The sequence below is a fragment of the Equus przewalskii genome, chromosome 7 (assembly GCF_037783145.1).
Source record: "Equus przewalskii isolate Varuska chromosome 7, EquPr2, whole genome shotgun sequence".
Lineage (NCBI taxonomy): Eukaryota > Metazoa > Chordata > Mammalia > Perissodactyla > Equidae > Equus > Equus przewalskii.
In genome coordinates this window covers 36,550,220-36,622,308 of record NC_091837.1, presented here as the reverse complement: position 1 = coordinate 36,622,308, position 72,089 = coordinate 36,550,220, and the positions used below count along the sequence as shown (strand labels likewise).

General features: G+C 46.6%; 1 long non-coding RNA gene across 7 annotated transcripts; it reads right to left on the bottom strand.

The window, feature by feature from the left end:
* Positions 1-12,854: 12,854 nt before the first annotated feature.
* On the bottom strand, positions 12,855-68,217 carry LOC139084499 (uncharacterized). Of its 7 annotated transcripts, none has more exons than XR_011541924.1 (6): positions 68,168-68,217; positions 63,433-63,543; positions 61,548-62,067; positions 42,528-42,883; positions 17,932-18,049; positions 12,855-13,159 (listed from the first exon to the last, which is right to left on the bottom strand). It is a non-coding gene; the product is annotated as an uncharacterized lncRNA (long non-coding RNA). The 7 variants fall into 7 exon arrangements; XR_011541928.1 differs by lacking the exons at positions 42,528-42,883; positions 68,168-68,217 and adding exons at positions 64,530-65,096; positions 65,257-65,481; XR_011541923.1 differs by lacking the exon at positions 42,528-42,883.
* Between the last annotated feature and the right edge of the window lie 3,872 nt (positions 68,218-72,089).

Genomic DNA, 72,089 nt, shown 5'->3' with positions numbered 1-72,089 from the left:
AGGACAGAAGGAAAATTCTAGAGGGACCTGAGGCTTGTGCCCCAGTAGGACTAAGGGGAGGAAAGACTATGCCTCATACCTCTAACCAACGGCCCCTGGAGACCCTGTTCAATGTGGACCCAGCAGAGAGAACTGTTGGGACATGCTGGTCATCAAGACCTGGCATCGCCCCACATGGCGCCCGGAGAACAAAACCATAAGCAAACCACACTGTGCCCTCGCAGAGCTCACATTCTAGAGGAGAAGAGAGCATGCGACCAGTGGGGTAAGTCCTGCAACAAGGGCAACTGGAGGTGCTCATTTGTCGCAGGAGATGCCCCAACTCACCTTGGAGGGTCAGAGACAGCCTCTTCCTACAGAGGACACCCCCATTTGCAACACACTTCCTCACCTATAAATGCTATAGCTTTTATTAGTGTCCTATGGGATTATACTTGTAGATAAAAAGGAAGCTTGTGGGCTCTTCATTTTTAGGATGGCATGCATCTGACATTTAGTGCTTTAATGACTTAAAGACCAGACTGCTAGTGGTGCAGAGTCTCAGAGCCCGTGGGCTTGTGGTTTAGTAGAAAGAAAATGATAAAAAGTATAAACCAAGAGATGGGGCTTTAAGTATTTGCTGTCTCCACCTTGGGGCAGTCACTTAATAGCAGTGTCCTCATCTGTGAAATGAGCGCCGTGTTACCTGCACTGTGCACTCGGCTGGGCCCAACAAGTTAACACAGATTGAAAGCCTTCGTGAACCACAATATGCCACACCGGTGCAGGGGGAGCGCTGGCGGCGTCACCTGGCTGTTCAGGGAGGCCTGGTGGTAAGCCGAAAGGCCTCACACCCTGGAAAGCCCAGGCAGACAGGCTTGTCGGTGACCCTACGACAGTGATGGCAAATCAGACCTTAAGTTTTGATCCTTCATTTTCCCCAAACTTACCCTTCAAACCTGGGTTCATCTAGCAACTCTTTAACACACGAAACCTGTACTTCACTTTGTCGAATGAGGAAACAGGAGAATTAAGAGTGGGTTTTCTACCTTGGTGGCATATTAGAACTACCTGGAAAGTGTTTATAGCTTTTCATTTGGGGGACCCCCCCCAACCAAGTAATTATTAATTATTAAATCACAATCTAATTATTAACTGACAAATATTTATTATTCTTAAATGACGATCTCTGAAGGGTGGCAACCAGTCGTCAGTATTTTGTTTGATGTTTTGTTGTTGCTGCTGTTTGCCTCCCAGGTGATTCCCTTATGCAGCCAGCACCCGAGTTAGAACACCGCCCGCTGTCCCCAGGAGCTCCCTCATGGGCCATGACACCACATCATTCAGAACACAGGAATCTGCAGATGAATGTGCCTGGCGGCCTGCGCTCTCTTCTTGCACATTTGCTGTAATTGTTGTTGGCGAGAGGTTAAGTGCGCCCATGTACTATAGTTGTCATGAGTATGAGAGGAATGAATGCTAATGGCTTTTACCAGCAGCCCATGTATTTGCATTACTAGCCTTGTTGCTAATGAGAAGCAGAATATGCATGTTTTGAAATGCCAGGTACCCAAATAAGATGAAAGAGCTGGAGACCAAATTGTACTGTTGCCAAAATGCACCATCCACTAGATTTGACTAACACTGCCCCAGCCCCCACCTTCCGAGTGTGTGTGCCCGCGCAGGCAGAGGCTCTGGGTCTCTCACACGCCCCCTCACGGGACCACATGGGAGCCCTGGTGATCTGGCCAGACTTGTGTGGACATAAAAGCTGAATTTCTGCTAGAATGAGATATGAAAATACACGTAAAGACAATTTGGGAATAAGGTATAACTTAAGTCCAAACAAAAAGACTGACTTTAATTCATATTTTCATATTTCAAAATGATGTATGCCCTAATAACTAAAACTGGTATTCAGAGTGTGGGCTTGAGACTGAAGACAAGGCAGTTCTGGGCATTCATAAAACTCAGCAGACGCGGTGGCGTCAGCCTCCGAGGGAGGGAGGGTCTGGGCGTTGGCAGGCCGAGGCTTTCTCAGAGCTGTCACCGGCAGCACCATTTGTGGTCTCGTTGTGTCTTCCCGGTGAGTGACTTCACCCTCTGCCCAAGTCCTCTGAATGGAGACAGGAAGGTTCCAACCCCTCTGTGAATTCATCAAACGTTGAATAGCCAAGTGAGGCTCTGAGATGCCGGCTCCAAAGAGCAACCTGTCTCCTCCACAGCAGGCGCCTCCCAGCAGGGCTGGCTGTGCCAAATGTTTATACTTCCCAGAGTAGCCCTGGTTACCCAAGACAATGCGCGGCTGCTGGCGCGATGCCTGGTCCCCAGCATACCCTCTGCTCCTCCGGCCCCTGCCAGGAACATCCTCTGACCCCGTCCCCAGGATCTGGGGCCCCAGCTGAGGCGTCTTCATCTCCCTGGGCTCCCCGCCTCAGCCATCCCAGCTCCAGGTGGTGATAACAGAGGTCAGGCCCGGTGCTTTGCAACTAGCCTGAAATTCTCAAAACACGGAAACACGAAAGGTTTTCAGACTGCATTTGGCAGCAAAACCTGCCCTGAATGGCCACGAGGCTGTTATACTGTCTTCATGTGTCCTGCTCTGTATGAATATCCACGCATTTCTCTGCGGAAATATTAACATGCTAGGTTTTGGAGTGCAGCCCCAGACTTTGCTGTAGGTTTTATATAATTTATGCCATAGTTACCATACGCCATTTCTAAAATCTGAAAAATTCTGAATTCTGAAACACAGCTGGCCCTAGGGGTTTCAATTAAGGGATTGTGGACCTGTGCTCACAAACACTTACATGGCTGTTACTCAGGCCAGGCCATGTTCTACCTGCTTTAGACCTGGGGTTTTCTGCAGCAAAATATTTGGCACCACACTAACTACAAAACTTTACAAAGAGGAAACGTTACATTGACATCAGATTGTTGAAGGCCTGTTCAATTTATGGGACTTGGGCTTTATTCGGTTGGCTAGGGGAAGACATTGACGATTTCTGAGCTGGAGAAAGGTGGGATCGTAACGTCTAGGTTTGTTCCACTCTAAAATACCTTCTTGATACAGTCTACCATCCGAGGTGTGTTTTACACAGAGTCATTGGTCAGTAGGGTGTTACCATTGATAGATTGGAGAGGAGAAATCTGGGAGGTGGAACCACCAGTCAGGGCAAATTGTCTTGGAAAAAGAGCTGAGAGGAACCCGGAGAAAACAAACGGAGATGTTAGCCGGAGGACGCTGGGCTCAGGCAGGTTCTCAGGGCCAACGCTTGGGCCCAGGAAGCCACAGACAGCTCCAGGGACCAATGCTAGGAGTGGTGGGGAGAAGGCGGAACGCGGGTCCTCAGAGCCAGGGCGCGAGGGCGAGGCCCGACGCCGCAGGAAAGGCTGGACGTGAGGCCATGTGGGCATCATCAGTCTCCCCGCTGGCCTCGGGGCCCGCTCGGTGACACAGGGTGCTCTCCCTCCTTGCCCCTGTGGCTCCCCGTGCCTCCCTGTGCTGCAGGGAAGCAGATAACTTCCCAGGAGGGAAGAAAGAATCCGCGAGCGGAGGCCTGACGAGGAGCGCACTTCGCGAAGCCCCGGAGGCTGGGCTGGGCGCGGCTCCGAAGGCAGCAGCAGGACTCCCGCAGTCAGGACTGCCCTCGGGCTGGCGCTCTGCTCACACACAAGGGTCTCCAGGGGTCTCAGGCCGGAGCTGCAGAGAACGGGGCCCCACAGGCCTGGCACTAACACGCAGGACGGCTGTGGGTGAGGCTCAAGATGCACATAGACAGTAAATGTGTGCAGAGGTGCGTGAGCAGGAACGAGTGCGTGAGGCTGCTCTCCCAGGAAGGAAAAAGGACAGAGGGGTTCTAAGCAACAGATGAAAGGTAAAGGAGGTTCTGGAAAGGCGAAAAGAGGAATTTTGGCCGTTCTACCTTTTTGTACAATGGATTTGCGCTTCCTTTTAGGTGCGTTTGCTGTCGAGATTCTGGTAGGGCCTGGAGTTCCCAACCAGGGCCCGACTCCTACAGGCTCTGAAGCCACCCAGTCCCGCGGTCATTTGGGCCCTTTCCTGGATGCATCGCCTTGAGCTCCAAAAATGGGCTCCCACCCTAGGTTTAACTTTTTTTCAGTTTTGAGATATAATTGACATACAGCTCTGTATAAGATTAAGGTGTACAGCGTAATGACTTGACTTACCTATGTAATGAAGTGATTGTCACAATGTTTAGTTAACATCTGTTATGTCACACAGATACCAAAAACAGGAAAAACAATGATTTCCTCCTCATGATAAGAACTCTTAGGATTTGCTCTCTTAACAACTTTCGTAGGATATATATAAAATACAGCCAAGTCAGCTAATAGTCATCATGGTGTACATTACATCCCGGTACTTATTTATTTTACAACTGGAAATTTGTACCTTGTAACCATCTTCATCCTTTCACCCACCACCTGCCTCTGATAACCGTAAATCTGATCTCTTTTTCTACGAGTTTGGATTTTGTTTTTCAGGTTTTTTTAGTTTCCACATAGAAGTGAGATCATACAGTATTTGCCTTTCTCTGTCTGACTTCACTTAGCATAATGCCATCAAGGTCCAACCATGTTGTTGCAAATGGCAGGATTTCCTTCTTTTTATGGCTGAATAATATTCCATTGTGTATGTACACACACACACACACACCAGGTTTAACTTTTAATTACTTTTTCTAGGTAGAAGTGACAGGGCTTTTCATACACACCCCAGGTCCCTGGAGCAAATCCACACCAGGGAATGGGCGTCTCCAGGTGGTAGGCTGGGCGAGATGGGAGCATCCGCCGAGCTGGCATGGGCAGAGGGTGACGGCACAGGGGCTAAAAAGCCCAGGGGTCAGCACGAGGTCCGAGGTCCCAGAGGCAGGAGGAAAGGCCTGTGACGTGGAGCGTGTAGCTGCCATGTTCCAGGATGGGGCAATGCTGCTCTCAGACAGGAACTGCCTCTGTGTTTAAGGTAAAATATAGCTGGTTTATTCTAAAGAATACAAAAGAAAAGAAAGAAACTAGGAGTTTTCCAGCAAATAGGAAGAAGGCAGGAGATGTGAGGCAGTTTGGGGCAGAATGGGAGTCTGAGCACGTGGTAGGAGACAAGACCCTGAAGAGGAAGTCAGCTGACCCCTCTGAGGCAAGCAAGCCACATAGGAAGCAAGGCCCACCCGGGCTGAGGCGCGGCTGCTGGCGCTCGGCCCGACGTCGCCCAGCCTTGAGCGGTCTGCCACACAGCAGCCTGGGCTGCAGCTGCCTGGGGACTTGAAGGAAAAAGGGCTTTGTCCCACTGAGACAAAAACAGAGAATCACCACAGAAGGCGAATTGTGAAAGCCATTAGGGATTCGGGGGACAAGAAATGAGAGTGAGAGATGACGACAATGAGATCAAAAGCTCCTCCAAATGTTTCAGAAATGTAGAGGAGACAAGCCTCCCTTTGCCGATAAAGATCCAGGAGCGGCTGGAGAAACGCGGGGAAGCTTTGACGGCCTTCCCATTCAGCTCTGGCTAAACCTTCTCAAACTGAATTTTCTACTTGGAAAAGGAATAACAGGGAATGTTATTTAAGCCAGAGGTTTTGCAAATGTATTTTTTTCTGCCTCAGAGTGATTACTCAAACTGTGTCATACCCTAAAGCCTGTGAACAAAACAGGTACAAGTGGCACTGCCAAAGGTCAAAGGTCAAAGGAACAAGGGGGGTGACCCCAGGCACACACAGCTCCTCCCCCAAGCCCGGAGGCAGGTCCAGCGCTCCCAGGGCAGGGCCTGGAGCCTGTCCTCATCTCTTGTTCCACCTCCCTCCAGCCTGCAGTGTGCACAAGCCGTGGACACACCAGCCTGAGGACACCCTCCCTCCACACAGCACCTGCCTGTCCATCACCTCCCAGGCCTGCAGGAGGCACGGTGGAGAAAAAGCAGGCTCCGAGCCTCATGAGCAGCGGCTTCCGGGCCTGGGGATCAGGACCCGGTCTAGAGGAGGGGGTACAGGCTCTGGGTGGGCACACCTCCCTGGTGTTGGGACCCCTTACCCTATGGGAAGGGCCCAGCCAGAGGATGGCCAGCATGGGGCCTTCTAAACTGGGAGGCCGGGACTGGAGCACCAGTTGTTAGGCCTACGTGCACCATTGCCCCAAGGAGCACGTTTTGCCCAACTTCCATGTCAGCCAGGGCTGGAGAGATTGGTGTGCCAGCCACCGGCATGTCCCAAGCACTGCCAGTGGTGACCCTGATTGTATGGGACTGTCCTGCCGCTCTAACTCCATCTGCACCCTGCAGCCCTGAACGATCCTTCTTCCCTGTAACTCTGACCGCCTCTGACCAGTCAACATCCCCATGGTCCACAAGGCCTGGCCAGGTCCCTGAACGTGGATCCACGCCGCCGCGGCCCAGCCCTGACGCCCCTGTGTGCTCTCAGGTGACAGGAACACCCTTCCCTCTGCGCATCCCCCGCAGGCCTGCCTCCGCGCCTTGGCTCACGCTGTTGCACCCCTACAAGGCCAGGCCCGCCGTCTCTGCTGCCCTGGCTTCCCTACTCAGCTCGCGGATCCTCCCCACTGGTGCCCGTCCCCACTCAGTGCTGTGCATGCTCGGTGGAAACGCTGTCCGCGCAGCTGCCTCCGCTCCCTCGGCACCTTGCCCTGGTCCTCTGGCCACGCCCTGGCCTCGCGTGGGAAGTCTAGGGCTCGCGCGGATAGGTGCGCGATGAAGTGTGCTGAGCAGAATTAGACCGGCCGGGGCTGTACCACCCAGGGCAGGGGAAGCAGCCCTTAGAGAGACACTTCTTCAGAGAAGAAAAGAGATCTCTGAACAGCGGACTGGCTCCTCCACGTGGAAACCATTTTCAGGTGCACACTGAGTCCCCCGCGGGCCCTGCCGCAGATCTCCTGAGCCTGGGCCTGTGGTCCCCAAGCGTGCCGGGCCCTCGGGCCCTCTCGCTGAGCTCAGCCCACCTCTGGCTGACTTCCAGGGGCAGGTCCCTTCTTCTCTGTTCCCAAGGGCTTTGTTCTAGGGCTGAGAGGATGCGCAGGTGCACAGTTAACACCCGCAGGAGCCTCCCTCCACTGGCTGCTCTCAGTCCAAGATCTCCCCCCATATAGTGAAACGTACAAGACGTTAATGAAAGAAATTGAAGAAGACAAATAAATGGAAGGATTTCATACGATTGTCCAGCTTTGCTCAGTTTTCCTGGGCTTAGGCTCCAGTTATCCACCGTGGTACGTGGCTTTCTAGCGCGTCCTCTCTTGGCTGCCTGCCTTCCTTGCCGTCCCGTCCCCACTCCCTCCCAGCATTCCCTACCCAACTAAATAAACCACTGGGACTTAAACTCTCCTCTCAGGATCTGCTCTTAGGAGAACCCCAACCACAACAGCGTGATACCAAAATCAAGGACTCATAAATCAATATATCTCAAAAAAAAAATAAAGTTTATATTTTTGTTTGTTTTTAAGAAAAATAAAACTGTTTCATTTGAAAGTGCTCTATCTGCAGCATAACTGGTTGTGTCCTTGTTTCTATCAGAACAACTTCTCCAAGCTGCTTGCCGAGCAGAGGTAGATGAGTTGAGAGAGGTTCCGTGTGTGTGGAATGGGAGTAATGAAGCCTGGGCCAATCCCCATGGGGCTCACGGATCTGCATTACAGAGCTCCCCAGGGGCCTCCTCCCTCAGCCCCTGCTCCAGCCAGTGCTAAATTGGATCCTCTCGGGTGGACTTGCTTATGAAGTCTCCGGGGGACGGGCTTACCAATCAGATCTCATCCGCCCCTAGGAAACTGATCCAGCTTCCACGGGCAAGCATCAAAACAGGAGCACAGGCTGGAAGGAGTAGCAGGAGAACCAAACTCCATGTCTTCTGGCTCCGCCAACAGCAGCAGCCGAGCCCTGGGCAGGCAGGGAGCCCACAGGCGCAGTGTGGCTGCTCTGATCCTGGAAGGGCATGCGGTCCCTGGCTGTTTAAGGTTTGATTTGTTTCAGAAACCTGTTGGAGCCTGTGCCTTTATACTAAGATATTTACTCATTTTGAGAGAGAGTGGAGCCTCTCAGTGACAGCACCTGCCATGAACTCTGCTGCCTGTAAGGCTGGGGAAGCCTCTGTGGAGCCCGGCGTGACCTGAAGCAAGTGCGCTCCTTCCCCCGGCATTTGCGCCATGTGTGTCTGCTGAACACTGTGAAGAAATGGGGGTGACTTTTTCATTGAGGCACTGAGACAGCACTGAGATCAACATGTAATGCTTGAAAGATAAATCATTTCTGACCATGACACCATATCTGTAAAGTATAAAGTGTGATCCATCAAAAAGATACAGCAATCGTGAACCAACAGAGCTGCCCTCCCCAAAAGCAAAGTGTTCAGAATTAGGAAGAGAAATTGACGTCTGTGATCAGTGTGGGAGATCCGACATGCCTCTCTGAGAAATTCATGGATAAATCAACAAAATCTAAGTAGGCTATAAATGCTTTAAGCAATGAAATTTAAGAGCTTGATCTAATATTATAAATAAATATAAATATCACTTACCCAAGGAAGAATATGTTATTTTCAAGTTCACATCGAAGATTTGCCCCCCAAAAAATGACCACACACACATTAAATACAAAAGAAAGGTTAATAAATGTCAGAGAATTTTCTCTGACAAACTCGCAATTATATTAGAAATCCACATTTAAAGCTTGGCTAAATAAATATATTTGAAAACACTAAAATTGCACTCCTACATAACTCCAGATTAAGAAAAACCTATAATAGAAATTACAAAATATTTAGAATGGAAAGGAAAGTACTTAAATACCTATTAAAAGTAGTACATAAAGGAAAATTTATTGACCATGTGTTAAAAAACAAAAATAACAAATTTGTGTCAATGGACTAATTGCTCAATTCAAAAGCTTTAAAAAAGAACAACAAAGTAAACCTAAAGTGGGTATGGGATGTAACTAATAAAGGTAGGAACTAGTACTGATGAAATAGGAAACAAATATATAATAGAGATCGACAAAAAGAGCTGATCTTTTGAAAAAAACTAAGTAGGACAAATATCTAGCCAGACTCATCTAGACAAAGAGAAAAAACAACACAATAATGGATATTAGTAGTGTGAAAGTGGATACCATGAAGATTCAAAAAATCACAAGAAGATACTATGAATAATTTCCTGCCAACAAATTTTAAAATTTGGAAGAGATGGGCAACTTTTTGGAAAAATACAAAGAAAGTTACACATAAATTTAATTTAAATATAAATAGTAATACAGATTTTATTCAAGAAGAAATAGAAAACCCAAATAAACACACAAGCCTTACAGAAATTGATCTAGAAGTCAAAAGTCTCACACCCAAAAGACACCAGACTTCAGTGGCTTTACAGGGGAGTGAAGCACAAAAAAATTACAGCCCAGTCACATTTTTGAAAATATGCAAAAGTTTCAAATAAAAAATTGGCAAATTAAGTTAACAGTATGAAAAAACAGACTAAATCATAAAATATGTTACATTTGATGCAGGAATGCATGGATGGCTTGAAATTCATCTTGAAAGACAGTAAAAAGTTGTTGCCTACCTATCCTTGGGCAGAGAGAGCAGTGAGAGATCCAGGTTTCTTTCATTTTTTTCAGATATGAGAGAAGTCTATGTGGAATATGTTCCAATTAATTAAAATATCTCAGAATCTAATTAAATCTTGAAATGTAATCAAAATGCCTTGTTGGTTTTGAAATGCATTGTTTGTGACTGCTGCTGTTGCTTCTGTTACCTGAATGATTCATGGCATAAAAAAGGTTCCATCTGACCCTGGGAAAAGTCCGTCCCAGCTCACAGTCACAGCACGCAGGCCCGCACCAGCACTCAAGGGCCGCGCTTGTCCACTGCCACTCTCAGCACCTCCGCCAGGGGAGGAGGCTTCTAGACGCTTCTGTCCCACAGGAAATCATTGGGAGGCTTTTCCAGGAGGCCTAAGGCAACAGAGGAGAAAAGGTGCCTGTTTCTTGTTCTTTTTTTTTTGCCTAAAAGTTCAAAAACAAACGAAACGAAGAGAAACAGACAGACAAGAAATCTACACAGTGATTGTTAGTTGTCCTTCAAGTGATACCTCAAATGTTGATAATGTTTTAAATACCTTTGTGTTGCTGCAGTAAACTAGAAAATAGTTACTATTCCACGGGTCATTGTGGTATTTCATTCCGGGTTTATCCGACACTTGACAAAGTTTTCCCATCATTGTATTCTTGTTTATATTATAAATAGTGAGGGAAATGGAAAAATTAATAAACACTATAAATGGGTTCCGGGCTAGCTCATTTTATTCCTCTGATACAAGTTGAGCTCATTCATACCAGGATCCTCCCCTGGGGTAGGATTCCAAAGAGGACCTGGAACATGTCCAGGGCTGCTGGGCCCCTCGGGCGGAGCTCCCAGGTGCAGAGGAAAAGGAAGAAAGGAGAGACCTCCACCGTGCCCTTCTTGCCCTCACAGAGGAGCACAAAGTGCCGATGGCCCCATCCATCTGAACACGCTCACGGTGACTTCCATGCTTTAATTCCCAGTCCTGAGACACAAATCCGGTCCGATCGTTTCTTCGAGGAGCGGGTAAGCACTGTTCTCTCTCTCAGGGTGCATTCATTCTCTGGTCTTTTTGTGAAGAGACTAAATCTACCTCCTCACCAACAGCTAAAATAAGTAAAAGTGAGCTTTTGCTGTTGGAAGGCAGTGAGATGTGGGGGTATTGTTAGCACAGGCTTTCCTCGTGGACACTGACTAATATTAGGATTTTAGCTCAAATCAGGACACTAAGTTCGAGAGCAAGACTCGGGAGAAAGAACATGGGGATAATCAGCTCTGAGGACAGCGGTCAGGTGCAGGCCAGAGTCGCACAGCAGCGTGAGCAGAGGAGTTGGTAGTGGGGACCCCCATGGGCAGGTGAGCTCAGAGAAGGCTAAAATTGTCATCTATGACATGTTTATTCAAGTTTCCTATTCTAGCACAACATTGGAGACAATCTAAATGCCCAACATGGTCAAGTAAATTGCAGTAAATATGCTTTATTTCTATTATTTAGCCATCAAAAAATTATAATTATAAAGATTATGTAACATTGGGGAATTTTTATGATAAATGTAAGGAAAGAACACAAATTTTTCGTGCAACCATCTAATAATAAGTTTACATATGAACAAATACTAGAAACGTGAAAGCATTCTTAAAATCTTAAATAATTTTTGCTGTTTTAAATATTTAAAATATTATTTTTACAATTCAAAGAATAAAAAAGAATAAATTCACTAAATCAAATTGTTCTAACACCAAAAGAAAATGTATGGAGGTTAAGAATTATTGGCAAATTGTTTCTAATTATTTTTAGACGGTCTATAATTTTCTTGCTGGCATGTGAATTGCTGTGAGGGACTCCGCTATGTTCTCGGTTCCTTTTTAAGAAGTGCAGTGGCTGCCCTACAGCAACAGTCACGGAGCCGCCGTGACTTCCTGTTGCCTGGCTATGCTTGTGGACCTAACAAGATCAGAAGTGAAGCGTCCTCAGATGGGGAACCATACTTTCTCAAAAAGGACCCTGTAAACAAACTTTGTGTTTGCTCTGTGGTTTCTTTAGTCTTCCCTCTATTAGGAACATCCTACTCAACTTCCTGCTTCTTAAAAACAACAGAAGTTTTTACATTTTCATTTGACGGCTATGTCAGTCACATGTTTCTAGTGCCGTCATGGATTTGTGTTTACAGATGATTGAACTTGGGTTTGTGTCTTAGCCAAGTTCTGCGCAATCATCATCAGTGTGGAGACTTAGCATTCATTTCATATCCAGAATGGCCAGACTTCTTTACTCCACTCAGAAGCAACGAGGGCAGTCCCCCCACCCCTGCCCCTGTTCTTTGACGAGCGCCCCATGGCCGCATTCTCTTTTGGAAGGAGATGTGATAAGGAAGTGAGTAGGGAAGAGTTCTGTTCAGAACTCAAGTCCTAATCCTTGGCTGCTAACTTCAAATTATACAAGAAATCCCAAGTAGAATTTCTTTCTTTCTTTTCCAGTTTTACTGAGATGTAACTCATATACAGCACTGTGTAAGTTTAAAGTGTACAGCATTATGATTTCACTTACATAGATCATGAAATTATTACCACAAGAGGTCTAGTTAACATCCAGATCTCACATAAATACAAAAAGGAAAAAACAGTATTTTTCTCCTTGTGAGGAGAACTCTTAGGATCTGCTCTCTTAAGAACTTCCATATATATTATACAGCAGTGTTAACTACAGTCATCGTGCTGTACATTACATGCTAAACTTATTTATTTTATAATTGAAAGTTTGTACCTTACCACAACCAAGTAAATTTCCAAATGGGAGGGAAGAGACAAAGCGAAATCCATTAGGAGGATTATGATAGATTTGGCCTACTTCAAAATTGACTTCCAGTGATTCCAGAAATTGATATCTTCTTGGAAAGCCAGTTATATCTCTTAGCCCAGAGGTGCCAACGCTATTTCCAAAGAGAGAAACCACAACATTTGTGGACATTCTGATTTTCTCAGCATTTTTCACACTACCTGTAAACTTCTTACCTGGGGTTCGTATTAGAATATTCCCACTCAATTCTGTGATTTTTCTGTACTCTGTTAATGTCCAAGAATAAGACGAGATGGACTTGAATTGAATTCTTTAATTTTTATTAGACAACACTACTTCTCACTGTTTTTCCAACATTTTCCATAGATTTATATTTCCCAGCCAAGCTTTTTTCCCCTATTACACACCATCAAAAATCTACTTTGTTTAACCTACTTTTTCAAAATTCTCTTTGTGTGTACACACAGAGAGTAAAACAGAGAAAAAATTCAAGGTGAGCATTTAAATTTGTTAATCAGAAAACACATTTATTAATCAAGAGAAGTTGGGTTATGCTCTTGCCACAAACAACAAAATCAATAAAACAAACAACAAAATCTCAATGTCTTAACAAGACAATGGTTTATTTTTCATTCAAGCAAATTCTACTCCAGGTCCAGGCATCTCTCCAGAACATCCGCCCTCCAGGCCGTGACTCAGGACAGCAGGCTGAGAGGCCGCCCCTCCGCGGTCAGCTCAGCAGAGGATGCAAGTGCTGGAGGCCTCACCATAGTTAAATGCTGCTGCACAGAATGGTAGTCTTCCCGTGTGCCTGGAATAAGAAGAGAAACAGATATGTAAGGACACTAGAAATTTCTGCCACACATAGATAGTAAATGTGTGTAGAGATGAGAGAATGACACCCTCGCTCAAAAAGTGTCCTAAAACTAGCTTAGATTTCTAGCCATCCAGAACAGCACTATCCAGTAGAAATATAATGCAAGCCATTAATGTGAGTCATATACATAATTCTAAACTTTTTAAATAGCCATATGAAAACTATAAAAAGCAACTAGCAAAATTGATTTTAATAATATACTATACTTACCCAAATATATACAAAATAGTATTCTTTTATCGTTCAATCAATATTTTAAAATTAAATATTTTGCCTTCTCTTTTTTTTTGCACAAAGTCTTCAAAATCCAGTACTTATTCTACCCTGATAGCACATTTTAATTCAGGCCGCATTTCAAATGCTCGGCAGCCACATGTGGCTGGTGGACAGCACAGAGTAGAAGCTGCTTGAATCATAGAGGAAACTATGTTCACTGACCACTGGTTTGCCAGATATTTGTGTATATTAGCATATTTAATCCGCACAACACTGCTTTGAGGTAAATAATATTATTTCCATTTTTAAAACCAGGGCACAAAGTTCTGGAGTAGTCAAATAAAATACCCAGGGTTACCTGGCTGACAAGGATTGAGCCAATAATCAAAACTGCGTCTAACTCCAAAGCCCACGCTTCCTCAGCTTCCACCCACGGAGAGTGGCAGAGTTTAGAGAACAAATCAGGAATTGAAGCACTGTTTGGCGATGGTATCCTGCCCCACAGCCTTATTGTTATTTCCTCTAGAACTTGTTTAATTTCATCTCCTCTATAATTAGGACTCAATAGAGCCCATATTTCATTCAGTATTTTAAAAAGCAAATCATTTCTCTAGCTTCTTAAATGTGTTCCTTCTCAGGGCTGGATGTGGCAAGAGAGGAGCAGGAGGAAAGAAACAGAATGGGCGAGGCGGAAGGTGAGCCCCGCCCACGGGGGAGGAGAGGCACTGACGTCACTTCTCTAAATCTTAAAGTTTTAAATGGCTGAAAACAACCATTTCACTCTATCTCATAATTTCGTGGGTCCGGAGTTCAAGCAGGGCTCGGCCGATCTTTTCTGTTCCACATGGCATCAATAGAAGTCACTCAAGAGGGGATGAGCTGGTCTGGATAGTCCAAGCAGCCTTTGGGCAGGATGAACAGAAGGCTGGCTCAGCTGGGACTGTCCACCAGAGCTCCCGTGTGGCCCCTCGGCATGGCACTCTCGGGGTGGTCGGAATTCCTTCATGACAGCTCAGGGACCCAAAGGAAAGTCCCAAGATGCTGGGTAGAAGCTGCAAGGCTTCTTAAGGCCTGCCCTCAGAAGTCACAGAACATCACTTCCACACGTTCTATTGGTCAAAGAAATCATTTAGGCAGATTCAGGGGGAGGGGAAATTAGACTCCACTTCTCAATGGGAGGAGGAACAAAGAATTTGGAATCATCTTTAATCTACCACAAACAGAGAATAAAAACAGAAGCTTAAGCAAGAGAGACATTTATTTCTCTCTCATAAAAGTCTAGATGGAAGCAATCCAGAGCAGATATGGGACGTCAAGGTGTCAGGGACCTGCGCCCCTTCTGTCTTGTCATTCTGTCTGCCTGGAGTATTTGTCTAGAGTAGAGATTGGCAAACCAGAAGCCAATGAGCCAAATCTGGCCCTCAGCTTGTTCTTGTAAGGAAAGTTTTCTTGGCACACAACCACGCTCACTCACTTAGCGTGACTGCTTTCACACTACAGTGGCAGAGAGGAGTACCTGTGACAGAGAGTGTATAGCCTGCAAATCTTAAAATATTTACAAACTAGCCCCTTACAGTAAAAGTTTGCCAGTCCCTGGTCTGAAGGGATTGCCCGTATTACTGCTGTACACATGGGAGCTGCAAAGGAGGCTGGGAAATGCCTTTATTCTGGGCAGCCACATCCCATCCAAAACTGGGACTTTTCTATAATTATAGAAAATGAGGCATGTATAAAGCAGAGCCAACCCACAGACGCTGCCGCCTAGGCCCCGCCACAGAAGCTGAGAAGTTAGAAAGCCAGACAAGCATCTAGAGGACCCAGCCACAGGCAACAGGGGCTAGTCCAGGTGTTCACTCTCATCCTGATGCTGTCCTGTCGGGTGACTGGAGGAGGACAAGCAGGAATCCAGGCCGGGCGGAGCGGCGTCAGCCTGGGAGTCTGTCAGCAGGCAGCTGGGCCCTGCTCTGGACTTGTGCGATGGAAGCTTGAGTAAGCACATTACTGCAATGAAAAGGAAGGGATCTCAGTGCTAGAGAGGCTGGAATAAGCGTCCGGTTTCAAGAGCAAACAGAAAGACTGAGGGAAAGACGGAGACCCCTGTGATCCCACAGTGCCGAGAAATGGAAGCTGGTTCTAGCCCCAAGGGGGACACCTGGCTTATGAGGAGAGGAGCACAAACTTGGAGTCAGACGTGACACGCTGAAAGTTCATGGCCCATATTCCTTAAAATCGTCACAAGGTCTGTGTGGATCCTTAAAAACCAGGAAGTGTGGAGCCAGCAGAGGTCATGTGTCCCCCATCTTGAGGCAAGGAGACGCCAGAGTCCACGAGTGAAGCAGGGCCCCACAGTTTGTCCTCATCAATCCATTTTCCACATTTACACTTTTCTTTTCAACCACTTCAAAAAAAAAAAAAAATGTCCAGCAAAAAAATGGTGCCAAGTTTAGAACAGGTAGTCATTAGCACGAGCGAAATTGACATTGATCACAGATCTGTCCTTTTGGGGTTTCTTTTATATCTTCAAAAGCCCAACCTTCCTGTCTCATCTAGGACATTAAAAAAGATACCCAAGGAAAATTCTTTCAAGTGTATTGCCACTGCGGCTAGATGATTATTATCCTGACTATTAATTACTGTTATGGTTACTACTGGCATGATTTCTACGTTTTTCTGTGTGCCTGTCCAATCCCACATCCAGCCACTGCAGCCGGCGCTGTGTTTCGCCTGGGAAACAGATGTCCACACACTGATCTGAGCAGCCACAGGCACTGAAGGCAGCAGCCCTCGGATCTACGCAGAGCTGAGCGTGCTGGAGGCAGGTGACGTGACCAGATCAAAGGGAGGTGAGCAGGTTCACATCCCGGGAGGATTAGAGAGCACAGGCCTGGGAGCTGCCGAGGAAGCCTGGTTTCATGAAAGCCTTTATCCCAGTGATGCCCAAGACAGCTCAGCCTGGGAGCAAAGAGAAACGTGCAGAGTGCGTTGAAAAGAAACCAAGCCATCTGCCGTGATCCGATAGAGCAATAAGACAGTCCTCCAAAGGAATTTAGCCCCAAATCACAGAGTGCACCCGGTCCTGTCAGGCATGCCAGACACTAATTGTGCCTTTTCCTATAGCATTTGGTTTATATTTTTGTGCCAAATGTTTTACATTCCACATTACATTGGGGTCCCTGGTACACATGTCTCTTTCCCTCCTGCTAGGTGGTGAGCTCCTCAAAGACAGGGCCCAGGTCTTTATCTGGTTTCTCCACTTCTCCACACTGAGCATAACACAGCAAGGTTTAGTAAAAAAAAAAGATTTAATTCAATTAAAGACCAAAAGGAAACATTTTTAAAGAGTTGTATTAAATCTGGGGTGTAACAAAAGTGGCAGTTTACTGCAGACTGAGGAGGACAGATTCCAGGAGGGAGAGTGGCTGTGGAGGCCCTCAGCAGGCCGGGGTGTACACTCAGAGCACACCTCCACATGGACCCAAACACAATCAGAGCACACCTCCACATGGACCCAAACACACTCAGAGCACACCTCCACATGGACACAAACACCCTCAGAGCACACCTCCACATGGACACAAAGACAATCAGAGCACACCTCCACATGGACACAAACACCCTCAGAGCACACCTCCACATGGACACAAACACACTCAGAGCACACCTCCACATGGACACAAACACAATCAGAGCACACCTCCACATGGACACAAACACAATCAGAGCACACCTCCACATGGACCCAAACACACTCAGAGCACACCTCCACACAGCGCAAACACACTCAGAGCACACCTCCACATGGACATAAACACACTCAAGGCACACCTCCACATGAACACAAACACACTCAAGGCACACCTCCCCATGGACACAATCACAATCAGAACACACCTCCACACAGCACAAACATACTCAGAGCACACCTCCACCAGGCCCAAACACACTCAGAGCACACGTCCACATGCACACAAACACACTGGAGCACAGGTCCACGTAAGTGTAAACACGTTCAGAGATGCCTCCACACGGAAGCCAAGCCTTCCCTGTGGGGATATTCGGCCCTTCCAGAGACGTCTGTTCCCTGCCTGTTAGAGCTTCCCTGACCCCTGAGAGGGTAGCCACTGCCCTCTGAGAGTCACTGCCTATGTCGGGGCCTTTATGGAAGGTGGGTGTTACAGGAAGTGGGTATAACTGTGACAGTGCTGGGGCTGCCTGTGCAGAGAAGGAGCTGGAACTGGTGGGGTTCAGTTCAGGCCCATGGCAGCCTGGTGTCAGGGCTCTGAGGGGGCCGGCCAATGGTGGGGCACCCAGAAACCCCGAACGCTACAACTAGAGAGGCGTGCAGGCATCCTGGAGCCACAGCCAATGTTTAGAACAAGGGAGGCAAGCTCCGGGTTAGGAGCATAGTATTGGAATCTACATGTATGTTGCCAGTGCAAATAGTATAAAATTTTTAAATAAAGGAAATGTGGGGGAGGGAGAGATCTCACCTACGGCACTGAAGAAATGGGTCAAGACCAATGCAGAACCCGAGCTGCCATGGAGATGAGCTCACAGAGCACAGAGCTCCCTCAGCATCTGGGAACCCCAGGGAAGCTGGTCCAGCGCCTGCAGGTAAGAAAAAGCAATCAGCGGCTTGAGGTGACTTTGGGGAGTGACGGGGCATGAATCAGGGTAGACTAATTATTGTAACAAACAACTACCAGATCTTAGGGGCTCGACCCAACGGAAGTTTGCATTTTGCCCATGTGGATCAGCAGAGGAGATAGGGATGGTTTGGGGTGTTTTTTTGACTCCTAGAGTCATCCAGGAACCCGGGACCTACTCTCCTCCATCTTTCGTCTCCATCTTCACCTCTTAAAGTCTCCCCCTGGGTTCTCTACATCTGGTCAGAAAAGAGGAGAGAGCAGAGAAGATCACATTTTGGAAGTTTTTTAGCATCTAGGCCTGCCAGGCCTCACTTTTGCCCATGTTGGCCAGACTCAGTGACATGCCCGAGGACAAGTCTTGAAGGAAAAGGAAGTGGGAGTGGGTGAACACCCAGCGGGAGGCAGGTCAGAGCAATGGCTCCTGGAGAGCAGACGAGACCAAAAGTTGAGAGACCTGAGGCCCGGGAGAGGGAAGAGGCCCTACAGAGCAGGAAAAGGTCAAAGAACAGGAAGCAGGAGGACACTGGGCACAGTGGCCCACAATCGAATGAGTTGGGCCATTCACCAAAGCATCTCCGTGTACCAGGACTGGACAGGACAGTGCCACAGATGGTGTTGGGAGAGCGAGGGCAAACAGACTTTTCAGGCTCAGCAAGGATGCAATAAAAATCAATAGAGACAACAACAAACACAGGAGACAAGGTGCAACCCCATCCACCCAAGGTCCTGTGCTGTGGGCATCTCGCAGCGAGTGACTCCCACCAGACACAGCTGCTGAGAAAAGGGAAGAGCTGATGGATCAATAGAGTCTGGGAGGCAGAGAAGAGAGACCATGGAAAGAAAGTGCTGGCCACTTCTGAAACTCAACTTTTGTAATCAAGACTATAAGGAAACCGGGAAGCAGCAGAGAGAGGTCTGCACAGCCCTGGGTCTGGCCCATGCGTGTGTTCATGGTGGCTGTGAGGGGGTGGGGTCTGCAGACTCAGGTGCCCATCACCTTGCGGGGGTCTCCAAGGAACAATCCACACATGTGTTGTGTGGTGCCTTCCTGTCCATAAACTCTGAACGTGACTTTGTATTTCTCATGGTCCCAGAAACATCTGGAAAAGAGCAGAGACCATGCTTAAAACTCATAACCTGATGGAAGTTATGAAATATTACAATTGTTATGTCCATTTTGGGGGAAAGTTCGATTGGAAATAGACACATCATCCCTTTCTTGGAAGGTCAGCTGAGCCAAAGCACCTCAGACAGAAATGATTTCTCAGGATACATCTATGGAATATTTTCTGTCTTCAGCATCTCAAAAGTCCCAGGTAATTTAAAGGCAATTAACCAGAGTCTCCCCTCTGATTTTAGTCCAAATTTCAAAGCTTTTCTCATCCAAACTTGTCTAAAAAAGAGCTTCTCCAAAATCTATTTGCCAGAATTTTCCATGTGAGTAACAATGGCCAAATCAAGACAATATTTTTGAAACTTTGAAAGAAACCAGGTCATTAATGGTACTAAGCTTTGTTTCTCTGCCAGCCAGCACGGCAGAGCACTTAGGGAAGGAGGAGCAGAAGGACCGTGTGGACCACAAGCTCTGTCCTTTGAAGTGCTGTGGAGCTCTAAAGGAGCCCCCGAGGGTGCTACCTGTGCCTTGTTTTGTTGTAGTTCCCATTCGTTACAGGCATTTCTTCTTCAGCTACCTTCAGGTTGTCATAGTGCCACCAAATGAGACTCCAGAAGTGGGCAAGTGAGGGCCACTTCCCAGGACGAAGCCCCCTTTCATTCTTTCCCAACCCACAGAACTCATATAGGCTAAACGACATGAAACCAGAGACACACTCCTGGTGTGCACCCCGCTGGGTCTCAACTGGGGCAGTTTTGCCCCTCAGGGGACATTTGGCAATGTCCAGGACGTTTTAATCGTCACTACTGGGGGAATGCTACTGGCATTCGGGGGTAGAAACCAGAGATGTTGCCAAACTTCCTACAATGCACGTGTGCTGGCTCAGGCTGCCAACAAATACCACAGACTGGGGCGCTCAAATGGAGGAAGTAGATTTTCTCACAGTTCTGGGGGCTGGAAAGTCCAAGAGCAAGCTCCTGCAGGGTTTGGGTTTTGGTGAGAGCTCTCTTTCTCGCATGCAGACAGCTGCCTTCTCACCGTGTCTTCACATGGTGAACAGAGAAAGAGACAGCAACCTCTTTAATGTCTCTTCTTATAAGGGCACTAAAGCCATCCCAATCGCCTCCTAAAGGCCCCACTTCCAAATACCATCACATTGGGGGGTGAGGACTTCAATATGTGGATTTTGGGGGGACACAAACATTCAGTCCACAACAGCACACAGCAAAGAATTACCCAGCCCAAAATGTCAATAGTCCCAAGGCTGAGGATCCCTACTGCACCGCAAAGCGCACCGTTGCTGATGCCCACAGACCACCCTGAGAGAGTTACTCCTCCTTGAAGTCGAAGCTACTCGCACAGCCTCTCATCAGTTGAACTACCTTGTCAAGGAAAGTAGCCTCGTTTATAATCTGATGGAAACCACTGACTGTCACAAATACATCCAGTGGAGGTGTCATACAGGAAAGCTCCCTCCTCGGTTTTCCAGAGCAGAAAAACTGCCACCGTGTGAACTTATACTCATAACTGGGAACTTCTTCCACCGCCCCTTAGAGAAACAAGGGACACTAACATGTCGCCTACGTTTATTAATGTCTCTGATTTTAGTTCTCTCTTGTGAGATGCTTGGTGGCATGGCCATAGAAATAGTGAGGGGCAGGTGAGTGGATACGTGGGAGTGGGCAGTGAACGTGAAGATCTTTGTGTCATGAGTGTCACATGACCTCCGAAGAGCACGCACCATGGTCGCGGCACTGAACAAAGTAGACAAAGTGACTCTGTCATCAGCCATTCCAGGGCCAGCACGATGGAAGCTGCTCCCGGCCCAGCGGCAGGGACCCCGCTCACCAAGGCTTATCCAGCTGCTGCCGCCACTGATGAACACCCAGTCTGCCAGCAAGAGAGACTGACGCTGAGCTCCCTGTGTGACACCATTTCTCGTGTCTTCTTCTTAGTGGCAAGTTGACTACGTGACGTGTCGTTCATCCTGGAAGAGCCAGTGGTTCGTTCTCACAGGAATAGACCTGCATTCTGGGTTTAGCTTTGACTCTCCGGTCCGCAGAGCCTCGGCCAGCTCCACTATCCAGGGTTTATGCAGCATTGGATCTGGCAAGGGAGCCCACATAGGAGAGCTTCAGGCCCAGGGACCCACAGAGCGGCACAGAAGGTGTGGGACTGGGCCTACGACCATGAGCTCCACAGTCTGCATCACATATCTCACCTCCCAGGTGGAAGCATTGGAACAGCCTGCTGAGGGCACAGCTGGAAGGCCAGCTCAGAAGGAACACTCTGCAAGGACAGGGTGCTATTCCAGGGACACAGGGACACACCAAATTGAAAATCTTTATGTGGCACCTCCAAATGAAGAATATATGGGTCCAAGAGTCAAGGGGTAGAAGCAAAAGTGGCCCCACTTGCTGTCACCCCCAATGACACACTGGGGGAATGTTTATTTCCCATGCCCACAAGCTGGGCTCTGCAGGGCAACAGGTCTTGGTCCCCAAGCGGGCACACTTTCACCTGGGGACCATCACTGGAGTCTCACCAAATTATGAGCTTGATGGCCACCTGGACAATCAAGCAGAGGAGCCACCACCCTGGTCATCAGGGAGAGGCTGGGCACTGTTACACATGGTCTTCCAGGTGACCCACTCTGGCCTCCCTGTGTGCGTTCTTGCCTCCGTGTGACTGTACATGGACGGTAACAGCAAATCTGGCTGGAGAACAGCACAGTGACAGAGACCTTGGGTCCCTCAGGAATGAGGGTCTGAGTCACGTCACCGGGTGAGACACCAAGACTGCAGAGGTTGTGGCTGAGAGCAAGGGGACCCCAGACCGAGAGCAGAGGCGGTAAACCAGGAGGCCCAGCACTGAAGTGGGCGCTGTAATGTCTCCCATAAATCTCCCTCTAGCTTCCCCTGAGGAAGAGAGGCGCACCAGAGCACGGAGGAGCTGCTCCCCAAGAGTACAGGGAAGTCTGTCGAGCGGCACAAGAGGCAGACAGCGGGACGCTCAGACGCACGGCCCAGATCGCCGCTCAGGAAGGACTTACTGCCCATTGGCAGGGCGAATGGCCTGGGCTGCAGAGAGTGGCCTCACCTGAGGTGGCGCCAGGCCGGGGCAGTCCCCTTGACCAGGCCGGCTGACTGACAAGGCTGGCGCAGAGATGAGCCCCTGAGGCCGACTCTGGCTCCAGCGCTCCCTGTCGGGTGGGCTGAGGCTTCGTCAGACCTGCAGTGCAGTCCAGCTTTTCCTTCTGCCCAGTCCTGCTTCTTCACCTTTCTTTCCACAGGAGCTCCTCTTGCACCCCATACTCAATCTCAGTATCTGCTTCCGGATAACCCACCTGGAGTGCAAAGCCCCGGATTTTGTGTGGGAAGTTGTTCCCCCAGTAGCCACCTATCCAGGAGGGTGGGAAGTGGGGAGAGGACTCTGTCTGCAATGGCCCACATTGAGCCCAAAATTGTTATTCAAGGGTAACTGATCATCAAGGACGGATTGGAAGAGGTGCCGGGAAAGGGCAGCCTGCAACCTGAGAGGCGCTTGTGGAAGGGCAGACATCCTGAGACGCTGATGGGGGTTGGCAAATTTTCTCTGTAAAGTGCCAGATACTAAGTATTTTTTGGCTTTGCATGGACTCTGTTGCAACTATTTACCTCTGCAGTTGTAGCACAAAAGCGGCCACACACACTAGGTAAAATGGCTTGGCTGTATTCCAATAAACTTTACACACCAAAATAGGCAGCAGGCAGAATCCCCGCATGGCCCATAGCGGCCGTCCCCTTCTCCTCTTTCAGGGCCCATTTGGATGGAGAAGGGGTAGACCCACTGCCGGAGGATGAGCTCTCGTCTTTTCAAATAACTTGCTGGTGCGAGTCCTTCCTCCGCCTCTGCCTCGAGCCTCCTCCAGGTAACTTCACCATCTGGAAGAGGATCAAGGCTCCTAACCCCGCAGATGTGGTTTCCAACTGTTTTTGACCACAACGCACAGTAAGAAATACATTTTACTTTGCAACCCAGTACATACATACACTACTCAAGACCCGTAATTATCAAATGGTGGCTTCAAAACATTAAGGGACAATGAAATATATGTGAAATCAATTTTTTAATTGAGATATAACTCACATATAACATTATATTAGTTTCAGGTGTACAGCATAATGATGTGATATTGGTACATATTGGGAATTGATCACCACAATAAGTCTAGTTAACATTCGTCACCACACATAGGTACAAATTTTTTTTCTTGTGATGAGAACTTTTAAGATCTACTCTCTTGATTTGAAATCAATTTGATAAAATACTGAAGAACAGTATTTTACTGAATTAATGAAAAGATTGAATAGAAATAGAAGAGAAAATACCACAGCGCATAACGTGTAGGAAGGGCAAGTATGGTTGCATGAAATTCTTCCTGAAGTTGTATGTGTTTAAAAGAGAGAGAGAGAGAGCATGTTACCAGGACAGGATGTGAAATAATTTGTTAGGGGAAGTCACAGTCAAAAAAGTTTAAGAACCACTAGCCGATAGCCATGACTCCCAACCTGCTCCTCCCAAGGGTAAGACGAACCATGAGCAGATTTGCTCACAACTTACACTTGAATGATACATAAAGAAAACTAGCTTATCCATTATCCAGCAATCCTTGTCAAGGCTCCTTTTCCAAAAACTCCTCCTCTTCAAAACATTTTCTTATTCTTTTTAGGTTTTTAACACTGTCTTTTGGCCCCTCTTCAATGTACTTTTTATGACTCGGTTTCCAATGGAGAGCTCAGGTATCAATTGTGAGACCTGCTGTGATTTCATTCGGGTTTGATTCATTCCAGCTGTCTGTTCTTTCAAGCGTCAGCATGCTGGCAGTGTCTCCCTGGAGCTTAGGCCCTGGGGCTGCGGAGAGCCTTTGGGATCAGACTTCGGATGGAAGAGTCTCACTCTGACTTGAGAGCCTTCTTGCTGAAGTGTCCGTTCCCTGCCCCCACCCCTGTGAGGCCAGGCGTGTGTCTGAGCAGATGACCAATAGCTGCGACAGCAGTCAACACAGACAGCCTCAGGCGGTGTTTCTGTATGATGACTGGCTGTGCATACTTGGGGCGTTTCCCTTCCTGTTCAAGGCTGACACTGGATTGGGTAGCTGCATGTGCCCCAAGTGCCCAGAACCATGTCCCTGAGCATCACCACAGCAGGGCTTGGGGCTTACACCTCCGGGGGACACTGGCCCTGCTACTTCATCTCTGTCCCTCATTCCATTCCTAAGCAGTGGCTCGCAAATAAGTGCTCAATACATCTGTGCATGTGGATGGGATGAGGTGCCCATTAGGGTATCAGAAGTTAATTACGAAAATGTATGAAAGGACTTCCAACCCCCACCTAAGTACTAGAGAAAGGCTTTTCCTAATCAAATGGAGCTTATAAATTGCCTTCCAAAAGATTAGCTAGCAGAATGGGTAGGAAACTTTCCAGATTCTCTGTGGCCTGGGGTATATCTGATCACGCTTCGCTTGCAAGTGGTTGATGTCATGTACGGCAGTAGCTCCTTATGATGTTAACAAGCATGAAAGTATCTAAACTCCTGACCCTACTGATCTGAGTACATTTCAACTCCTACTGAGATACAGAAAATTAGACCTTTTGTTTTTCTCCCTTCCCTTCCTGTTCACCTCCCTTATTTTGATAAGACCTCATTTCAAAATGCCCTGAACAGACATATTTAATCTCACCTTTCATTTCAAGAAGCAGGATTCAAGGAGAGACAATCTGTGCCTCACCAGCAAAGCGGGTGGTCCTGTAACATGAAAGTTACCAACAGAAGTCTCCAACATTCCCCCAATTACTTTTAGCTTCCCTCAGACTCATTGCTTAAGCCCGAGCTTTTAATCCACATACCAACTCATCATTAAAAGTTGGCACAAAATGAAGTAAACAATTATTTTTCATGCAGGGTGAATTTTAAGATGCACAGACACAACTACTTTGTCTTCTCTGTCTGAAACCAGATGAAAACAACCTGTCTGGCAATGAACAACAGCAATGGAAACTCTCCTGCCCTCACGAGGATGTCAGTATGCAGGACAACACCCCCTCCTGAGTTAAGGGCACGATGCTTTTTCCACGAAAATGCAGCCTGTGCAAAGGGAGGCTCAGGCCAGCCTCTGTGCTCAGATCTAGAACACAAGGAGGGAGAGAGCTCAAAACTGATACCTCAGAATCCACTCTTGACTAGACATTGGCAATCAGCAATCCAGCAAATGCGCTCAGTTTGGGCAGGTTACTATTTTGGATGTGGACATTTTTAGGTTCTGTAGTGAATATTAGGGCTCATTCTTGGAAGCCAATAAATGTTTGGCATCTGAAGGTTTTTCCTCTTCGTTTTACAGAGGTGAATGATGATATTAACATCATGAACCTTAGCAAAGCTGACGACCCTCCCCTCCTGCCCTGTTGAAAGTACTGTGAGGGCTTGCCATGGATGGGTATCAGAGCAGAAACAATCTTATCACTAAAGCAATTTGTGTCTTTTAGACAGTCTATGAGGAAAAAAATGGCATTTTTCACATGCTCAATACACAGACTTAAAATGTTGATAACTCTTGCAACATCATGCGGTGGGAGAGTCAGAGCACATGAATGTTGGTGGTCTCCCCAGGGACTGGAAGAACAAAACCCCAAGGAGGGGAGCCAAGTCTGGGGAGATTCCAGCAACGTGCAAAGGATTCCTTTGCATGACTTTCTTTGATAAGCCCAGCTCTGTGAAATCAAAGTGACTTCCTGGTTTGCCAGGCCCATGGTTGGCCCCCACACTTACAGTGGCTATAGTGATGCTGTGTCCCCTGGTAAGAATCCTTTCTGCAGTAGGACTTCCGTGGCCCTACAAGAAGGGAGATCGCTTCCTTGACTCCTTGATCATCAGCCAAACACCCTGAGCTCTCCCACAGAGCAAGCACTCTGGACGTGAGCAGCAGCACCAGCTAGATTAATCGAGTCAGGAAGAGAGTTTGGTCATTTCAAAAATTAACTCCTTTGCACCCTTTGGTTTGCTTGACAAAAACAGACCAGGGTGAGTCTCACAATGTCTTCTCCTGTTCGCCCATGTTATTCTATGGGACTCAGACCAGTCAACCCATCTACACGTGTGAAAACAGTTCCCATTTAGGAAACTTCTGTTTCTCTTTTATAATCTTCCAAAAGTCAATATAGACTTTCCAGGCCAGATACAACTCAGCTTGAGCATTCACCACATTACTCATCAGATGTGAAAGAAGTCCAGATCAATATCTAGTTAATGTTTACCCTGCTGAATCTGCCCTATGACTGATCTTTTCATGTGCTTACTTCTTGAGAGATGAAAACTAAACAGAAGCTATTTGGAAAACACAGGGGCCTAAGTGGACAGCTCTCTCAGCAGGGGGTGGGGGCCCCACCAAGCGGGAATGGTGTTTGCTAACTTGGCCATTCCAGATTTCTCTGACCTCCGCTGTCAGCCCTTCTCCAGCTTTAGTGAAAATTCTATCTGCAACTGACAGCATCAGTCAAAGGCAAAGGACTCCCCAGTCTCAAGTCACTTCAGGAAGTTCTACGTTGACTTGTCTCTGATCTGTCTTTGCTGTTGTTTTCCTACAAAAATGAAATATATATATATTTATACATATATATCAAGAGAGAGACGATATCAGGATTTATAAAGTGACCTTTATAAATTTACACACATAACCATGGCAATCAATATCTAATTACAAGCTGTGGCTGGCACTGTGAGAGGAAATGTGATACAGGATGAGAATGTGTAAGGCGTATGTGGTGGGGGTTGAAAGGCTTCTCCAAGGAAGTGATGAGGTAATAGGGGAAGCTTTTCCAGGAAGAGGAAACATCACTTGTAAAATCTACCTGATAGGAGGGAGCATGTTTGAGAAACTGGAAAGAAGGTCAACGTAGCTGGAGTGGAGAGGGCAAGAACAAAGCATCATGCGAGACGAGACTGCAGAGATAGAGGACAAAGTCACACCGGGCCATCAGGCCATGCAGAGAATCAGGCCCAGTTCTCTAGCACGAGCAACTGAACCATGGGCTGGGGCTCTGGAGGAGGCTGAGATTTGGGACACACAAGCCAGATCCTTGGCCAACTGAGTTTGAGGTGGTTTGAATCATCCTAGGCAAGATGTCATAGAGGAAGTAGATATCTGTCTAAAGCCAAAAAGAGATACTGCAGCTGGAGCTGAGCACTTGACAACCAAGCCTCATCTGTGGCCACTCACCTTCAGAGCTCTCAGGCTCCCGCCCAGCAGTGCAGACACACTGACCTACTTGCAGTTCCACAAGCCCTCCGTGCCCCTCCTCTGGGGGCCGTGCACGAGCAGATGCTACATTCAGACACCTGTTCCCAGCCTCTGCTCGTGCATTGCCTGCTGATCCCCTACGTGTCCCTCAGGACTGGCTTAGACAACAAGCCCAGCAGAATGTGCTCCCGAAGCACCTGTGCTTACGCTAGAGTTGGAGCAATCCTCCATACTGAGGCTGCCTACTTTCCGGTCATTTCTCACCACTGGGAGTGCTCTGGGGCACGTGCTCAGCAAATATTTGTTAAGAGAAAGAAGGATGAATCCTTTAATTATTTACCCACAGAATCAAGAAGTTCTACAAACCCCAAGCAAGATAAATATAAAGAAATGCACACCTGGACATATCACAATAAAACTGCAAGAAATTCAAAAGACAAAAAGAATCTTATGATCAGCCAGAGGAAAAAGACACAGTAACTTCAAATGAGCAATAGTTAGACTGGCAACTGATTTTCAACAGAAAAGCAATGGAAAGCAGAAAAGACAGAAGGAAATTAGCTGACAACCTGGGAGCACACTGTACGTGGTGAAAATACTCTTCAAGAGTAAAAGTTAAATAAAGACACTTTTATACCAACAAGGGCCAAAGTATGCAAGTGGCAAGCAGACCTATACCAAATGAAATACTTTCTTCTGGCAGAAGAAAATGTTCCCAGATGGAAGGCCAGAGACAGTAAATAGTAAATATAAGGGTACATGCAAATGAGTACTGACCGTATAAGGCAGTACTTGTACATGTCCGAGCAGAAGGGAAGGAGACACTTCTCCCAGACCAGGATAGCTAGGCATTAGCTATGAAGCTTGGAAAAGGAAGGAGAAAGGAAAAACACATTTATTGAGAATCTTCTGTCTTCCAGATTTTTCCACCACCTGACTACTATTCCTAGGGATAAGGACTTCAGTGTCCAAGGATTCTTAATACATTGTAACCTTATAAGAAATAATTTATGAAATCCCGTTGATTCTACAGAGGGAAAAATAACCCAATGACTCAGGTCAGCTCTGAGTCTTCAGCGGGGTCTTCTCTCCCCACCCTCCCCGAACCCTGAGGAGGAAGAGGACAATCTCTGCAGGGGCAGCTGGAAACTGAGAGTCTAACCACTTGATCTCCTGCTTCTCCTTGGATCTGCCCAGTATTACACTCCACAGTTCCTCATTTTTCATTTCTTCCCCATTACCAACATTCACAGATTTATTTATCCACGAGGTCTTAGTACTAGAAGGGTCTCTACTGATCCTCTCATCTAACTCCTTTTATAGAGTAGGAAACCGAGACTCAGGTAGGTAGTTGAGGGATCCAGGCCACGAGTAAAGTTAGTGCCAGGGTCACAACTAATACAGATAATGGCAGCCCGTTGTTGACTGTATGTGCCAGGCATTGTCAAAGGTGCTCTATATACGTTATCTCACTCATTCTCTCACCACCATAGAGTCAGAATAGGCTAGGTTATGCTGGAAACAGACAACCCCAAATCTCAATGGCTTAATACAACAAAAGCTATTCCTCGCTCGTGCGAAGTCCTCTGCAGATCTGAGTGGCTCTCCACGGCAGCTGGGTTCCATGTGTGGGCTCAGTGATCCAATCTTAGGGCACCTCCATGTATTCTTGGCTCCCAACCCTCCCACGGCAGGGGAAGAGAAAGGTGCGACATGAGCACCAAAAATAAAATGCTTTTCTGTTAGCCAAAGGAAATCACATGGTCATGCTTATTTCAAGCGAGTAGGAAATTGGCTCTCCTAAGAGCTAAGAACTCAGGTGCTGAAAAGGAGTTCTCCAGTCCGGGACGATCAAACGTTAATGCCTGCTTTAATCATCCTGTTCTTCAGCATTCTGAAATTTCCCTGCCTCTGAATTATTCCTAACACCACCAAAAATAAAATAAAATAAAATAAAAATTTAAGAACTCACTAATACCTATAACTTTACAACCCTGAGATTTATCCTCAATTCCTCTCTCTCTCTCTCCTTCACTGTCCACCTCTTATTCACTAAAACACTACCTATAAATAGCTCTTGAATTTGCCCCATTCCCCTAATGCAGCCACCTTGATCAGGTCAAGCTGCCTTCTCTCCTGGACTCTTAGCTCTCTCTGCTTCCAGCCTCATCTCCTTCTCCACTCTACACACTGACTCCAAATCAGAACCTTGAGCATACTGTGTCTCCTCTTAATGCCCTCAATGACTTCCCATTGCCTCAATGCAAAGTCCAAACTCCACATGGCATAAAGATCCTCCATGAGTCGGTTTTTTCTTTCTCCATCCTCATCCTCACCTGCCCCACCCACTCCATGCTTCTGCCCAAACCAACAACTGCTGTTCCCAATGCACTGGGAAATACCCACCATTGTTTTGCTATTTTTCCTCAGCTCTAACTGCCTGGTTAACACCTGCTCATTGTGTAAGCACCAGCTCTACTCTCTCTCTCTCCATCTCCGTGTTATTCAAAGGCCTGAGTCCTGCACACCTCTGTATCCCAGGGTCGAACAGAGTGTCTGACAGAGTAAGTATTTTTAAATGTCTATGGGGCCAGCCCCGTGGCCTAGTGGCTAAGTTTGGCACGTTCTGCTTCAGTGGCCCTGGTTCAGTTCCTGAGCATGGACCATTACCACTCACCCATGGCCATGCTGTGGCGGCAACCCACATACAAAATAGAGGAAGATTGGCACAGATGTTAGCTCAGGGTGAATCTTCCTCACCAAAATAAATAAATAAATATCTATTGGCTCACTAAGAAATGAAGACTAACTCTTCCACTTGGCATTCAGAAGCTGTGTCCCCAAGAACCTAGGTTCTTATTCACAGTTGATAAAAATAATAGTAGAGAGAACTAACATTCATATGATGCTTACAACACACCAGGGACTATTTTAAGTGTTTTACATGTACTAACTCACTTAATCTTCCAACAGCCTTGGGAGGGAAGCACCATTTATTATTTCCGTTTTCCTAGTGATAAACCTGGAGCACTGATTGGGAAAATGACTTGCCACAGGTTACACAGCTCGTATGTGGCAGAGCTGAGACATAGACTCATGCTCTTCATCTTACTGGCTCCAGGGAGAGCTAAGAGCTATGTCCTGGTCCACACAAAGACCCTCTGGTCTTTCCATATTGGCCCATCGTGCAGTGTACCTGTCTCCTGAAAGCAGGGGAGGGTGACCATCTCTCCAGTTCATGTCATTCCCTCCAAATCCAGAAGGGACAAGGGTAGGTGTTTGGCTGATTACGGTAGAAGACTGCTTTTACCATACCATCTCTCAGCTTGACCAAAAGGTATGCCAAGGAGATGGGTAAAGTTCACGAGAAAAGGATTCAGCCTGTATCTAGTAACACGAACTGACACATAAGTGATAACTATGCAGCAGAGAGTCTTCTAAGGACATACATGTATTAATCCATTTAATCCCTACAACAACCACTATAGAGTGGATGCTATCACTAGCCCCACTTTATCAGAAAGGGAGATAACATACTAACATACTCTGATCATGAATGACCTTACCCAAGGTTACCTGACACTAAGTGGCAGGGCAAGGATTCCCACTCAGGCATTTGGCTGCAGAGGGTGCAGGTAGAACCTAGCCTCTCCAAGATACTGGCCGAGGTCATTGCAGGCCACCAGCCAGGTCACTTCTGATCCACGAAGGCAGCTTGCCAAGCTCACCTCCTGAGCCTAATGTTTTCATCCTCTTTCCCCTTGCAAGCTCAGAGCTGTGCTGCCCTGTGCCTTCTCCAGTCAGCCCTGCCCGGGCTGTTCTCCATATATACCTCCATTTGTGATCTCTTCTCTTTGTTATGGAGGAAGTCAACTGCTTTTCCTCCCATTTAAAATGGCCCATTAAGATGGCCTTTCCAGGGCTTTCCTGTCAAACTGGCTGATTATCTTCCTAAGGTTATCAGGAATGAAGGCTGAGGGTGGGGAGTTGCCCCAACCTTGTGTCCAAGCAGATTTCCTCTACTCCACCTATGCCAAACTGACACTATTTGAAAGGATCTGTCAAAATGCACATGTGTATTCTCATTAAGTTGCTCCCCGGAATGGAAGAGTGAGTTAGGGAGAAGTCCTTTGCTGGGTACACACTTTGCAGGTTGGAACCCCAAGCTTTCCTCTAGCTTGGAAGAGTGACGTCTGGAAGCAGTCCACTGCCATGTTTAATTAGAACATTCAAATCACTTCATAAAAGACCCAGGAGAGAGAGAGAGAGCAGACGATAGTTACCAGGCCTGTCAACATTGATCCCAGGCCACCTGTATCCATCTTAATTTGTGGCCTTTCACATAGCTGATGACTAAAGAGACTTCAAATGAGTTTTAACCCCGTTCCCTAGGATTTATGAGGATATGAATCTTAATCTCACTTTCCCACTGTTATCTCTGAGTGACTGGACAGATAAGAAACCAAACTCATGTCAAATAGTCAAATAGTCCCAAAGTTTTCATGATGTTTTGGGAAGCATGAACCACAGCAGTTAAGATAGGTTTCACTGTCTGCTTTTCTCTCACATGGCAAGAGGTGATCAGGACATGCAGGGACGTCCTCAAGCCCCATCCTCAAGTCACGCTGCAAAAACCCTCTGGAGGAAGTGTCTCTCCTCCGAGGTTTAGGGATAGAGTCTCCCCTCGGAAGTCCCCTCTCCTTGCCCTTGCCCTTCTGTCATGCCTTCCTGCTGAATCACCAAGGGTGGTGTGTAAGAGGAGATGGGCAGGCTTTGGGCAAACACAATTACAATATTCACGTTAAACTCACAATAGGCATGGTTAGTTAACCAACCTCTGGATTCCGAGTCACACAAAAAGTTCATCATGCAAAGCACATCGATGCCTCTTTTACCATTTTTCGTTTTGAAGGTACTTTTGACTTCATTCTGACAATTATATGAAGATGTTCTGGAAGCACTAATAGACTACGGATGTCGTAGTACAATCTCCATTTCTCTGGCTTAGAATCTCTTGACTTCATGCACATTTCGGAAAAGACACATTGATTTCATATTGAGCTTTTGAATTTGGGGTTGCTGCATTCTCTTCTCTTTATTCCTATAAGTAATCCTTCTTCTCTGATTTTTGTTGTTTGAGATCTGAAGTTACCTACTCTTTCTTGAACTGGACAAAATAAATTACTCACAGGATACAGCCAAGTTATAAACAGTATTGTCATCATCTGGGGAGGCAGGGCAGAGATTCCCGGCATAATGAGCTTAATTCACTGGAAATAACAGAATATGTCTTCTAATGTTTACACAAACGTGGGCTTGGCTACTCCCCGACTCTGCATCATTCCAGAAACAATTCAGCAAAGAGAAACTCAACCTTCCAACATTTTATTGCATCCAAGAGACACTTTTATTTCCTATGAAGCCTCTTCTCTCCATCTTAAGGAACAGTGTAAAATAGAAGAGAAAGGTACAGACACAGACTGGTGGTCAAATCTTGGCATCACCACTCACTGTGTGTGTGACCTTGTTAAAATGGCCTAAGCCTCAGTTTGCTCATTGGTAAATGGCAATAACATTACCTGCCTCACAAATTATTGTTACGATTACATGGGATAAAAGATGGAAAGAATTTACTCAGCACAGAGCCTGGGATATGTATGTGTCAATAAATGCTAGTAGTAGAAGCATCCATTTGAATGTTCTGAAATAGATTATTTCGCTTTGGTCTTTAAGACATTGAGTGTCATGACGGCACACACGCGCACACACACACACGCACACGCACGCACACACCCTTCCCAGTGCTACTGCTGTCATCTACCATTGGTTTCTCTTCCTCACTGCGCATTCTATGGTTCCCTGACCTAGTGTTGTGGTTTCTCTTTTAGGCTTCCAGGCAAGGGGATACCAGGGTTTGGGGCTGCTAAAAAGGTTCTTCCTTCAAGTGACAAGGTCTGCATTAGAACATGCTGACATCTTCCTGGTGAAGCTCCTTCTTGGTGAAGGTCTCCCAGTGACACTCAGACACCATTTTTCAGAAGAAGCCTGGCAAGAACAGGTGAAAGCAGACTCCTTCTTCGTGGAGAGCAGGGCAGCAGGCGGGTGGTGGTGAGCAGCCTCCGTCCGGGGGAGGGAGACAAGAGGGCGACCCCAGCTGACCATCAGCAAGCCCGCATCCTCAGCCCCAGATGAACAGCTCCACATCGATTTGCTTCCTGTCAGATTGTACCCTTTATGCAGGACACAGTCACTAGAAAGCGCTTCTTTTCTCTGCCCATTTCCTCTTCTCGGCATGAATTCCCCCTTTATGCAGACTAGCTCTACAGTCATGACTGCGTCCACCACGAGTCAAAACAACCAGGCCTTCCGTCTGAGAAAAAAATCCGCTTCGGTCTATTCTATGAAAATTGCACAGATCTCAAATTGCTTTTTTAATCGAATTCTGTACTTTTTGACCAGTTTGTTTATACTTTTGCATCTTTCCTGAATGGTTTGGAGAGTTTTTTATATATATTTAAAACCATAGTGCCAAAATTGAATTTTAAAAATAAAGATGAAGGAAAATAAGAAAAACTAGTAAAAGCGAAGCCTTGGAATTAGTCCACCAGAAAGCCCTGCAGAAGTGCTCGTTTTCAGATCAAGACTTGGCTCTGCTCAGCCTATGGTCAAGGCAAAGCTCAGGCCAAACAGTAGAAACGGAGTCCCACAGACAGTCAATTTGCAGCGTTCTTTTCTACTCACGTAACAACTGGCCAGCGCAGCCCGGTGACTGCGTTCTTCTCAGGTGATCAGCCCTATGTAGGGACCTCTAAATATCCTTTAGCAGTCTTCCTGTCCCAGAGGGAACGAAAGGCCAGAGGGTGACGTGGCCCCTGCCGAGTAGCGGGAGGGTCTGGTCAAGCTCTCAGGAAAGGGTGAGACCCTGCCTGGAGCCAGCAGCCAGCAGGTGACCTCACCCAGCGTGGCTCCGGCCTTTCAACTTGTTCACTAAAAGAGGCCATTTTTCACCGAGACATCCAGGAGGCCCAATCTTTCAGAGTGGGCGGGTGGGCGGGGCCGGCGTATGGGTGGGCGGGGCGGGCGCTCGCACCTGCGGGCGGGCGCCGCGCGGGGCAGGTGTGCGGGCTGGGCCGTTGTGCGCATGTGCAGAGTCAGGGCCCTTTGGAATCGACCCGGACAAGCGGCTGTTACTGGGGGCAGCCTGGGGGGCGCTAGGGCGGCAGGTGCACCCCAGACAGCGCTTCACCCCGCAGTAAATTCCATAATTACAGGTCACCGAGTGGGCGCCCCTTTGAAGTGAGGGACTTTCTTGTTCCTGCGGCGGATACAATTTGGCTGAGATATCAAATGTAGATAGTAAAAATTTAATTAACAAATCAAAGCCTTTATCTGGAGTTTTTAGAACTGTGGCCAACAGTTTTCTTCCATCTTAAGAACTCCAGTCAGAGCCGAAGAGAAGAAAGCAGCGCCTTTGTAGAGCATTAAACCTACAACTTTTCCTGGTGAGTGCTCTCACAGATAAGGCTCCCCATAAGCGTCTGCTCCTTCTGGAAGAGGCTTTGAGGCCCCTCTGCAAAGGGGCTGCATTTTTGAAAGCCCTCTGAGACTTTGCTCTGGTTAACCGTTTGTCTTCAGAGCCCAGGGAGATTCTCCCAACTAGCCAAGCTGTGAGAGACGCTGTCCCTCTGGTGGGGTTACGTGGACAGGCCACACTCCCAGGACCGAAAACACAACCGACCCAGTCTTTCTTCCGGGAGCGTATTGTGGACTCAGTCTTAGGAGACACGTAGAGATAAAGCAGTATTAATTACTCACAGGTAACAATTTACTTCCCTTTCAGCCTTTCAACACATTCACACGAGGGAAGCCGCGAGGCTGCCATCCACCACAGCTGCAGATGCGGAAGCCAGGCTCAGAAAGGAAAAGAATGTTTTCTGCCTCCTAGTCCAGACAGAACTCTTATGAATAAAAAGCACGAGGAAATAATGCAGGGCAACGTGTAATTAACATGTAATTAAAACATCAGAATCCAACTTTGTGGATTTGGATACAAATGAACTCTATACATACCTATATTTACTTAAGGTTATCAAGATGTAATCTCTGAGTGTGATTAAACGTGATTTTTCTTTCCATTTTGTGTGTTTTGCTCTAGCTTTTAGGTTTTCTAAAATTAACGTATGTTCAATTTATAATAACAAATTACTACAGCAGTTAATCGAACTCTTGGAGGCAGAGACCAAGTGGCCCCAGTGGCTGGCTCCCAGTGCTGATAGCCCGTAGTTTGGGATTAATTGGACTAGATAGGGTTGAACTGGAGGGAATAGGGAAGAACAGAGTTCACTCCAGATTTCACGCACAGGATAAGAAGTGGGTCTGAAGGAGGAATGCACAGGAGAAGCAGGCATCCATCTGTAGAAAGCATCTAAAAGACACAAAGGCAGGGACACCACTTGACCAGAGGAAATTTAGGAATTTCTCCCTCATCTCACTTCCTTTTCCAGTGCCCAGGGAATAAGCGTAAGCCAGAGGACTCCAGATATTCTCCTCTGGTCCATCAGCTGTTACATTGCTCGCATTGGCACTGTGATTTCGAGAAGAGTGGAAACAGTGAGGAAGCCTGAAAAGGGAGAGAGGAAGCCCCTTGAGACCCAAAGCCTAGGAGCAGAGCAAATCTACTCCTCTGATCTGAGAGCAAGGGTATCTCACAGGCTATGTCCAAATGAGGCTAAAACTGGGGTTGGTTTAGTCAGTTTGGGGGCACTAATATATATGGGGTGGGGGGAGATACAGGCAGGCTGTGAAAGAAGGAATGGGATTAGTCCAAGTTAAAATGGCCAATTCAGAAGCAGCGTGGCTTAGTGACCTTTATCACTGCACAGGAGCAGATGGCTCCCCTCGCCACTATGTTCCAGTCTGGCAATGTTTCAGCACTGCCAAGCCATCTTGGCCAGCTTGTCCCTTCAAGTGAAGTGCCTGACTCGTCGGAGACCATCCTGCCCGAGGCCACCTGAGAATCCTCACCTGGAAAAGGTTAAGAAGCAGCTGGCCAAAGGAAACCCTTCCTGACTGCACGCTGCCACTCCAGCTCTCGTCCACCATCCGGCCCCCAAGGAGGTTCCCACTCCAACAGCTAGTGTTCCATTGCTAAGCATAAATGTGGTCTAAGATGCATTTGACAAAGAAAGGTATTTAAGACTGTCATGATTTCTCTTTCAGGTGACTGTCTTGTTGGAAAATAAAAGAAAATGCCCGTGACACCCTCAGGGTGGGGGCAAGTCATCGGGAAAACTGTAAGAAGATGCCATCACGTTTAAAGCATCAAATGGTTTTTTGTGTGGTGTTTTCAATTTTTAAAAATTTTTATTTGTGCTTCAAAATTTAAACCCAAGACACATAGACTTCACAGAAAAAGCATCACATAGCTTTAAGACATATTTCTTCACCCTGTGGTTAAAACAGAAAAAAAAATTTTAAGAGCTTCAAAAAATAATAGCATTGCAGGCCTTAATTTATTTTTACAATTCGCTGGGTCTGCAATGTATTAAACATGAGAAGCTCCTCCTGGCTGGTCTGGTTTTCATAAGTGTGCCTTGCTAATTCATCTGCACTTGCTTCATGACTGGGAGAGCTGGCAGGGCAAGACCGGGTCTAGGGAGCTCTTCTTGAGCAGCACATAGCTGACCATATGCTCACTTAGACCTTTGATGGATGGGATCTGGTAAAAGGGGAGCTGGTATTTAGGCTACAATCCTGAAGGCAGATGTCCAAAATCTCAGGTGTCCCTATTGATTTGTTAAAGCAATTCATTAATCAAGCAACACTTTAACTATAGTTGCTATTTCTCGGGTCCTTAGTACATGCCCAGCACTGTAAGCTATTGTACTGTTAATCGTAACAGCATCCCTGAGGAGTAGGAACACTTATCCCTACTTTTCCATGACACAATAATTGACAGAGATAGGCTTTGACTCCTGGTCCATTTTACTACGAAAGCGCCTGTTCTGAACTAGTTCCATCCTGCCACCATTCTATAGGCAGATCTGTTGGGCATGTAAAACCATACATCTGCGGTCCCCGCCTGCCTGCTGTGTGTTTTAAGGTATCTTTGTGCAGTAAGCTATCCACATAAACTGTCAGCTCCCTCTGACAGGATAGCAGCAAGTGCTGTAGCACTCACGGGGAGTGTGATCCTGTCTGCTGGAAACACCAGGGAGGTTTCCACGGAGGAGTCTGAACTGGCTCTTCAGTGATGATATTGTGAGAAGAAACTGGAAGGCGACCCAGGTTAATGTTTTCATATGTTCTGAGTAGGTTAGAAGATGGGAGGAGCCATTCTTAAAACATCTTTATGTGTTCTTGCAACACTTGGGGAGAAAAGATCCATTTCCATGGCTACAATAGTTCTGAGTTTAAATCTATGGTAACAAGCCCAAGATAAAGTTAACGCCACCACACCACCAGCAGCGGCTGCCAGTTATCGAGTGTTTAGTCTGTGCCCAACACTGTAGTCAGTCTTTTGCAATTATCATCTCATTAGATCTTCCAGTAATCTTAAATTCCTATCATATCCCCATTTAACAGATGAGGAAACTGAGGCCTACGGGGGTAGGTAAGTTGCTCATGTTCACACAGCAACTAAATAGCAGAACTGGAGTAGAACTGGGACTCTCTGCTGTAAGAATGTGCGCTTCAGCCCTTGGCCATCCTGCCTCTCTCTGTGCAGCAATGTATGGAAGACATGGGGAAGGACTCAAACTGACTCCAAAAGGACATTCTGGGAAGATGCACTGTGGAAGCAAAGAAGTTTGTACTAGGGATCAGAAGTGACTCTCTGAGAATTGAAGCAAACCCACAGGGTTGGAGAGAAAGTGAAATGAAAGATGGCAACGCTCAGAGGTGAAGCGTCATCATTTCCTCTTTTCCTCCAAGAGAAGGCCCATCTGGCAAATAATCCAAGTCCAAGGACATAGTTAAGAGTACACGTGTGTGGCCCAGGATGACAGCAGGTGATGCACACAACAGGGGCCTGAGTATTTGTCCCCCAAGGGGGCCGAGACTCTCAGCCTGAGAAAAATGAGCATCCACAGAATGGGATCTGGCTGGCCTGGAAATTTAGGGTTCCAAGTGAAAATACTGACTTGCTGTTTGTGACAGGTTATTTCCCCCCTGGGAGGCCCGTCCCATAGTTAGATATTACTGTGGTCACTACACTCATTAGTAGAAAGCTGATGTAAGAATGTCACATTGGTCTACGATTGGCTTTTAGTTTGGCCAACACTGAAAGGCTGAGCCAACTGCGGAGGGCTCTGGCACATGCTGGCCAGGAAGCCTGGGGTTGCGACTCCAGGAAAGGATCAGGTCACATAGCACAGAGCCACCAACAGTCCTCCTCTCCTCCAGTACCTTCTCCTGCTGTCTCCACAGCTAGGCCCCCACCCCACTGAGAGTCTGTCCTCCTCTCCTCCAGTACCTTCTCCTGCTTTCTCCATAGCTAGGCCCCCACCCCATTGAGAGTCTGTCCCCTCTTCCCTCCAACCCTCCAAAATCAGAAGTCATATAAAACTCATGGCCTCAGGGACGAGCTTGGGACTGAGAGCTGGGGGGGTCCCAGATTTCAGTCTGTGCTCAGCCCAGAACCAGCTATGTGATCTGGGGCAAATCACGTGTACATCTAAAACCTGCTTGAAGGACACGGCGAGCTCCCAGAACAGTGAGAATTTGCATGTCCAGAAGAAGAGGGAAGGCCCCAGGGAGGAGCCCTGGGTTTGGGGGCTACTCTTCCTCACAGAGCAGATGCCAATTCCAAAAGCAAAGGCAGTGACTGAGAAGCTGAGCATAGCTTTTCGCAAACTCATGGTGCGGAGGGGTCAAAAAGAGTTCAGCTTCAGCAAAGAGAAGGGGCCCTGGGAAGCAACCCAGGTTCTCCATCCAAATCCTGAGAGGCTACACCCAAGGAGCAAGAGGGAAGCAGGAATGGACCAGCCCTCGCGAGGACTGAAGCCCAGCTTGGCCCCTGAATCATCTCAGTCCCTGACTGGATCAAGATGCTCAGCAGCCTCTCAAAGGCAAAAGCAAGCTCTTCAGGCAGAACGAAACTGTCTCAGGTGGGAACTCAGAGATGCAGGAAGACACAAAGAGTGGTGAGGATGTGGGTAAACAGAAATGAATACTAACTATACAGTACCATAATTCTGCCCTGAAGGGGTTCAAATATATGTAAAATTAAAACACACACAACAATAGCACAAAAGGATGGAGGCAGGTAAATGGATGTAGTGTAAGTGTCTGACACTAAGCTTCTTGATTACAACGTAAGTGCCTGACATTAAGCTTTTAATTGCCGAGGCATCCATTTCAAAGATATCCATCTCGAAGAAACGCACTGCCAGCTGTAGAACACACTACTAGACAAGGAACCAGGCTGCCCCGGCCCATGAAGTTCCCCTTTCAGAAAGCCCTGGGTAACCCTGCTTTTCCCTTCCCACGCTCTAATTCCCACTCTTTATGCTTTAAATTCGCCAATAAAGAGTGAACCCACAAAACTCTAAGCACCCCACCTTGGACCCTAATAAAGCAGAGCCCCAGGGCCATGTTCCCTCCCTCTCTTTCTACCTGTGACCCCGCTTTGTGGCCCCTGTCATGCCGCGTACCCTCCAGGACTTGTGAGTCATAAATCCTTTTCAAACTTCCCCGGTGGTTGTTGCTGAGGTGCATCTTGCAATCTTAATAAGAACCGCAAGGCCCCGTCCAGAAGCAAAATTAGCTCCAGGTGGGGAAATTCTGTGGGGGCCACCTCAAGTGGTCCGGGCCCAGGTGAGGGCCTCGAGCATTCCTAGCCCACAGCATCACTGCCGATGGACTGAGACCCACGCAACAATGGAGCTAAAGTGTTCTCAGTTTCCTTCATTCAGAAAGCCGTAAAAGAATTAATTTATGTTAGACTTTAGTGAATCAAGGAAGGATATTATAATTTCTATGATAACTGCGAAAAGAACAGTAAAACAACATGTAACTAACAAACTAATAGCATAGGATAGAGAGAGGAATAACACGATGATTAACTTAAAAGGGACAATAGAAGAAAGATAAAGAACAAAGAGAAGGGAACAATTAGGAAACAAATAGTAAAAGGGTAGACTTAACCCAAATATATCAGTAATTACACTAAATGTAAATGCACATTTCAATTAAAAGACAAAGATTATCAGATGGGGCGGGGGGTGGAAACTGATGCTTATAAGACCACACCTTAAATATAAGAGTAAAGAAAGACTGAAAAGATGGGAAAAGATATAGCATGCAAATAATAACTAAAGGAAAGCTGGTGTAGCTGTCCTAATATCACACACTTTAAGGCAAGAAGCATTCTTAGAAATAGAGAAGAATTTCATAATGATTTGCCTAATAGAAAATAATAATTTTACCAAGGTTTTAATAAAGAGGGAGTCAAGCCACAGAGTGGGAGAAACTATTTTTCACAAATCTGTCTGACAAAAACTCTCAAATTCAGAATACATGCATGTGCCACATAACAGTGTTTCGGTCAATGACAGACCACATCTATGATGGTGGACCCATAGGATTAGTATCATAGAGCCTAGGTGTGTAGTAGGCTATACTATCTAGGTTTGTGTAAGTACACTCTATGATAGTCATGCGACAAAGTCGCCAGACGCATTTCTCAGAACGTATCCCCATTGTTAAACAATGCATGACCGCATAGGAAAAAACTCCTACAAGTAAGTTAGAAAAAGGAAGATAGTACAATTTTTTTTTTTAGTGAGCAAAATCTTAAACAGGGACTTCACAAAAAAAGGATATCCAGATGGTCAAAAGACCTATGAAAAGATGCTCTATTTTATTAGTCATCAGGGAAATGCAAAGTAAACCACAATGGGATACCTGTAGATACCGCCACTTAATGGCTAAAACTAAAAAGACAGACAATATTAAGCATTGACAAGGATGTGGAGCAAGCGGAGCTCTCATACCCTGCCAAGGCAGTGTATGTATTGGTACCAACCCTAAGAAAGTTGTATGACGATATGCACCACAGTTGGACATACACTTGCCCTATGACCAAGCAATTGCACCCCTAGGTATAGAGCCAAGAGAAATACGTGTCCATGTCTACCACAGACATGTTCAAAGCAACTTTGTTCATAATACTCTAGAACACGAAGCAATCAAAATGCCCGTTAATTATAGGATGGATAAATATGGTGTCTATAGTATATCTACACAATGGAATTCTGCTTAGAAATGAAAGGAAAGCGAGTGAACTTCTAGACATGCAGCCCCCTGGATGACCCTCAGCAGTGTGGAGGAATCACAGAAGTGTGGTGGTGAGAGGAGGAAGCTGGACACAAAAGAACACACACTGTGTGGTTCCATTTACATACAGTTTAAAACCAGAGAAAAGGATCTATAGTGGCAGCAGCCAGGATGGCTGTCACCTTGGGGGAAGGTGGTTGCGACTGAAAGGCGTCACTAGGAGGTTTCTGGAATGTTCTGCCTCTTACCTGGGTGCAGCTTACACAGCTGAGTTCAGTTTGTAAACGTCATTGCACTGTACACATAACAGCTGTGCACTTTTCTGTACAGACATCATTCTTCAATTTAAACAGAAAGCTTATTTCGATAAGTCTAATATATCCTGCAAGAGGAAGACTCTCTGAAAGTTTGCATCTTTCTCAGACTCTGTGAGCAACAGGACGGCTGGGATGGGCTTTTCATCCCAGGGTCACGGACGTCAGAAATCCCACACCTTCAGGCACCTCCCAGACCCACATTGTCAGTTTGGGTTCGAGACGAGCCAGTTTCCCTGTCGCTAACACCCAGGCCAGGGCAGGGTCCTGGGGCAGCCAGTCAGAGCCGGGCTGAAAAGAGTGTGGGTAAACCAACAGGCAGTGGCCAAAGGCCTGGGACTTTTTGGGGTAGCCCTACCCTGTTTGTGTTGCAAAATCACATTCCCTAGTAAATGAAGCATTAATTTGATTGAATTGCAACAAGCGTGGGTTAGAAAAAAATAATAATAATTGTACTTGCTGGCATGGCAAACGTTGGCATTGGTCTCCTTACATCACTTCCTGGCATTTCTTTCCTAAATGGACGACAGAGCTGATGACCTCAATTCACTGAGGTGTGAACTGTGCTGTGACCTTGTTTTGGATCTTTGGCTGGCCAGGCGTGGAGCAGAGGATGGGAGTGGAGTGGAATTGGCTGTCAACCAGGTTGGAGACTGACGGTCCAGGGCCATAAGTGTCCTACATCCCTCCTCAGCAGCCTGCTGAGCCCCTCCTCAGGGACTCGGTGTGGAAGCTGCCTTTGACACACAGTGAAAGTGTTGCTCCAGGAAGCCCACTTGATGGGAAGTGGGAGGCCAGCAGACCACGTGCACCTGGTGGACAGAGGGAACGCAGGTCTTCAGTTATGTGGATCTAGGCTCTGGCTTTAGGGGTAAGAGTTAGCGAGAGCAGATGACTTTCCATCACAAAGGGAGGGAAGACTGGGGTGGGGAGTTGCTAAGGAGGCAGCAAAAGGTAAAAAAGAGAGTGCTGAGTCAAGCATGAGAGGCGAGACCTCAATTGGCAAAAGCAGCAGCAGCAGGAGGTTTTAAGAGCTGGGGAGTCTGCTGTCTAATTAGGTTATGCGCTGGGGAGAGGCTGCACTGTGGCTGCCTACTGCCTTCTCTCACATCGGTGACAAAAGCCTACTGCACACAGCACCATGTCAGCACTGCCTGGGAAGAGGGAGTTCCACTTCCAGTTTGGGGTGAGCCAGGGAGAAGACAAAGACACAGCCTCACAGCGCAGGGCAGAGAAGGAGAACCCAGACACAGCAGGACAGTGGAGCAAGGGCGGCAGGAGGGGAGCTGTGACACCTGCCCTAGGGAGGCAGGTCGTACTCATACAGCAAAGGAAAGAAGTGGCGATTGCACAGGTCGTGGCGGGCACTGGGTGAGGAAATACAGAAAGCGTGCTGACATGGTGGCTGAGACCTGTCAAGACAAGAGAGCAATTATTGTCTTGCTCCTTGAAATACCCTCTCCTTGCTTCTCCCTTTTTACGAAGTCCCAGCAGGCTAAGGAGCCATCTCCCCTCACCCTAGCCCTAATCCATTGCCGGCTTCCCTCCTCTGACCACTGTCCCATCTCACTGCCCCAGGAGAGTTCTGCTTTAATCTCAAGGTTCTGCATTCAGATCCAGCCGATTCCCACCCTTGGTCTAAGGCCTCTACAACCCAAGGAGAGTTTGGTTATGAGTTTTTGGTGTGGAACTAAATTGTTCTAGGGCATTGCAGTCACACAGCATGACACCGAATTCGGATGAGGAATCGGGCGCCCCTAAGAAAGGCGTTTTTCTGGTCAGCAGAGCATCCTCACACCGTGGGGAGTTTCATCTCTTGTATTCAGTCACGGCTTTCTATTTCAACATCACTCAACAAAGCCTCGCCAAATATCCTAAGGCACGCAAGCACCCCTTCCCCCTGGTCAGCCTGGTTTTATACTTTTCGAGAATGTGACATTGAAACAAGTTCTGTTCCCTAGATCAATACTTTACTAGGTGGAAACGTGCAGATGAAAGAGGCTAACTAGGTTGTGTTGCTGCCTGCCAGGAAATCTGTGAAAACTATTTTCATCTTTGCTAAGAGGTAAAATATTTATGTCTTTAATAAGCACAGCGACTGAGACATAAGTGTGCTTATAAATAGCTACACCAAAAATGTGCATACACACGCTACTTCAGTTAGGAATGTGGGGCCTTAGGAGTACCACTCTGACTCCTCCCCAGCTCGCGGCCCTCAGGGTAAAAGATAGCTGCCACCATCAACTTCAAAACAACTCTCCCTTTTCCACAGCCCCCAGGCCTTACGAGGGAAGCTCCCTCACGCTCCTGTTTATCCTGTTTATCGCGGATGCTCTTCTTCCAACCTCCCTGCGACAGCTAGGGCTCACAAAGGCGTGGCAGTCAGTTTCCCCGCTGTCAGGAAAGTGAACCCTTGGTCTCAGGCTGCTGGGTCGGGGATGACCTCAGGCCTGGCCATCAAGCGGTGCTGACAGTGTGGCAGGCAGAGTTTCTAGCTGCATTGCCTATCCATGTGGAGGGATCTTCCAGGACCTTCATGAGCCCCCAATACCAATTATAGCTCTGTGTAAACACACCCCCCTAAACACGATTGGCCAGCTGACAGGTTAGGATAAAACAGTCATCTGACCAGAACCGCTAAACCACTCAGTTCAGGGAGCTCAGGTTACAGGGACTATGAAACCTGAGTCAAACCTGAAGGACTGAGAGGACACAGGACACTTTCACCAGCCAATCTCCCTTTCTTACTGCCGGGTGAACAGCAATGTGAAAGAAAACGTGTGTTGGCACCAGAAACAGTTATGTGACTCAGTACTAGGAGCTCAGCTTTGCAGACCGCAGCCGGGGTGACACGAAAAGCTCAGAGGACAGAGAGCACTGAGGCCACTAAGGGTATTGAAAGAGAGGTTTCACTGCCATGGAACAGAAAATGAACACAGTTCACTAAAGAATACCTACACGTCTAGAATTCTTCAGGAGACGGCACAGACCCCCGGCACTTCTGAAAGTATTTTTGGCATTCAGTGTCTGCTCCAGATGCGTGAACACATCTCTCTGGGAGAGGTCTGGGTAAATCTAACAAAGCCCTCCAGGTCCCTGATTTTTAGGTTGAATGGCCTTTGAGTTGGCCTTCTTCCACACCCAAAAATTAATCCTGGGATTTTTCACATGCAACTGAGTGGAGTGAGCAGGTGATATAAAAATAAACCCCAAGCCAGAGACACACACACTCACTCACTGAAAGTATCCTCACCCAGGCTCTTCCCTAGCCTGACCCGCACTCGACACACGTGGAGCATCAGTGTTTGTGTCTAGACATGGACCCAGAAAATGTCATGTGCAAGTTTTTGATTGAAAATGTTCAGTGAAAATTTTCATCACTTAAAGCATTATTAAAATATCCTCAAATGATATCCTCAAAAAAAAAAGTCCTAAACCAAAAGTTGCATATTAAGAGTTTAATCATCTTGCATTTGAAATGTTATAAGAGATGACTATATATTATTCCTACAGATTCCTACAGATATTCTAGGGTGGTCCCAATGCACCCATGAGGTCACCAGGGGAGGGACTTTGGCTCTGCCTATGCAAGCAATGAGATGGGCCACCCCTGACAGGTGGGCCTGAGGGGAGCAGGAGTGTGCTTTCCTCCAACCTCTCAGGCAGGAAAAGCATGCACACTAATTGTCAGGAATGGGATAGAACTATCAAAAGCACAGAAGATATATATAGAATCATGTCATCTGCAAACAGCAAGAGTCTCACTTCTTCCTTTCCATTTGGATTCCTTTTATTTCATTTTCTTGCCTAACTGCTCTGGCCCAAACCTCCAGTACTATGTTGAATAGGAGTGGTGAGAGTGGGCACCCTTGTCTTGTTCCTGTTCTCAGAGGGATGGCTTTCAGTTTTTCACCATTAAGTATGATGTTGGCTATGGGTTTGTCATATATGGCCTTTATTATGTTGAGGTACTTTCCTTCTAGACTCATTTTATTGAGAGTTTTCATCAGTTGCATTTCTATACACTTAACAATGAACTAGCCGAAAGAGACATCAAGAATACAATCCAATTTACAATCGCAACAAAAAGAATAAAATACCTAGGAATAAACTTAACTAAAGAGCTGAAAGACCTATACACTGACAACTATAAGACATTATAAACAAATTGAAGAAGATATAAAGAAACAGAAAGCTATTCCATGCTCATGGGTTGGAAGAATCAATATAGTTAAAATGTCCATGCTACCTAAAGCAATCTACAGATTCAATGCATTCCCAATCAGAATCCCAATGACACTCTTCACAGAAGGAGAACAAAGAATTCTAAAATTCATATGGGGCAACAAAGACTCTGAGTCCTGAGAAAAAAAAAAAAACAAGCTGGAACTATCACATTCCCTGACTTCAAAACGTACTACAAAGCTATAGTCATCAAGACAGCATGGTACTGGTACAAAAACAGAAACACAGATCAATGGAACAGAATTGAAAGCCCAGAAATAGAACCACACATCTATGGACCGTTAATCTTCAACAAAGGAGCCAAGAACATACAATGGAGAAAGGAAATTCTCTTCAATAAATAGTGTTGGGAAAACTAGACAGCCACATGCAAAAGAATGAAAGTAGATCATTGTCTTACACCATACACAAAAATTAACTCTAAATGTATTAAAGACTTGAATGTACGACCTGAAACCATAAAACTCTTAGAAGAAAATATAGGCAGTACACTATTTGACATTGGTCTTAGCAGCATCTTTTCAAATACCATGTCTACTGGGGCAAGGGAAACAAAAGAAAAATTAACAAATTGGACTACATCAGACTAAAAAGCTTCTGCAAAGCAAAGGAAACCATGAACAAGATGAGAAGATAACCCACCAACTGAGACAAAATATTTCAAATCATTTACCCAACAAGAAAAAAGCAAATAACCCAATAAAAAAATGGGCAGAGGATACCAACAGACATTTTTCCAAAAAAGATACATGTACGGCCAACAAACACATCAAACTATTCTCAACATCACTAATTATTAGGGAAATGCAAGTCAAAACTACAATGAGATACCACCTTACACCCATTAGAATGGCTATAATCACCAAGACAATGAACAACGAATGTTGGAGAGGATGTGGAGAAAAGGGAATCCTCATGCACTGCTGCTGGGAATGCAAACTGGTGCAGCCACTATGAAAAACAGTATGGAGATTCCTCAAAAAATTGAAAATAGGGGCTGGCCCCGTGGCCCAGTGGTTAAGTTCGCGCACTCCGCTGCAGGCGGCCCAGTGTTTCGTTGGTTCGAATCCTGGGCGCGGACATGGCACTGCTCATCAAACCACGCTGAGGCAGCGTCCCACATGCCACAACTAGAAGGACCCTCAACAAAGAATATACAACTATGTACCAGGGAGCTTTGGGGAGAAAAAGGAAAAAAAAGAAAAAAAATTAAAAATAGAAATACCATATGATCCAGCTATTCCACTGCTGGGTATCTATCCAAAGAAATTGAAATCAGTGATCCAAAGAGACTTATGCACCCCTATGTTCACTGCAGTTTTATTCACAATAGCCAAGACATGGAAGCAACCCAAGTGCCCATAGACTGATGATGGGATAAAGAAGATGTGGTATGTAACATACAACGGAATACTACTCAGCCATAAAAAAGACAAAATTGTCCCATTTGCAACAACACAAATGGACCCTCACATGTTAAATTAAATAAGCCAGACAGAGAAAGACAAATACTGTGTGATTTCACTCAAATGTGGAAGATAACAAATTCTTGGATAAAGAGAACAGATTAGTGGTTACCAGAGAGGAAGGGTTGGGGGGTGGGCAAAAGGGGTAAAGGGGTATATATGTATGGTGACGGACAAAAATTAGACTACTGCAGGTGAGTACGATGAAGTCTATTCAGAAATTGATAAATAATAACGTACACCCAAATTACACGATGTTATAAAACATTATGATCTCAATAAAATTACTGGGGAAAAAAAGTACAGGAGATAGTTACCAAAATCATAAAATGTTAAATCTCAGTTCTATTGTCCTGCGACAATGAAAAGCTGAGTCTCCATCAGCACGGCAAACAGAAGCTAGAAGCACTCGAGGGCAAGACGACCTTCAGTACTGCCTCAGGCCACCTGCGGGGCTGCCTGTCACCCAGACACCACCCAGACACCCATGTGCAGGTCAGTCTTTGCACAGCTTGTTTCATGCCACAAACATTTCACTTCTTTCAATAGTGGGATACTTCCATCCCGGGCAATGGTAGTTTCTTTCTGGATAAATTGATATTATGTGAAACATTGTCCATATTTCTTCATAGCAACGGTTCCTATGCAGCACCTGCCACCCGCTCATGTTCTCGCTGTCCTCCTTTTCTAGCTTCTTCTTTCCTCTGTCCTACTGCCTTTCCCAAACCCAGGTGTGGATTTCTGAGAAAGGCTGGACACAAGTCACCTGTGAACCACAGTTATCAGACACAACAGTGCCGCAAAATACAAAAGTGGTTCAGAGCCACAGACGACAGGACTCAAGCGGCGTTGGCAAGCAGTATCCGTGTGAGTGTTTAATTTGCCTATCAGCAAGTTAAATACTCACAGGCGCATATATGATAGATAGATAGACATAGAGGATAGATAGATAGATAGACGATAGATATAGATGTAGACGTAGATATGAAATTAGAGGCAAGTTAAATATATATATGTAAATCTTCTAACACGCTATTCTTGTGTCAATCTTTGAGTATTCAGCAACGCAAAACAATGGATATTTGTCTTTCGTTTGCTGAGATGACTGAATCTAAACTTTATCATTTGTAATTTTAGTTAAAACTTAGTCTGTTCTTTCCTTAACAGAGGAACATCATTAGAATTTTTCTTACACTTAACCACAAATTTGAGTCAGAGAGAAATTTCCCTACAATGGGTAACTGTGAAAGGATTGGAAATAATCACAGAAAAGCAAGATTTTTTTACACATATTGGAAAAGGATTTCTGAACATAAAAAGCATTGATCTGTGAGAGATGAAAGATGGAAAAAAGTAGGCAGCCTGATACGTGTATAATATTTACAAAGGGAAGGAAAAAAAATGGTGGTCAAAACCTTGGTGAAAGAGTTCCTCACATCAGCCACTAAGTGGTTCATCTGCCCAGGAGAACTTGGGCAAAAATAACAACAATGATAACAATAAATAATGTTTATTGAGCACTTACCCTTTGCCAGGCACTCTAAGGAGAACTTTTCATATGGTAACTCATGTAGAGAAAAATGGCGGATGGGCTGGCCCACTGGCCAAGTGGTTAAAGTCCTCCACGTTCCATTTCCTCGGCCTAGGTTCGAGGGTTCAGATCCCAGGCGCAGACCTGCTCCACTCGTCAGCCATGCTGTGGAGGCATCCCACATACAAAATAGAGGAAGACTGGCACAGACGTTAGCTCAGGGACAATCTTCTTCAAGCAAAAGAGGAAGATTGGTAACCGATGTTAGCTCAGGGTGAAACTTCCTCACCAAAAAAAAAAAAAAATAGTGAAAGATTCTGAAATGGGCAGAAGAGACTACTGGACAGATTTTCAAGGGAATGCTGGACACTCCTCTGGGGATGTTTGTCTTTGGCTAGACTATTTCACAACTCTGTAGAGATAAAGGTTAGCTTGTAGAAAGCAGAGTAATGAAATTTATTCTTATCCGTAGAAATGCAAATTGTATCCAGTGGAATGCAATTGATTATCATCCTACGGATACTGACCAGTTTTGCCAGCTTTGCATCCATTTGTAAATTCATTTCATCACTCCTAATCTGCCTCTAGATGCAGTAACTGAACCAGCTGTAACACCTAGTGAATCCTTCGTTAATTAATGAGTTAAGTAAAGTCTTTGGCACATGTTCATTTAGAATTGTATGTCGTGATTTTATTCTCTTTTAAAGTTTAGACTTCAACACTTATCTTCATAATAATACTATGAGTAATAGGAATAGGTTTGATGGGAGCCTTCTAGCAAATGGAGAAAAGGAGGTAAGGGACAATCGATCCATACCCAGATTCAAAGAAAGGGGCTTGCCATCATTTGTCCAAACTCCCTCTTAACAGATGAACATCTTGGCCTGCATCGCGCGTGCAGTGTGCGTACATAAGTCTCTAGTGCACAGGAACTCACCACTCAAGAGGCAGTCCGCTCCAGAGCTGGAACGCTATATTCTTAGACAGATATTTCGTATATTGAAAGGAATTTTCTCTCTGAAATTTTAGCCATTCTCCCATGAAAAAAGCCTATTCTCTTCTCTACAAAAGAGTCTTTCAATTGTTTGAGGGCAAATATCCCATATCCTCTGAGTATTCTCCAGAATAAAATACATTAACCTATCCTCATTTGAGACAGTGTCCAGACCCCTCTACCTTCCTGTCCTTGTTACTCTCGAGTTCACAACGTCCCTCTAGAAACATGGCATCTAGAATTGGAAACAATATTCTGACTCACCCAGATCATTGTTCCTGTGGTCTGAGCACTAAAAATGTGCAGGATGTTAATAATCTTGTTTTTATAATTTGGGGTGTGCCTGCGATTTGCTAAAATTCCTTATATTAATGAAGCTGACACCAGTCCTTTTTCCTTTTACATGTATTCACTATGCAGAATGGGAGATTCTTTTTAATACGTATATTTACTTATTCCTAGTTAGATTCACTAAAATCTTTATTTCTAAGGCTATCAGTAATCCTTTTCATTCCATTTTTTATGGAAAAATTCCTGTCATCTTCTGTTTATGTTAATAAATTATTTTTATATTAACAAATTAACTCTAATGATTAAAAATCTATTAAGGTGTTTGATTTAATACCCCGTAGTCAGCTACACGGGGCTTATTAACATCCTACACATTTCAAGCATGTGATAAAGAATTCATCCTGACACTAAACTAACAATCAATCAATATTTATGGCTACTCTTCATACTTGTTTAGGAATTCATGCTGATGAATTCCACATTTCTGAAAGTCCTTCAGGGAGGAAGTCAGCCAGTTATGGGAACTCAGCATCGTGATGACAAGAATCCACGATTCCTTAAGATGCAAATAAAGCTACAGAAAATTGTACCAAAGAAAGAAACACCCCAAAGATTCCTGGGCTGTAATTAAAGTGGTCGACTACCCCCTCCTGTAACTCTCCATCTTCCAGCCCCCGGCTGGCTAGGGCAGCCCATGGAAGCCTACCCTGTAATCAGAATGGGGGGAAGAATAACAAAGCAGAGGACAGGAAGCTGTGGCTATCTCCTCTACCAGATGTCCCTCTACTCGCTGAAGTTTCAAAAACACGGGCGCTGTCAATGTGACTTCTTTCTTTCGTAGCTCAGCAAGCCCTCCGTGCTGAGCTCACTCATGGACAAACAGACAGAGCTGCCTGGAGGTTACCGGCACAGGGTTATCCTTGCTTTTCAGTTAATTTTGCATGTCGAGCACTCCAGCTCTATCATATGGTGCCAAAATCACTGTTGGGTAAAGGAACAATACAGGCAGCCCACTAGTTCATTGATCTTCATGATATCCAAACACTGATTCTTTTTTTAACCACATTGATTAAAATAAAGGATATTTTGACATCCTGTATAGACAGAGTCTGAATTCCTCTACACTCTTCAATATCAACATATTGCTTAACACATAAATTCTCCATGACATGTAAAAGGCCCCTTTGATATTGTATAACCATCATAATCATGGGGAAACAGATATTGAAAGAGTAGGCAATAGGCCAAAGCTCACGAGCAAGGTCAAGGATGAAATCAGATTTAAGAGTGAAAGTTTCCACTTCATTAGTCATTATTCCCCAGTGAGACTCCAGAACATCCTGTTAGATCTTGTTATGTCTACATTCAAAGTGAATTTCTATCGTTAGCAAGTAAGAAAATCTTTTGAGTAACATCATAGAATTCAATTATCCAATTTGACTATTTGGGTATAGAAACGTGGGCAACTTTTTCAATGTCAAGTAACATCCTCAATGTTTCCCTTTGGTTAAATCTGGCTAACCTCCTAAACCTAAAATTAGTTCCTAGTTCGCTATTGACTTCATGCCCTTAGGAGAGCCTGAGGTAGGAAGTATTGACAGAATTCCTGACCACCTGTTCTATACAAACAGGCCCTCGCTTTCTGAGTGGGCAGCAGTTACATTAATTGGTGTACCACTTTAGCTGATGTCCGGAAAATCCCTTCACGCATGCAAGGGTGCCTGGGATAGACAATGAAGATTTCATTTGAACAGAATACCAAACTTGCACCACTAAGTGCACTGATTTAGCAATAGGTTAGAGCGATCATTTGGCTGTTCCAACTTGTTGGAAAGGGAAACATGAGGAAGCTGTGCATGTGACTTCCGTAGGGGAGATAAACCCGTGCTCGCAGACAGTGCTCAAGAAGGTGGGGAGAGCTCCCTGGAGACAACGCTGTCTTCAGAGCAGGGCTGGTCCAGGAGCTCACAAGAGCCAACAACCAGGCCGTCCAACACCAACCCTAGCCAACAGAACAAGTAAACCGTGTTGCCTCGAGACACTTTCGAAAGGAGTTCCAGGGCACCAATGCGCAGAGAGCAAGCTGCTCAGAGCCAGTTGTGTCTAGGCCTCTCAGATCAAAGATCAGTTTGGGGAAAAAGGAAGTTTTGAATTTGACAGGATTCTCTTGGACACATTCAAAACAGGAATAACGTGACAAACCAGGAGCAATGAACTCAACTGCATGCAACTCTTAAGGGCAACAAGGTTGGATGCTGGGGCAGATTCCTCGGTCTGAGGTGCTGCTCGTTTAAAGAAACCTCCAAAGGAAGAAAACTAGCCCTCAAAGCAGTAATCCACAAAGCTTGTGGGAGAGTTAGAAATAGAAGGAGGGAGGAAGGGAGACAGATTAAAGTCAGCAAAGGAATTCCTTGACATACGCCCAATGAGTTTTGACACTTTAATAGGAAGAATCTGTTACAGTCCTTAAAAGTCCCTCCCTCACCCCGCAGGGTACGGAGGAAAGGAGCAAAGAGTTCAAAGTGAATAATTACCTGCTATTGATGTATTATATTTAAAGACCCTGGCTAAGGATTAAAGACACTCTCAAGGCCGTTAACAGCCTACAGTAAACAAGCCATGTTTCAGAGGGGAGAAGAAAAAAAATTTCAGAAGGATTTCCTCCACCATTCTGGAACCCTCGGTAGGTAAGGCAAAGTATGTCTATGTGCACTACACAGAAGGACATATTTAAGACCAGAAAAAAATCATCAAATACTGCTGGTCCCTCGAGTGTCCTCCTGTGAGCTTTACTCTCTTTCAAGGACTTTGTCTTATAACCGTTATATTCCTGGCCCCCCAGAAGGATGGGCAGCCAGTAGGAGCACAACGAACTTGCATTGTTGATTGGTTGGTTGGCTAGTTGAACTCCATTTCTTTCTTCTTTACATTTTCAATTAAAAATCAAAGATTTTTGTCACTGAAGTTACTGGTGGCCCACTGGACCCAGCGTCATTTCCCTGGGGACAAACCTAGAGAAGGGACAGTTTCTCCCCAGCAAAGCTCCCCCAAAGCAATCACTGGGTACCTCCCTTGAGGATGTGTTTGAGGATGCCCTGTTTCTGCTTCTGTTTCCCCTTCTGTGAAATCTGATTCTCTGATCTCTCAGCCGAGGACTATTATTCTAATGAAAAACACTTCCAGGAAATCAGTCCAAGACAGATTTAATTTGACGTGGAAAAGAATTTCAAATGCACATTATGTCCATCGGAAATTACGATCAGCTTTAGCTTTCAAGTACAGATCTGAAGATGCCACAGTGCTTTGAAGGAAATAGGGAGAAGTACTTTTTTGTTTTTGTTCTTTTTCTTTCTTTTAGGAAAAAGTGAAGATGAAAAAGAAGACTCATCCTTCCCCCAGGGAAAAGACAGTTTTGATCAACATAATTACAACCTGTGGATGGGCAGCGCCTGGCCACGCACTGAAGCCACGAGGCCACGTGCACCTCCTGGAGGCTGCCTGCAAGAGTCCAGCCTGCACAGGAAGTGTGTATCCTGTGCGCTGGTCCCCAGGAGGGCATCTCCCTCAATCCACACTCTCCTATGGCACCGCCCTACTCAGGAAACTTCAGCCTCTGGCTCAAAGCACACTCTCGGAGCTGAGAATCAAGGTCTCCTCCGCCCACTTCACTTGCTTTTCCAAGTCCAGCTCCAACACATGCCCTCAACAAACTGTGCCTTGCATCTCCGCTGGTCCAAAGCTTGGCACCAGAAAAGTCTCCAGCCAGCCCATGGACAGCCTTTCTCTCTGCCCCTTCCATGCCAAAAAGTGACAAAATCCCACATTTATAGAGCAAAAAGGGACTAACCAACTCTGAACCTGAGTTCAGAAAAATAAAATAAAAAGATCTGTCTCACATAATAAGAGGCCACCACCTCTCACCTCTCAGCTTTTCAAGACCCAGTTCCACACCCTCCTTCTTTGTCCTTCCTCTGTGGAGTTTCAGGATACACAGTCAAATCAGGCTTGGCTCCCACCCTAGAAACCCCACTCACATGGGTCTACAAATACACTAAGAACCATCACGGGAGATGTCATTCCTCCATTTATATATTGTTTTTATTGTGGTGAAATATACGTAGTATAAAATTTGCCATTTTAACCATTTTTAAACGTACTATTGAGTGGTATTAATGACATTCACAATGTTGTACAACTATCACCGCTATGTATTTCCAAAATTTTTCATCATCCCCAACAGAAACTCCGTCCTCATTAAGCAATAACTCCCATCTCCCCTCCTTCAGCCCCTGCTCACCTCTAATCTACTTTCTGTATGAAGCTACTTTATCTATGAATCTGCCTATTCTAGATATTTCATGTAAGTGGAGTCATACAATGTTTGTCCTTTTGGGTCTGGCTTGTTTCACTTAGCATAATGGTTTGAAGGTTTATCCATGTTGTATGTGTATCAGATTTTCATTCTTTTTTTTTTTTTAAGATTTTATTTTTTTTTCCCTTTTTCTCCCCAAAGCCCCTCAGTACATAGCTGTATATTCTTCATTGTGGGTCCTTCTAGTTGTGGCGTGTGGGATGCTGCCTCACCGTGGTTTGATGAGCAGTGCCATGTCTGTGCCCAGGATTCGAATCAACGAAACACTGGGCCGCCTGCAGCAGAGTGCGCGAACTTAACCACTCAGCCACAGGGCCAGCCCCTCATTCTTTTTTTAAGGCTGAATTATATTCCATTGCACAAATATCCCATATTTGTTTGTCCATTCATCAATGGGCACTTGGGTTGCTTCCACGTTTTGGCTAGTGTAAATAATGCTGCTATGAACATGGGTGCATAAATATCTGTTTGAGCCCCTGCTTTCAACTCTTTCAGGCACATACCTAGGAGTGGAATTGTTGAGTCATCCCTTCACTTATATTTGATGGGTGAATGAATGAATACATGAGCATTTCCAGCAGAGACACAAATTTGTGCAAAGGCACCAAGGCATAGCACAGCCTGTATAACTTTGTGCCACTGGAAGCTATTTAGAATAGCTGCACTGGAGAACCAACAAATGAAGCAAGAGGAGCAGGAACTCTCCTGAAACCCCACCATTCCCATCTTTGAAATGCACTTACTCTGAGCCCGACAAAATCCCAGGAATAGGCCCAAATTCCCAAACTTTCCCCTTCCTTGACACCCAGGACAGAGGTCACTCAAAGAAGCAAAGTGCCTCATGGCCTGCCAACAAAGAAGCCTAAATCCATCCTTTTTTCTATCAATCTAGAAAGATCTCAAGCTAAGGAGATTTATGTTTTTAGGGAAGCCATTCTAATGTATAAGACCAAACTTCAATGTGTTATTTTGCACACCTCTGTTACCCACCTCCCAATCAACAGTGAAAGCTACTGGAGGTGGAAAAGTTATCTGCAGCATCTGTCTCATGGATGAACCCTGCAATGGATCAGCCAATGTTGGTGACAAGCACCACTAGCCAGGATGGAAAATATGGGAAGAGAGAGGGTTTAGGGAAGATGATGACTCATTTTCAGATAGAGACTGAGAAGCAGCACCCGAGGGTAGGGTGGGGGCAGAGGTCAGATCTCCAGGGAAAGGTCATCCCTGAGAGAAAGACGTGGGAGTCATCAAGCGTGTAGGATGAGACTGCTCAGCTAAAGCCAGAGCTTCAGAAGAAAAAAGGATCAAGATCAGAATTGTGAAGAATGCCAACACTGAAGAGAAGAATGGCAAAATGTCATCATGGTCAAGGGAAGCAGTTCGAGGAGAGAGCGATCAATGGTACCCAGCACCACCAAGTCGTGGTGCAAGTTAAGGATTCCATTGGGTTTGACAACTGGTTGGACCAAGAGGTCTTACAGCAGGCTCAGGAAGCCATAGTCAGGATACCCATGTTTGAACAGTGAAGGGAAGTAATGAAGTGGATTAGGAATGACTGCCGCATTTGGTAACAGATGCAATACATGGTGGACAATCAAATACTTATTACATGAGTAAATGCAAAAATAAATATTCAGAAAGCAATTAGAACTATCTATTACCGGTGAATATATGACCGTCTCTGTGAAGACTGGGACATGGGCATATTTACAATCGCTAACCAGTTACAGAAAAGCCTTGAGCTATTTTAAAATGGATGAACACCATTTAATGATATAACTGGAAAGTTGCCCCCTTTTGTAATGAATGCAATAAATCAGATCATTAAATACACTGGAAGGTGATTACAAGATATTCAGGCTTTGAAAATCTGATGATCTGGAAAACTAGAACGTGTTCAGACTTGGGCAGAGATTTCTTTTTCTCACCGAGCTAAAGGCAGAGCCAATAGTCTAAATACGTTTGGATTCTCTTAAATGTTTAAGAATATGCATAATGATAATGACAATAAAGAGATCAGCCAGGAAACCATCTGAATTACAGGCTGGTTTACCTTAGAACATTAAACTCCAACCGTCCTTCAACCCTCTCAGTTGCCCGGGGCTGAGGATTGTAAGGAATTCAACTTTACACTTAAAGTTGAGAGAAACAAAGTAAAATGAAAAGAAATCTCCTATGTAAGAAGAGGCAAGTCCTCACATCCTCACATCCTACTTTAGTTCAAAGGGTGGCTCTCACTGATAACCCAACTGTGTGACTGGAAACACTGGAGTTGAGGCAGGCGGAACCATCACTCCACTGTGGGGTCCTGCACGTCTTCATCATTTCAAAAGGGCTGAAGGGAGGAGGTAACAGACCCTCGAAACTGGCCCTTCTCTCTCCAACCTCAGTGTCTCAGTTCTACAATTCTGTCAATTTACTGGTCCTAAAATATCATTTTCATCCTGTTACTCTATAGCTCAAAACTCTGCAATGAATTTTTATTGCCATTTGAAAAAAATTTCACACTCCTTGGGCTGGCATTCAAGATTCCCTAGTTTCTAGCCTTGTCTTTCTTACATGAATGCTCCAACCCAGCTGACCTGCCCATGGTCCCCCAGAAACTCTGCCTCAGTGCCTTGGCTCATGTGGACCCTGAAGGGTCTTCCCTAGTGAGGGAAGGGTTTTCCCTAGTGGCTTTATCCCTGGCCTTCCTGCTCACAGAAAGATACAGCTCTATCTAATTTGCATTTCTTGAGGATGTAGGCTGAGAATTAAATTCCTTATATTTCCCACAATGTTAGTCACATAGGGGCTCAGGAAAAAAAGTGAATGAATGAATAAATGAAAAAAATAAAATAAACCCAAAGTTGCAATGATTTTTGGAAAAATAGATACATTCGTTGGGATACTTTTAAACTGGACTCAAACTGAGTTACACAACATGTAGCCCGAAGCCCAGCAGGAGGTTACATGTGAAAATGTAACATCAGCCCTGTACATCAGGGCTGGTTGATAAGTGCCTTAGCGCTGCCATCAGAAATGCAACCGTTTTCCACCTCTCTGCTCCACCTCCACTTTGTGGGCTTCGTCGCAAGCAGGTCACCCTGTGCTGTGAGACGGCTGCCAGAAGCGACGGGGGCCATGTGTGCTCTTGCTCACACATGGTGGGAAATAGCACACCTCCCTATGCGCAACCCTGCTCAGATCACCCAGGGGAGAGCTATGTGCCAACTGGCTTGCACTAAAGTTAGGTGTGGAATCAGCACCATTCACAGCATATGGACTGCACAGGGTAGCTTTCCAACAAGACTGATAGTCTTCCTAACAACTTTTGTCAGCAAGAGGAAAAGCAGTGGGAATTGACACTCAGTAGGCAATCAACAACGTCCACTATAGCAGGACTAGAAACTAAATCGCAATGCTCATACAAGCATTATCTCACTGAGTCACAGTGCTGTAAGGGAGGCATGATCATTCCCATTTCACTGAAGAGGAAATTGAGGCATAGCAACGTCTAGCAACTTGCTCTGGCTCACACAGGTTTTAAGCAATAGAGCAAAAGTTCAAAACTTGGGTTCCTAATAACTTCGTGGCTCACAAAATGACCTAACTGGAAGGCTGCAGAAAAATGCCACCCCAAACACAGCTCTCCTGTTTATCAACCACAAAAGCCTAGCACTCTGCCATTAATCCTTCCTTAAAAGGGAAATTGGCACCTCCGCCCTCCCCCCCCACCCCCCCCCCCCCCGCCAACAAGTAAAAATATACAAGTGTTATTTAGGAAGTATTGACATATTATCACTTGACATTCCTGAAATTAGATAATCAGATTAGTAATTTATTATAAAAAGTGAATAAACGGGGATTCCAATGAAAGCTAAATAGGTCTCAGGCACCATCCCATGCACAACTCATGAATTTTATCATTAAATATTCACAAAAACCCAAGGGGGTACTATTATGCCCAATTTACAGATTGAGAAAGTGAAGCCCAGAAAGGTTAAGTAATTTGCCTAAGGTTACCCAGCCGACAATCGTCAGAGCTAAGATTTAACCCTTGCTCTTAAAACCTATCCCATATCACCTCCACATATTAAATAGTCTTGAATCTGTTTTCTTTATCAGAAACTGGAAAACTCATTTCTAACCTGCTCAGAATCCGTGGGAACAATGGGGCCAAATCATCTCTTCTCCCCACCCCTCTAACTTCCCCATTCTCCCACTTCTTCCAGCAAAAGAAAGAGGAGAGGTCAAGTACATGCCCTCAGAACCAGGCAAACTCACTGGAAACTCTTCTTGGATCTCCAAAGCATGCATTCTCCGTGGGGAGAGACTACCCCGAAGGGGGCAAAAATTGATTCTTGGGGGCCAAAAATCTCAGCTATTGTAACAGGTTGTGGTCCTCCAAAGCTCACTGCTATTCACAAAATCTTATTTCTCAGTATTTCATTTCTCTCATTAGAGAAAATCTAAATTTAATCTAATTTTTTCCCTTAGGGAGGTGATAATGAAAGGAAAGTTTGAGAAACGCTGCAAGTGAGAATCCACCCGAAAGGGCAACACAATCAAGAATGTCACAGGTCCCTCTGACACGCATTCCTTGCCAGAGTCTGGTCAGCGTTGACTGCTAACCTGCTAACCTGCTTGCCGTAGGATCTTTCCCAACTCTGCTGATTACTGCCCGAGTTTCCCAAACTGTGCTTCACACGTACACAAGTCTACACATAAGTGTTCCAGAAAAGGAAACACTGGGGAGTCAGTAAGTTTGGGGATCTTAGTTACATACAGTTAAATCATTCTCTTTGCTGCGGGACTCCCCACTCTTCAGCCTACCAGGGGCACAGCAACTGTCAGAGAAGTGAGCCCAGGCAGAGCCCAGAGCTTTGGTGTCTTGGAGCATCTTCTGAGGTGAGGGTGTTTGGAAAATGCTGCTTCAGACAACAGCAGCCGACACCAGGCCCGGCCCAGCTCTCAGGACTGGTGGGAGCAGGGGAAATCCTTGTTGACTGCGTTTGTTTCATTTCTTTCTGAATTCAGAATGTTCTGATCCTTAACTCTGCTCAGGGCTGAATCTCAGAAAAAGCTACACTGTAGAAGATAGAAATAGAAAAAACTACCTCCGTGGTTTTGTTCCTGTGGCAATCTAGGCATGCAGCAGCGTTACCCACCCCCCCGCCCCTCAAACACACGCCCTGCCTGCTATCATTGCGCTGGGAAGGGCTGTGGGAAAGTGTTAACCAGCACAAGCAAACTGATTTACTCAGCAGGGGCAGTGGTTACAGACAAGCACAAAGGAAGGGAGGAGAGAACAGAGCTCTGCTAAGCATGCCTCCTGCAAAGGGAATCTGCTAAAGAGGGAGATGGGGGGAAACGGAGACCAGAGACCAGGAGATAGAGCAAACGCCAAGGCCACATGGGAAATTAGCAGCAGGCCAAGAACACAGCCCCAAGGGCTGAGCCAGGGCACTTCCTGCTGACCCGCACTACCTCCAGCCGGCGGTTATTTTAGTGGCATACACTGAAAGAAAATACTCCAGAACGTGAAATTGCCTGATCCCCAGCAGCCTGTTGAAGGATTCCTGTGTAGCACGTTTTCATTCCCTCCACATGGCAGGACCACCTTCTTTGCTCAGATTTCGCCCACACGATCCTAACCCGTGCTGCCGAGGCCAGTCCTGCCCTCAGAGAACCACTCGGCAAAGCTGAGGAACTTGGATACCTGCCAGGATCAAAGTGCCTCCCACCAGGAATTTTTGAGGGTCGGGCAGCTGACTCTGACCCCGCCCATGCCCCTTCGAAGCCCAAGGGCTATTTTCTGAACTGTAAGCATTTGGTTTGGCCCTTGACTGATGGAACAGATTTGTCTCCTGCATGACTTTTTTTCCCTGTGGCCTTAAGATACCTGTACCAGACGCTCTATGGCCACGGATCTTAATCTCCCTTGTTTCAGAAACTGTGCCCAAGGAGGCAAGAAATCCTAACTGCACAGTGTCTTGCTTTATGTGGCATTTTCCACTGACATCTGTAAAACTCAAATCCAAAATTTAGTTTCCATCTTTAGGACCATTGAGCATTTCCATCAGAGATTTTTTTTTTTCTTAGTGCTTTAAAAAAAATGGTTTAGAGGGCTGGCCCCGTGGCCAAGTAGTTACGTTCGTGCACTCTGCTTCAGCGGCCCAGGGTTTCGCCAGTTCAGATCCTGGGTGCGGACATGGCACCGCTCATCGAGCCACACTGAGGCGGCATCCCACGTGCCACAACTAAAAGGACCCACAACTAAAATATACAACTATGTACCTGGGGGCTTTGGGGAGAAAAAGCAGAAAAAATAAAAATAGATTTTAAAAAATGGTTTTTAATGTGCGTTCATGTGCAAGGGCAAGGAGTTTGAATGATATTTCTTGTGATTACCTCACTTAATTAACAACCCCAAAGTCACCCAGAATGTCTTAGGCATTGATAAGCAGGTGTTTGCAATCAGCAGTTGCTCTTTGAGCCCGGCCAGCATATGTTTTTGGCGTTTGAATTCAATTTCAGCAAACTTGAGAAGGCATAGCACAGCTGGGCAGGAATTTGAATGGTATTAACTTACTGTGGATTCTGTAGAAGCCAAATAACCGTCCACCAATCTGTGGGCTCCAGGATGTCCACTTGCACATGTGCACCAATCGCTCACTTAGTTCTGGGCCCCTGAGGTGTGTGCATACAAGGAGGAGGGGATGAAAAAGTCCACCGTCTGTTTGACTGAAGGCCTGTTGTGCAGGGTGTGTCTGCGTGAAACAGCCTGGGCATTTATACACAATGAGCATAAGAAATCCAGCGAGGGCTCTGCTGCGTGCCGGCTTGTAATTGATCAGTGAAGCTTGATAAATTGCTCACCCCTTGGGCTGTATCTTCATATCCTCAAACATCTGGAGGGAAACTGGAAGGGGAATGTTCCACTGGCCCCAAAGAGCCAGATGTGTGCCATCATGTGGAAGGAACGTCCAGATGCCAGCCATCTCCCCTGCATTCCTCCACGCCAGGCTTTCCTGCAGGCTTCTCGAAAGTCAGACGAAGCACTTCTAACTGAGGCTTAGTGTGCCGCAGAGCACTTTCTGCCACTTCCAATCCTTCAAATGAGGCAGGGGTACAAATAAGCAAACTCATTTCATTGTGAGCTCAAGGAATTCTTTTTCAAATTATAATTCTATTTTTAAATAAACTTCATTACGTAGATGCGAGTGTGTGAGAGTGTTTACCTGAGTATGTGAGTGTGTGTGTGTGAGTGTGTGTTGGCTAAGAGCAAGGATTTCAAAACAAGGCTACCAGTTGTTACCCGGAAAACTTTCTTGAAATACAGATCTCTGTTCCCAAACTGGACCTACTGAACCAGATCTCCAGTTTCGAAATCCAGGAATCAGTATTGCTAAGATGCACACAGTTGGTTCTGCCATCAAAGCACAGAGTGGCATTTGGAAACCTGGCAGTAGGTAATATATAGAATGAATACTAATGCTGATACTGATACTGATACCAATGATCGACTTTCTTCGAGCTGCTACCACGTGCCAGGCACTCTTCCAAGTATCTGACAGGCACCTGGCTTAGCCTTCACGAGCACCATATCATGTAGGCTCTACAGTATTTCTATTTTAAAATTGAGGAATTCGAAACTCAATCACAAAGCTGGTAAGTGGTGAAGCTGAACATCCAAGATCCTGGTCTAAAGAGTCGGTTCTTAAATGACCAGCACCCGCTGGGCCACTGCAGCGTCATCCCCAGCACCCTCTTCCAGCCCCAGGTCTGCGGCTGACCAGGCTGGACCGAGAGATAAGCTCCTCTGATCCAGCCCAAGCTGTTTGTTTCACAGAGGAAGAGACTTCGACCTGAAGGGAATAAGTGACTCTTCTGGGAACACCCAGATGAGAACTTAGATTGCCTGATTTGGTCAGAGTTCTTATAAAACACCACACTTCTAGTTTAGTAACTAAGCTCTCTCATGACTTAAACGTTAGAAGTCCCCTTGCCCTGCAAAGATAGCCAAATTTAATGGAGCTCAGTTAATTTTCTAAAAGTTCCAGGTTTAAGGATCTCTGGAACTAAGACCTTCTAGAATCCTGTAGTGCACCTTAATAAGGCCCTGGGTTAGTTCGTTCGTTTGTTTGTTTGTTTGTTTGGGGTCCAGATAAGGAATATTTCCAAATTCATCTTACAGGTCTGCTTTTACGATCCCGGCTCCATGAACATATATTTAGGGCATAAAAAGTTAAAAAAACGGTCACCTCTTGGCATTTGGAGATGCCAGAAACATGTTTCAACAGTTTCCCCTGAGGGCTCCCAACTCATATATTGCTTATTGCTAAATTTTCAGTTAATATGGGCTGCCGGAGGGTTAGACCTCAACAATCCACCCACTGATGTAATCTGGAAGCTTCGTCTCTCCATCGCACACACGAGATTTTACTGTTGACGTGATTACATAACTACAATCTTACCGCCAAGACCAGTGTGCACGAGGGCTCCTCCTGTCTGGGGAAGCATAGCCGCATCCCTCACGATGGCCTAAAAGTGCACGTGGAAGGTTCCAGAGCTGGCCGTGCTGCCTGCTGGGTGAGAGGTAAAAAAGGCAGACAGTCAGCCACCTCATTCCTGCTGTGCTCTGGTGAGAATGGCCAGATTTGCTGTCCTTTCTTCAAGGATTTGGTGACTCTCCTTCCCTCTCAAGCTCAGAGTATCAATTCTTATTTATTATAGAAATAACACCTCATACAATTGTGGGGAAAGCTAGGAAACAAGGATCTGAAGGAGGGAGTCTCTAACTAGACCGCCTGAAACCCCACACTGGCGGACAAGTCGGTGTTTGCCGGAGTTGCTGGGAAACTCAGCACGGCCACTACGAGGGCGGGCTGCAGAGATGAGCCAGTGGAGAAGCCTATGGAAGGCGGGCCTGGGTCGCTGCTGGCCAACAGGGTGAGCAGTCGGGAAGATGAGCTGAATGTGGAGTTGGGGTGGGCCCCACTAACACCTCTTGGACCAGCTTTCTTTGAGGAACAGAGAGAACAGCCCAGAAACCAGTGTGTCTCTGTATCTGTCTCTCACCACATCTAACCACGACCATCTGCAGAAAGCGACGGCTGCTGCTTTCTTTCCACCTTTCAAAAGTCACACAACCTTCTCCTCGTACGGGTCTAACTCAGACCCATGCAACGGTTCTGGAAAGCATAGTTCCAGCTTTGCCAAGTTGACAAAGTACAAAACCACCCCAGTCCACCCCCTTCCAACTGGACATCCATATACACCTTTTTAAACCATTTTTAACTCCCAAATAAAGACAAAGGTAAATGTTTTCACCTAACATGGTGCAACCCTCTCTCACACAAACAAAGACGTACTAAGTCTCTCCCCAAGGAAGCATATAAAGTCCCATGTGTTACTTCATCCATCTTTGGGTGACCATGTCATGCAAAACCATTCGTAAAGTAAGACTGAAGTTTTCTCTCCCAGTAAACAGGTCATAGGCAGTCCCCAGTGACGCCACAAGTGGAGGCTGAGGGAGAGGAAGCGATGTAGCAGAACTAGGAGCCATGCGCACCTGAGCCGCTGCTTGTGTAACTCACATGTGCCTTCAGGACCTGCTCAAGCCCAGCAGTGTCCATTTCACTCTCATCCGATACGGAACGCTGTCCACGCCCAGCTTTATGGCACCTTATATGTCAGAGACACACCAAGTGTCACGGAAGCATACTTTCTCACAAGGACAAAGTGGCAGCACAGCTTTCATAGCCATCTACTATAGAGCCTTCTTTTGCTATGAGACCCACTCAAAACTGGTGGCCTTTGGGGTGGCTCAACACATGGGTCAGAGTGACGTGATCAAACGAAGTATACGTTGCCTTCAAAATCTAAAAAGGCCCATTAGATTCTGCGTTTCCTTCTTAGTGGAGAAAGTGCTGGATGCAGAAACTTCTCTCTCAACGTGTTTTGGAGCCCTGGACTCCTAGACGTTTTCACCAAGATAAAAGCCTCCTGAGTTTTTGTGGGATCTATTTCTGCCGTCGGTTGCACATTTGTCTTACTGAAGCGTTTGGGTCGGTTTCTCTCCAACTCGCCTCCTGCTCACTAGGTCCAGTCAGCGTGATGCGATGTCCAGTGTGATGCCCTGCGGGACGGAGAGACGAGGGTGAGATGATGACAGAGGACAGAGAGCTGCTGTCACCCTAGGTCAGTTCAGTGAAGGCACAGCACTGACCCTGCCGGCTGAAGGCAAACCGCTTCTGGTGATCTTTATTAATAGGTTGAGGAGCTTGCTAGCTGCATACCAGAGGATGTGAGAAGAACATGCATCTAGACTAGTAACCACAACTGAGGTCACCATCTGATTGAGTTTACAAGAATCCACTGTTGTTCCCCAAATCCGTCTGTCTTCTGCGCAGGCCACACAGGCAAGTTAAACAGAAAAATGGAAGGATTCACGACCTCTGACTTTCAAGTCTTTGATAGTGGCACTAATCGCTGCAGTCCCTCCAGGAATATCATAATGCTTTTGAGGCAGTTCTAGAATCTTCCACTTGACCTTTCCCATCACAATAGTCCTTGGGTAGTTCCACACATCAGGGAAAAATGTGGGGATTCTGCCAGTTGCTGATTACGTCCATCCCAATTATGTGTGAAAGAACTGGGGATATCAGCATAGGATGGGTCCAGAGACACACTTGGCCCACCGTGAAATGGATCTGAGTCAAAATCCTCTTAACCACCTGGCCCCAATAGCCCCCGCTCTGGCGGATGGACCACAGCAGCATTTTGAGTCCCTAGGAAGTAGTGTCGCTTCACAATAAGCAGCTAATAATCCCCCAAAGTCATTATTTCCCTTCCCCAGTGCACAGTCACCTGGAAAATGGCCGCACGTCCCTTTGGAGGGGGCCGAGAGGGAGACTCACAGTGTCTCCTTGTGGCTGTGCTCCAGGGCAGCCTCTCCGCAGACAAACAGTCACAGCCACGCCCGCATTGCTCTGAGAGACCACAGGGCAGTGACACCCCTCACACTGCTGGACTCCTCTCCAAACCAGCTGTCCGCTGAGGGCATCTTCCACAAGGCAGCCTCACGACCCCTGAGGGGCCCTTATTTAGAGAATCTATGTCCCTGCAGCTACCCAGAGACGAAAAGGCTGCCTAGATTCTGCCCTTCTTGTGAGAATATGAGCCCCCAATGAGGTTCTTTGGATATAAATCTGTTTGCACCTTAGAAAAAAAGGCCCTATAAGCCAGGTATTGTAAATCCCCTCTGTGTTCATTTTCCTAGGGCTGCTGGAACAAATTACCGCAAACTGGGTGGCTTAAAAACAACAGAAATTTATTCTCTCATGGTGCTGGAAACTGGAAGTTAGAAATCAAAGCGTCAGCAGGACCATGCTCCCTCAGAAGTTTCCAGAGGAGAATCCTTCCTTGCCTCTTCCAGCCTATAGTGACCCCAGGCGCTCATTGGCTTGTGGCAGCATCACGCTAGTATCTCTCTCCATCTTCACATGGCCTTCTTCTCCATGTGCATCTCCACATGTCCTCTCCTCTTCTTTTTCCTTTTCTTTTCTTCTTCTTTTTTTTTTTTTTTTTTGGTCAGGAAGATTGGCCCTGAGCTAACAGCTGTTGCCAATGTTCCTCTTTTTTGCTTGAGGAAGATTGTTGCTGAGCTAACATCTGTGCCCATATTCCTCCATTTTGCATATAAGACACCACCACAGCATGGCTTGATGAGCTGTGTGTAGGTCTGCACCCAGGATCTGAACCTGCAAACCCGGGGCTGCAGAAGCAGCACATGCAAACTTAGCCACAGGGCCAGCCCTCCTCTCCTCTTCTTATAAGGACACCAGCCGTTGGACTTATGGTCCACCCTACTCCAGTATGAACTCAACTAATCACATCTGCAAGGACCCTGATTTCAAACAAGGTAACATCCTCCAGCTCTGGGTGCACATGAATTTGGAGAGGATGCTCTTCAATCTCCCAAGCCCTCTAACAGTATTTCTCCACCTTACCTGCCTTGTAAGCACTTGTGGGTTCCCTTTAGACCCATGTTGGCTGGGTCCCACTCCCACCTTCTGAGATTCTGCTTTAGTCTTGCCGGGCTGGAATCCAGGCATCAGTGCTTTTTAAAGCTCACCTGGTAATTTTTGCTGTCTGTAGCCCAGCGGTCCACACGGTGTCTGACACTTGTCACCCAGCCTAGGTCCCAGGAGAACCGAGCCCTCTGCCCTCCTAAGCTCCAGCTCCCAATCACTGCTGACCTTCGCTGTCCAGCCCGCAGGGACTGTGCAAGATCTACAGTTACCACCTGAACTTTCTGCCTGAAAAAAATGCAGGACAGCGCACCCGCATGGTCAGAGTGAGGTCCTACACACAGTAAGCGCCGCTCAGCTTGGACCTGCTCCATTCTGGCACCATTTTTACTTTGGGCATCTATTCTATATTGTCCCTAAAATGCTCGAGGCAGGGTACTTCTGGAGGGTGACTGCACTCCTCCAGTGCATGACATCTCTCAGCCTTTGTCATCTCACTTCCCCATGCACCCAGTGTACACAGTAACCTCAGAAAACACAGCCCTTTGAGGACCTGGAGGGCATCATGCTAAATGAAATAAGTCACGCAAAGAACGACAAACACTGCACGATCTCACTTGCGTGTGGAATCTAAAAAAAAACCAAGCTCAGAGATACAGAGACCAGATTGGTAGCTGCTGGAGGTGGGGACTAGGGGGTGAGTGAAATGGGTGAAGGGGGTCAAAAGGCACAAACTCCAGCTATAAGATAAATAAGTCCTGGGGATGTCATCTACAGCATGGTGACTATAGCTAACAATTCTGTACTGCATATTTGAAAGCTGCTGAGAGAGTACATCTTAAAAGTTCTCATCACAAGAAAAAAAAAGTTTGTAATTATGTGGAGTGACGGATGTTAATTAGACTTATTGTGGTGGTCATTTCACAATATATACAAATATTGAATCATCACTTTGTACAGCTAAAACTAATATGCTATGCATCAATTCTCTCTCAATTTAAAAAAAAAAAAAAAAAAAAAAAAAAACCTAGCCCCTTTTCCTCCTACTGCCCCCTGGGCAGAGTATTTCTTGCAGGTTTGGGTGCCCCCTCCCACCCCCCCCACCCCCCCCCACCCGCGAGTGGGACAGACCCCACTGCATTCTTTCCCATCCCCACCCCCCAGCCCCGGGACCTACCTTCCTCTCTCCCAAGAGGCACACATGTGCCTGAGTTTCCTTGGGCATAGCCCTACCCAGCAGCCCAGTTTCCTGCCTCTCCCAGTGTTTACACATCACCCCTAGCCCAGCTTCCTGGACTTCAACACAAACGCACACAAACATATGCCACATGCCTGCTGCTGCCGGTCCCACAGGCTTCCTTCAGGATAAACTCACCTGCTGCCTTACAAGTTTCTTTTTTCCCCCTGCTTTATCTCCCCAAACTCCCCCTGTACACAGTTGTATATCTTAGTTGCATGTCCTTCTAGTTGTGGGATGTGGGATGCCGCCTCAACGTGGCCTGATGAGTGGTGCCATGTCCGCGCCCAGGATCCCAACCCTGGGCCGCTGCAGCGGAGCGCGTGAACTTAACCACTCAGCCACGGAGCCGGCCCCTTACAAGTTTTCATTTAGGATAAAACCAAAGACTGGCTTCCCCAAACTGACACATTGGTAGTTTCATTTATTGCCTTTAAAAAAAGTAAGCCTCCTTTGCCCCATGTTAGTTAAATTTTCCAGCTGTGGAAGAAAGGCTATGTTTTTCACTTTGTGATTAAGCTTCCCAGATAAAAGAAATCCACATTTCTTTCAACCCAGACTCACAGAACCAAGGATTTTCCATTGTGGAGCTGTCCCCAGAGTGTCTTCCTAAAATAGCACCTTGCTCTCCTAAGGGTTATTCAGAGTCGGACAGTTTGTCACTGAGGCTCATTCTCCCGTCTTCTCTCCCTGCCCTGACTGCGAACTAGCAGCGGGCAGGATGGGCCGACTTGCCCCTGTGATTGGCAAGTGACTGCTAATTATTCCCAATGCTCTTCCTAGAATTACCAGCTAATTCTGGTATGTTTCATACCAGATAATAATATATAATATCCTATAGTATATATATTCTAATAACAATAAGCTATGTTTCATATCACCCAGGGCACCATAGAAAATTCCTGTTATAGTGTGCTACGCCTAGGAAACGGACAGCAAAGTGCCCTGGCTGCTCTCCATCCGTACTTTCCTTCACGGCAGTGCCCTCGCCTCTCTCCACCGACTCCCTCCCGGTCAGATGCTCCACCCCTGGTTATTGTTCTCCTTCCACTGCTTTATTAATATCTTTGTGATGAGAGGCACAGTTGCCTATTCCAGGAAAACTATAGACAAAGCAAAGGAAGCTAATCAAATGCCCCCAAAAGGACACAAAGAACCTTTGCCCAAGTGTTTGTCCCCAAGGCTATTACGGAAAGCTCCTGTCTGCCCGGTGCCACCCGGCAGGGCGAGAAGTGGGCTCCCTCCCCTCCGATGGTAACAGTGCTTGTAACACCCCACTCACTTCCTTTACGTTCGCTTCCAGGCAATGGCTGAAGCTCAGAGGCAGCACAGACCCTCGGGCGCACGGAAGCCCTGGGGCACGGCTGACATCAATGACCAGTAGAAGTGACCCCGAGAGGAGGCCTGGGGCGCGCGGGGAGGCCCGGGGGGGGGGGGGGCTCTGCTGGGTGTATCTTGAGGATGTTGTTCCCCTCCCCTGCGCCTCAGTCACCCCGTATTTAACAGGGAAGGATGTGGATTCAGTGATCGCTCAGTACCCTTCCAGGTCGAATGATCAGAAGCGCCGAGTAATGCAAGCTGCTAACAAACACTAGCAACACCACGCCTCTGTCCCAGCCATTTACTCAAATTTGTGACAAGCATTTAGCAAGAAGGGTCCCAATGATTTGCACACACATCTAAACGGCTCGCACGCAGGTAGTCTGTGCCCATCCGCAGTGTCTCTCTCACTGCCCTCCCCGCGTCTCCCTCCCGCGCCGGCGCGGGCTGGCTGCGCTCCTTGCTCATTGCTCCGCAACCTGGCGCGGCTCTCCGCGACCTCTGGGTTAGTTCCCGCTTACCTCTTACCTTGCTAGAAATAAGGGGCCCTCTAAGAGCTAACTGTGACTTCAACAGTTAACGGGCCGCAGCAGGGCCACGTTCCCTCACCCACAGGAATACAGAGACAGCTCCGTGCCTGCCCCACGCCACCTCCCCGCCCGGAGTGCAGGAAGACGCGTCCTCAGCCGCAGCTGGAGCCGCGTTCGCGCCGCATGCTGGGTCCTCCCCTCGGCTGGGGGCAGAGGCCGCAGGGCCCCGCCTGGGAGCGAGCATCCTGCTGCGCGGGGCGTGGGAGCAGGAGCCCTCCAGAGACAGAGGTGACGTGGGAGCATCGTGGGCTCCGAGTCCCAGTTGCAGAAGGGCCACTAAAAGAGACGCCTGAACACCTCGGACTGCCATGGGAGCAAGAAATCGGCTGGTCTGTGTTGAATCCGAGATGCCAGGGGTCATTACTGCAGCCGAGCCCGCCCCTGTGCCCGCGCTTCAACCCGCAGGGGATGAGCGTCCAGAGAGCAGGGCCGCCCCTGCCCTCCAGGCCTGGCCCTGGGAGCGCCTCTGACTCCTGGAGAAGTCCTCTAGGAGGCAGAAACCGAGAAGGGTGCCGCCCAACTGGTTTAATTACCTGAAACCCCTAAGTTATCAGTCCACCTCGTGCCCCTTGTTCTTATTCAGTGCTCACCAAAAACCTCTGATCAAGATCGGCCTCCAGTGTAGTTTTGTTGACAGGGAGAGGGTATCAGATCAGCAGAATTTTGAGCTGAAACGGTCCTGTGACAGTGTTTCATTAGACGCAGTAAACTGTGGCTTCCGGCACACTTACACGTCCTGGAGGGGGAAATTTTCCTCCCCAGGGCCAGGCCGAGGGGCAGCTTTAGACGTCATGTTCTGAAACACAGGTTCCCAAACCACGGTCTAGCTGATGACTTATTCACTTATGTTCAACAAATATGTACTGAGCATGTGTACTGCACTGGCACAGGGGACGCAGCCGTGAGAAAAGCCAGCTCTTTGCTCGCATGAATATCATATTGTGGAAGCTGGCAGCAGCTGATACATCAGAAAATAGACAAGTAGATTACATTTCAGATGGAGATAAAGACTCAACAGGAAAATAAAGCAGGCTAGGGGAAGGAGTGGCGATGGGGTGGGGGGATTGCTGTGTTCCATGTCTCACGGGAAAGGTTTCTCTGGTGAGAGGACATTTGAGCAGGTAACTGACAACATGAGGGAGACAGCCTTGCAGATTCCCCTGAACGAGGGAAGCATGGTCCAGTGAGAGGAACCACGGGCACAGAGACCTCGAGGTGGAGCAAGCTGGTTTGTCAAGAAACTGCAAGAAGTGAGAGGGGCCCAGTGGAGTGAATGGAGGAGATGACAACAGGAATGAGGATCAGTGGGGAGCAGGGTCCCAGAACACACAGGCTCATGTAGGCCATGGCGGGGACTCTGGTTTTACCCTCGGTAGAATGGGAAGTCATTTAAAGGTTTGGGGCAGAGGAGCGGCACCACCGGACTTCGATTTTAAAAGGATAAATCTGGCTGCTCTGTTGACAACAGACAGGAGGAGTGTGTGAAGCACGGAGAGCTATTAGGACACTATTGCAGTGACTCAGATGAGAGGCCGTGGTGGCTTCTGTGATCTATGGCACAGTTAATCAGAGTTCCTTGGGGATCTAAACAAGTCATACCAGGAGACTGAGGCAGCAAGCTTCAGGAGCAGCTGCCGAGAATTCATGAGGCAGGGAGCCTAAGGGCCACAGCACACAGACAGCCTCACCCTGGGCCCCTGACACTTGACCTCAAACTGCTAGCCTTACCTCTTGGTGCCAATATCTGACTTCTGGGGAACTACCAAACCTTGTCTGCCTAGATATACAAAACCTGCTTCAATCAACTGTGTCAGTAAGCTATTGCTTCATAACAAACCATCCCAGGACTCAGTGGCAAACATACTATGCATTTATTCTCAGGGTCACAGATCTGCGGGTCAGCTGGGGGCTCTGCTCCATGTGGTCATTCCGGGGCCCAGGCTGAAGAGGTA